This window comes from Triticum dicoccoides, chromosome 3B, assembly GCF_002162155.2.
Source record: "Triticum dicoccoides isolate Atlit2015 ecotype Zavitan chromosome 3B, WEW_v2.0, whole genome shotgun sequence".
In the NCBI taxonomy this organism is placed as follows: Eukaryota; Viridiplantae; Streptophyta; class Magnoliopsida; order Poales; family Poaceae; genus Triticum; species Triticum dicoccoides.
Window position 1 is genome coordinate 242,688,054 of NC_041385.1, and position 72,089 is coordinate 242,760,142.

General features: G+C 44.2%; 1 protein-coding gene across 1 annotated transcript; it reads right to left on the reverse strand.

Annotated features, from left to right (window-relative positions):
* Positions 1-23,424: 23,424 nt before the first annotated feature.
* On the reverse strand, positions 23,425-33,661 carry LOC119275721 (protein TPR1). Its single transcript, XM_037556620.1, has 25 exons — positions 33,390-33,661; positions 32,115-32,294; positions 31,875-31,988; positions 31,005-31,163; positions 30,751-30,925; positions 30,539-30,662; positions 28,841-28,935; positions 28,625-28,760; positions 28,370-28,479; positions 28,158-28,227; positions 27,970-28,043; positions 27,768-27,863; positions 27,593-27,685; positions 27,223-27,350; positions 26,894-27,140; positions 26,656-26,823; positions 26,470-26,565; positions 26,205-26,360; positions 26,015-26,125; positions 25,755-25,934; positions 25,410-25,538; positions 25,231-25,326; positions 24,977-25,159; positions 24,722-24,897; positions 23,425-23,924 (listed from the first exon to the last, which is right to left on the reverse strand). The coding sequence occupies exons 1-25, from the start codon at positions 33,467-33,469 to the stop codon at positions 23,708-23,710; spliced, it is 3,393 nt and encodes a 1,130-aa protein (XP_037412517.1). The 5' UTR covers positions 33,470-33,661; the 3' UTR covers positions 23,425-23,707.
* Between the last annotated feature and the right edge of the window lie 38,428 nt (positions 33,662-72,089).

A 72,089-nucleotide genomic window follows, 5' to 3' on the forward strand; every position in this document is an offset into this window, starting at 1 on the left:
TGTTGGTGTAGATCGCGGTGATGATGATGGCCCCCGGTATCGTTCCGGCACTACTAGAAGCAAGGGAAAGAGAGCCCCCCTTCTTCTTCTTCTTCCTTGACCTCCTCCCTAGATGGGAGAAGGGTTTCCCCTCTTGTCCATGGTCTCCATGGAGTGGGAGGGGCGAGAGCCCCTCCGAGATTGGATCTGTCTCTCTGCCTCTCTCTGTTTCTACGTTCCGGATTCTGCCCTTTCACCGTTTCTTTACATGCGGAGATCCGTAACTCCGATTGGATTGAAACCTTCACCACGTTTTTTTTCCAAAAATTAGCTTTCTTGCGGCAAAAGAAGAGCAACAGCCGCCTTACGGGGTTCCCACGAGGGTCAGAGGCGCGCCCCCTGCCTCGTGGCCCCCTCGGGCGCCGTCTCACATTGATTCTTCTTCCCAAATATCACAAATGTTCCAAAAATATTCTCCGTCCATTTTTATCCCGTTTGGACTCCGTTTGATATGGGGTTTCTGCGAAACATAAAACATGCAACAAACAGGAACTGGCACTGGGCACTGGATCAATATGTTAGTCCCAAAAATAATATAAAAAGTTGCCAAAAGTATATGAAAGTTGAATAATATTGGCATGGAACAATCAAAAATTATAGATACGATGGAGACGTATCAATGACGTCCGTCCAGGACCGGACGACCGACAACTCCCAGGGACCGGATGTCCGGGCTCCACCGGAAATCTGGCAGGTCCCCAACAGAATGAACTCAACAGAAGTCTGAAGCGACAGGACGATCGACGGCCGAACGATCGGTCGTCTCCGGAAATCCGGTGCCACTTCAATCGAGCCGAAATGATGGAAAGTCCGGTGACTTCCGGACATCCGGACGCCCGCGAGCCATCGGACAACCGGAGCCCACCGAACGTCTGGTACCTGTCTACGCATAGTTTCGGGCCCGAGGTGTTGGGGAACGCAGTATTTCAAAAAAATTACCTACGATCACGCAAGATCTATCTAGGAGATGCATAGCAACGAGCGGGGAGAGTGTGTCCATGTATCCTCGTAGACCGAAAGCGGAAGCGTTAAGTAAGGCGGTTGATGTAGTCGAACGTCTTCGCGATCCAACCGGTCAAGTACCGAACGCACCGCACCTCCGCGATCTGCACAAGTTCAGCTTGGTGATGCCCCTCGAACCCTATATCCAGCTGAGGCCAAGGGAGAGTTTTGTAAGCACGATGGCATAGTGACGGTGCTGATGAAGTTACCAACACAGGGCTTCACCTAAGCACTACGACAATATGACCGAGGTGGAAAACTGTGGAGGGGGGCACCGCACACGGCTAAGAAATCAACTTGTGTGTCTATGGGGTGCCCCCTGGCCACGTATATAAAGGAGGGGAGGGAAGAGGTGGCCGGCCCTAGGTATTGTGCCAGGTGTGGGGAATCCTACTAGGACTCCCTAGTCCAAGTAGGATTCCCCTCCTCTTTCCTATTCCTAGTAGGAGGAGGGAAGGAGGAGGAGGGGAGAAGGAAGGAGGGGGGAGCCGCCCCCTCCTAGTCCAATTCGGACCAGCCCATGGGGGGGCGCATGACCACCCCTTGAGGCCCTTCTCTCCTTTCCCGTATGGCCCATTAAGGTCCAATACTTCCCCCGTCGAATTCCGTAACTCTTCAGTACTCCGAAAAATACCCGAATCACTCGGAATCTTTCCGATGTCCGAATATAGCCTTCCAATATATCAATCTTTACGTCTTGACCATTTTGAGACTCCTCGTTATGTACATGATCTCATTCGGGATTCCGAACAACCTTTGGTACATCAAATCACATAACTCATAATACAAATCATCATCGAATGTTAAGCGTGCGGACCTACGGGTTCGAGAACTATGTAGACATGACCGAGACACGTCTTTGGTCAATAACCAATAGCGGAACCTGGATGCTCATATTGGCTCCTACATATTCTACGAAGATCTTTATCGGTCAAACCGCATAACAACATACGTTGTTCCCTTTGTCATCGGTATGTTACTTGCCCGAGATTCGATCGTCGGTATCATCATACTTAGTTCAATCTCATTACCGGCAAGTCTCTTTACTCGTTCCGTAATGCATCATCCCGCAACTAACTCATTAGTCACATTGCTTGAAAGGCTTATAGTGATGTGCATTACCGAGAGGGCCCACAGATACCTCTCCGATACACGGAGTGACAAATCCTAATCTCGATCTATGCCAACTCAACTCACCATCGGAGACACCTGTAGAGCATCTTTATAATCACCCGATTATGTTGTGACGTTTGATAGCACACAAGGTCTTCCTTCGGTATTCAGGAGTTGCATAATCTCATAGTCTGAGGAACATGTATAAGTCATGAAGAAAGCAATAGCACTAAAACTAAACGATCATTATGCTAAGCTAATGGATGGGTCTTGTCCATCATATCATTCTCTAATGATGGGCCCACGTTCATCAAATGACAACACATGTCTATGGCTAGGAAACTTAACCATCTTTGATTAACGATCTAGTCAAGTAGATGCATACTAGCGACACTCTGTTTGTCTATGTATTCACACATGTACTAAGTTTCCGGTTAATACAATTCTAGCATGAATAATAAACATTTATCATGATATAAGGAAATATAAATAACAACTTTATTATTGCCTCTAGGGCATATTTCCTTCAGTCTCCCACTTGCTCTAGAGTCAATAATGTAGTTCATATCGTCATGTGATTTCACACCAATAGTTCACATATTTATGTGATTAGTTCACATCTCCATGTGACTAATACCCAAAGGGTTTACTAGAGTCAATAATCTAGTTTACATCGCTATGTGATTAACACCCAAAGAGTGATCATGTTTTGCTTGTGAGAGAAGTTTAGTCAACGGGTCTACCACATTCAGAGCCATATGTATTTTTTTAAATTTTCTATGTCTACAATGCTCTGCATGGAGCTACTCTAGCTAATCACTCCCACTTTCAAATGTATCTTGATCGAGACTTAGAGTTATCTAGATCGGTGTCAAAGCTTGCATCGACGTAACTGTTTACGATGAACTCTTTGTCACCTCCATAACTGAGAAACATTTCCTTACTCCACTAAGGATAATTTTGACCATTGTTCAGTGATCCACTCCTAGGTCACTATTGTACCCTCTTGCCAAACTCATGTTGAGGTACAAAATAGGTCTGGTTCACAGCATAGCATACTTTATAGAACCTATGACTGAGGCATAGGGAATGACTTTTCATTCTCTTTCTATTTTCTGCCGTGGTCGAGTTTTGAGTCTTTACTCAATTTCACACCTTGCAAAACAGGCAATAACTCCTTCTTTGACTGTTCCATTTTGAACTTCTTCAAAAACTTGTCAAGGTATGTACTCATTGAAAAAAATTATCAAGCATCTTAATCTATCTCCATAGATCTTGATGCTCAATATGTAAGCAGCTTCACCGAGGTCTTTCTTTGAAAAACTCCTTTCAAACACTCCTTTATGCTTTCCAGAAAATTCTACATTATTTCCGATCAACAATATGCCATTCACATATACTTATCAGAAATGTTTTAGTGCTCCCACTCACTTTCTTGTAAATACAGGCTTCACCGCAAGTCTGTATAAAACTATATGCTTTGATCAACTCATCAAAGCGCATATTCCAACTCCGAGATGCTTGCACCAGTCCATAGATGGATCGTTGTAGCTTGCCCACTTTGTTAGCACCTTTAGGATTAACAAAACCTTCTTGTTGTATCATATACAACTCTTCTTTAAGAAATCCATTAAGGAAGGCAGTTTTGACATCCATTTTTCAGATTTCATAAAATGTGGCAATTGCTAACATGATTTGGACAGACTTTAAGCATCGATACGAGTGAAAAAATCTCATCGTAATCAACATATTGAACTTGTCAAAAAACCCTTTTCCACAAGTCAAGCTTTGTAGATAGTAACACTACTATCAGCGTCTGTCTTCCTCTTGAAGATCCATTTATTCTCAATGACTTGCCGACCATCGGGCAAGTCCACCAAAGTCCACACTTTGTTCTTATACATGGATTCTATCTTAGATTTCATGGCCTCAAGCCATCTGTTGGAATCTGGACTCATCATCACTTCCTCGTAGTTCGTAGGTTCATCATGGTCTAGTAACATGACTTCCAAAACAGGATTACCATACCACTCTGGTGCGGATCGTACTCCGGTTGACCTATGAGGTTCAGTAGTAACTTGATCTGAAGTTTCATGATCATCATCATTAACTTCCTCACTAATTAGTGTAGGCATCACTGGAACTGATTTCAGTGATGAGCTACTTTCCAATTCGAGAGAAGGTACAATTACCTCATCAAGTTCTACTTTCCTCCCACTCACTTCTTTCGAGAGAAACTCCTTCTCTAGAAAGGATCCACTCTTAGCAACAAATATCTTGCCTTCGGATCTGTGATAGAAGGTGTACCAACAGTTTCTTTTGGGTATCCTATGAAGACGCAATTCTCCGATTTGGGTTTGAGCTTATCAGGCTGAAACTTTTTCACATAAGCATCGCAACCCCAAACTTTAAGAAACAATAGCTTAGGTTTCTTGCCAAACCACAGTTCATATGGTGTCGCCTCAACGGATTTAGATGGTGCCCTATTTAATGTGAATGCATCTGTCTCTAATGGATAACCCCAAAACGATAGTGGTAAATCAGTAAGAGACATCATAGATCGCACCATATCTAATAAAGTACGGATACGACGTTCAGACAAACCATTACGCTGTGGTGTTCCAGGTGGCGTGAGTTGCGAAACTATTCCACATCGTTTCAAATAAAGACCAAACTCGTAACTCAAATATTCATCTCTGCGCGATCAGATTGTAGAAACTTTATTTTCTTGTTACGATGATTTTCTACTTCACTCCGAAATTCTTTGAACTTTTCAAATGTTTCAGACTTACGTTTCATCAAGTAGATATACCCATATCTACTCAAATCATCTGTGAAGGTCAGAAAATAATGATACCTGCTGCGAGCCTCAACACTCATTGGATCGCATACATCAGTATGTATTATTTCCAATAAGTAAGTTACTCGCTCCATTGTTCCGGAGAACGGAGTCTTAGTCATCTTGCCCATGAGGCATGGTTTGCAAGCATCAAGTGATTCATAATCAAGTGATTCCAAAAGCCCATCAGCATGGAGTTTCTTCATGCGCTTTACACCAATATGACCTAAACGGCAGTGCCACAAATATGTTGCACTATCATTATCAACTTTGCATATTTTGGCATCAATATTATGAATATGTGTATCACTACGATCGAGATTCAATAAACCATTCACCTTGGGTGTATGACCACAGAAGGTTTTATTCATGTAAACAGAATAACAATTATTCTTTGACTTAAATGAATAACCGTATTGTAATAAACATGATCCAACCATATTATGCTCAATGCAAACACCAAACAACATTTATTTTAGGTTCAACACTAATCCCGAAGGTAAAGGGAGTGTGCATGGTGATCTTATCAACCTTGGAATCACTTCCAACACGCATCGTCACCTTGCCCTCAAATAGTCTTTGTTCATTTTGTAATTCCTGTTTCGAGTTACTAATCATAGCAACTGAACCAGTATCAAATACCCAGGGGCTACTATGAACACTAGTAAAGTACACATCAATAACATGTATATCATATATACTTTTTCACTTTGCCATCCTTCTTATCCGCCAAGTATTTGGGGCAGTTCCGCTTCCAGTGACCATTTCCTTTGTAGTAGAAGCACTCAGTTTCAGGCTTGGGTCTAGCTTTGGCTTTTTCATGGGAGTGGCAACTTGCTTGCCATTCTTCTTGAAGTTCCCTTTCTTTCCCTTGCCATTTTACTTGAAAATAGTGGTCTTGTCAACCATCAACATTTGATGCTTTTCTTGATTTCTACCTTCGTCGATTTCAGCATCACGAAGAGCTCGGGAATCGTTTTCGTCATCCCTTGCATATTACAGTTCATCATGAAGTTCCAGTAACTTGGTGATAGTGACTAGAGAACTCTGTCAATCACTATTTTATCTGGAAGATTAACTACCACTTGATTCAAGCGATTGTAGTACTCAGACAATCTGAGCACATGCTCACTGGTTGAGCTATTGTCCTCCATCTTGTAGGCAAAGTACTTGTCAGAGGTCTCATACCTCTCGACCCGGGCATGAGTCTGAAATACCAATTTCAGCTCTTGGAACATCTTATATGCTCCGTGGGTTCAAAATGTTTTTGAAGTCCCGGTTTTAAGCCGTAAAGCATGGCGCACTAAACTACCAAGTAGTTATCATACCGAGCTTGCCAAACGTTCATAATGTCTGTTATCTGCTCCTGCAATAGGTCTGTCACCTAGCGGTGCATCAAGGACATAATTCTTCTGTGCAGCAATGACGATAATCCTCAGATCATGGACCTAGTCTGCATCATTGCTACTATCATCTTTCAACATAGTTTTTCTCTAGGAACATATCAAAAAACAAATGGGGAGCTACATCGCGAGCTATTGATCTACAACATAGTTATGCAAATACTATCAGGACTAAGTTCATGATAAATTAAAGTTCAATTAATCATATTACTTAAGAACTCCCACTTAGATAGACATCCCTCTAGTCATCTAAATGATCACGTGATCCATATCAACTACATATCCGACCATCACGTGAGATGGAGAAGTTTTCAATGATGAACATCACTATGTTGATCATATCTACTATATGATTCACGCTCGACCTTTCGGTCTTAGTGTTCCGAGGCCATATCTGCATATGCTAGGCTTGTCAAGTTTAACCTGAGTATTTTATGTGTGCAAAACTGGCTTGCACCCGTTGTATGTGAACGTAGAGCTTATCACACCCAATCATCACGTGGTGTCTCAGCATGAAGAACTGTCGTAATGGTGCATACTCAGGGAGAACACTTATACCTTGAAATTTTAGTAAGGGATCATATTATAATGCTACCGTCGTACTAAGCAAAATAAGATGCATAAAAGATAAACATCACATGCAATCAAAATAAGTGACATGATATGGCCATCATCATCTTGTGCCTTTGATCTCCATCTCCAAAGTACCATTATGATCTCCATCGTCACCGGCATGACACCATGAACTCCATCATCTTGATCTCTATCAACGTGTCGTCAGATGGTCATCTCGCCAACTATTGCTTTTTGCAACTATTGCTATCGCATAGCGATAAAGTAAAGTAATTATATGGTGCTTGCATCTTATGCAATAAAGAGCCAACCATAAGGCTCTTGCCAGTTGTCGGTAACTTTAACAAAACATGATCATTTTATATCACATCATGTCTTGACAATATCACATCACAACATGTCCTGCAAAACAAGTTAGACGTCCTCTACTTTGTTGTTGCAAGTTTTACATGGCTGCTACGGGCTTCTAGCAAGAACCGTTCTTACCTACGCATCAAAACCACAACGATTTTTTGTCAAGTGTGCTGTTTTAACCTTCAACAAGGATCGGGCGTAGTCAAACTCGATTCAACTAAAGCTGGAGAAACAGACACCACTAGCCACCTGTGTGCGAAGCATGGCGGTAGAACCAGTCTCATGAACGCGGTCATGTAATGTCGGTCTGGGCCGCTTCACCCAACAATACCGCCGAATCAAAGATGATACGTTGGTAAGCAGTGTGACTATTATCGCACACAACCCTTGGTGTCCTACTCATGCATATAACATCTACGCATAGACCTAGCTCGGATGCCACTGTTGGGGAACGCAGTATTTCAAAAAATTTACCTATGATCATGCAAGATCTATCTAGGAGATGCATAGCAATGAGCGCGGAGAGTGTGTCCACGTACCCTCGTAGACCGAAAGCGGAAGCGTTAAGTAACACGGTTGATGTAGTCGAACGTCTTCGCGATCCAACCAATCAAGTACTGAACGCACGGCACCTCCGCGATCTGCACACGTTCAGCTCGGTGATGTCCCTCGAACTCTAGATCTACCTAAGGCCGAGGGAGAGTTTCATCAGCACGACAGTGTAGCGACGGTGATGATGAAGTTACCGACGCAGGGCTTCGCCTAAGCACTACGACAATATGACCGAGGTGGAAAACTGTGGGGGGGCACCGCACACGGCTAAGAAATCAACTTGTGTGTCTATGAGGTGCCCACTGGCCACGTATATAAAGGAGGGGAGGGAAGAGGTGGCCGGCCCTAGGGGGCGCGCTAGTTGTGGGGAATCCTACTAGGACTCCCCAGTCCAAGTAGGATTCCCCTCCTCTTTCCTATTCCTGGTAGGAGAAGGAGGGAAGGAGGAGGAGGGGAGAAGGAAGGAGTGGGGCGCCGCCCCCTCCTAGTCCAATTTGGACCAGCCCATGGGGGCGCGTGGCCACCCCTTGAGGCCCTTCTCTCCTTTCCCGTATGGCCCATTAAGGCCCAATACTTCCCCCGGCGAATTCCCATAACTCTCTAGTACTCCGAAAAATACCCGAATCACTCGGAACCTTTTCGATGTCCGAATATAGCCTTCCAATATATCGATCTTTATGTCTCGACTATTTCGAGACTCCTCGTCATGTCCGTGATATCATCCGGGACTCCGAACAACCTTCGGTACATCAAATCACATAACTCATAATACAAATTTTCATCAAACGTTAAGCGTGCGGACCCTACGGGTTCGAGAACTATGTAGACATGACCGAGACATGTCTTCGGTCAATAACCAATAGCGGAACCTAGATGCTCATATTGGCTCCTACATATTCTACGAAGATCTTTATCGGTCAAACTGCATAACAACATACGTTGTCCCCTTTGTCATTGGTATGTTACTTTCCCGAGATTCGATGGTCGGTATCATCATACCTAGTTCAATCTCGTTACCGGCAAGTCTCTTTACTCGTTCTGTAATGCATCATCCCGCAACTAACTCATTAGTCACATTGCTTGCAAGGCTTATAGTGATGTGCATTACCGAGAGGGCCCAGAGATACCTCTCCGATACACGGAGTGACGAATCCTAATTTCGATCTATGCCAACTCAACAAACACCATCGGAGGCACCTGTAGAGCATCTTTATAATCACCCAGTTACGTTGTGATGTTTGATAGCACACAAGGTGTTCCTTCAGTATTCGGGAGTTGCATAATCTCATAGTCTGAGGAACATGTATAAGTCATGAAGAAAGCAATAGCAATAAAACTAAACAATCATTATGCTAAGCTGATGGATGGGTCTTGTCCATCATGTCATTCTCTAATGATGTGACCCCATTCATCAAATGGCAACACATGTCTATGGCTAGGAAACTTAACCATCTTTGATTAACGAGCTAGTCAATTAGAGGCATACTAGGGACACTCTGTTTGTCTCTGTATTCACACATGTACTAAGTTTCCGGTTAATACAATTCTAGCATGAATAATAAACGTTTATCATGATATAAGGAAATATAAATAACAACTTTATTATTGCCTCTAGGGCATATTTCCTTCACGAGGCCCATGTACCCCTTCACTTCGCCCCCATTTGCAGTAAGACTATAAATAGACCTCCTCCTCCTCCTCCTAGTTAGGGTTAGCGTTGTGATAGCTCATATGTGAGATAGAGCCTCGCTCATCCATCCGGATCTACTCCACCGAGAGAGACCGCCGCCTGTTCGGAGAAGATCCATCTTGGATTCAAGACCCCTAATGGGAAGACCTTCAAGACCTCCTCACGGAGAAGAATGTGCTACTTGTATCGTCCCTTGTTGATCGTGGATCGTGTATCTCTTTTGTGTTTCGAGGATCTAGCATATGTGTGACCGAATCTTGTTGGTTGAGTGATTTCTCCCGTGTTTCCCCTCATGTTTTTCCCTCGTGTTCCTCGTGTTCTTCGTAGGATCCCCTCCAATCATGAAAGATCGAGCCGCTAGGGTTCTGCCCTACATCAGGTAGGGTGTGCATGTGTGCCTTTATAGGGGTGAGTGTATGTGAGCAATTTTGATTGTGCTATGTTTAAAAAAATGACGCTGAGGGCGCCAAATAGGATTTGGGAAAACCACTTGGATGGAAAAATTCCTTAATATGAAAATGTCTCAATAGAGCATGGTTGACCCTTCTCCTAAAAAACATCAATGCTCTAATAAAATTTGTTTGATGAGCTAACATTCATCTAGTCGTTCCCCTAAAACCTTTGATGCCTTAGAAAATAGCTTTCCCCCACAACATCTTCCTCCACTAGCCTCAATTTATTATGAATAAACAAAGTCTCGGTAAAAATATAGCTTTCTCTCCTGCCCGAGCCACACCGCCGACCCAATGACAAGGGAAATGGATCACTCGACCCTGGCCGCACCTCGACGGTGCCGGAATCCCACCGATGTCGGGAAACTCAAACTCGATCACACCGAAGCACAATCTACAAGGGAAGCTCGTAGTTGCACAAACCACAACATCGGCGGTCGTCGCCGCTTGCAACATTGCGCAATGTGCCCACCGGCCATCAGTGAAGGCCGTTGGACAAGGCCGTGCTACTGGCAAAAAAAGAGGGCCGAGGGGGTGCCTCCGCCTCCCCATGTTGTTGAAAGGAGATGTTTCTCTACCTACTAGGTGTTTCTCGGCCAAATTTTTGACTAATCTGATGATGGTGAGTCTGATGTGTCGACACATTGTGGTGAGCTCGTTCTTGAACTCTATTATTATTTGTTGGAAGGCTAGGGCATTGAACCTACAAGAGCATCTCTAGTGAATCCCAGAAAAACAAGTCCCGCAAACCAGTTTAGGGTACCCAAAAACTGGTTTGCGGTACCATTCGGGTTTGGGCAGAACATATGCCCTAAACTCAAACTCGTACGCTATGAGTTCAGGGCATCTATTCCTCCTGAACAAACCAGTTTTCGGGGTTTTAGGCAAATTTATGATTTTGAACAACATAAATCTTAATACAATAGCAATATAAATTAAACTTATTAATGTCTTAGCATCACACAATACAATAATCATCTCAATTATAACAAATGTTCAAATCCGAATATAACAATTCACCAATAACCACAAGCAAATTAAACCAATCATAGCAATTCACCAATCACCGATAGGACAACGAAAATCTACTCAGACATCATAGGATGGCAACACATCATTGGATAATAATATGAAGCATAAAGCACCATGTTCAAGTAGAGGGTACAACGGGTTGCAGGAGAGTGGACCGCTGAATATAGATGGGGGAAGGTGATGGAGATGTTGGTGAAGATGATGGAGGTGTTGGTGTAGATCGCGGTGATGATGATGGCCCCCGGCGGCGTTACGGCGCCACCGGAAGCGAGGGGGAGAGAGCCCCCCTTCTTCTTATTCTTCCTTGACCTTCTCCGTAGATTGGAGAAGGGTTTCCCCTCTGGTCCATGGTCTCCATGGCGTGGGAGGGGCGAGAGCCCCTCCGAGATTGGATCTGTCTCTCTGTCTCTCTCTGTTTCTGCGTTCTCTGATTCTGCCCTTTCACCGTTTCTTAAATTCTCGGAGATCCGTAACTCTGATTGGGTTGTACATTGGACACGATTTTTATCCGGATATTGGATTTCCTGAGGTGAAAGAAGGGCACAAACCGCCTTACGGGGTGGCCACGAGGGCCCAGGGTGCGCCTGGCCCCCTAGGACGCGCCCCCCTGCCTCGTGGCCCCCTCGAGCATCGTCTCGCGTTGATTCTTCTTCCCAAAAATCATAAATATTCCAAAAAAATCTCTGTCAGTTTTTATCCCGTTTGGACTCCGTTTGATATGGATTTTCTGTGAAACAAAAAACATGCAACAAATAGGAACTGGCACTGGGTACTAGATCAATATGTTAGTCCCAAAAATAGTATAAAAAGTTGCCAAAAGTATATGAAAGTTGTATAATATTGGCATGGAACAATCAAAAATTATAGATACGACAGAAACGTATCAGAGCCAAACCTGCGGCGCAAGCAGCCGCGACGGCTACGAGCACGAATCCGCGGTCAATCACGCTCGAAGCAACCTCTTCCAGCCAGCCTCGCGCAGAGCTCGACGACGGATCCAGGGCAGTCGTGGCGGCCACAGACACGCGGGAAGGAATTGCCACCCCCGAGCTCCCAAAATGGTGGAAAAGATGCGGCTGATCGGGGGAGCTACTCGACCACCAGGTTACCGGGGGCAGCAGGAGTCGACGGTGAGGTGTGGCAGTGGCAGCAACAGAATGGAGGGCATGAGCTGAAACTTTTGCCCCGCCAATATTTTCTAACAATCGGGGAAACGAAAAATGGGGCGGCAAAAACTAGGCATATGCGGCACTTGGTCTGAAATATTCCCCCTCCCCCCCTAAAAAATCTAGTAGGGGCCGTTTTCTATGACCCGCGCAGGAGGTATTTTCACCCCGGTGCCTAAAAAGGTTGTTATTATAGTGGTGGGGGCATTTTGCGGGATTTGTTAGAGATTCTCTAACCGTCACCTCTGATTGATATTTCGTCAATCAATCCTTCCTAACTCACTTTTTTTCTAAAAAACATATTTTGTAATTCTTCACATAAGAACTCCAAAAATACCATGTCCCCACCTACACAACCAAATTAAAGATAAAAGTTTAAAATGTGCTTTTTTACGCAATCCTCTTCTTCTCCTCAGTGTTCAAGAAAGAAAAGAAAAAAATAGGGTAGGCAAGGTTTTCCCTCGAACTTAGGCCCAGGTAGTCCGGCAAAATCGCCTGGTTTGTCCGACCCGAGACCGAGAGGACCCAAACGCGACCAAAACGAGCGCTCAAATATCTTGTCAGGGCATCACCCTATGGCTAGGACCAAGGCCAACTCCAACGCATTGACGCATTTGGTTTGATTGTGTCTGTTTGAGCCAAAATAGACAGAAGCGACGGCCGAAGGTGACGATGCATCTGCAAATCTGGTCTGCTTGATGTTTGTTTGGATGCATATCCGACTCAAATTTGCACCCGATTTGCATCCACGTGGAGGCGGACACGCCGCACATCCTCTTGGTGTCCGCCTCGGGCCCGCATGTCGGCCTACCAACCACCACCCCGGTGGTAGTCAATGCCACCCACTCACCTCAGGCCCGCACATCAGCCACTGGAAGCATCTAGGCCACGTCTTTTGAAATGGCAAGCGTGCGGAGGGGCTGGTGTAGGATCTAAAGTATGTCTAGAGGGGGTGGTTAGACTACTTGACCAAATAAAAACCTATCCTTTTTCCAATTCTAATCGTAGGCAAGTTTTAGCAATTCTACCAAGTCAAGAACACCCTAAACATGCAAGTCTAAGAGTTAATCAACAGAAAATAAAGACTTTTCATATGAACGTAAAGGAGGGATCGGAGAAATCAAATGCAATGAAGACACGGTGATTTTTGTTGTGGTTCCGATAGGTGGTGCTATCGTACATCCACGTTGATGGAGACTTCAACCCACAGAGAGTAACGGTTGTGTGAGTCCACGGAGGGCTCCACCGATGAAGGGTCCAGGAAGAAGCAACCTTGTCTATTCCATCATGGCTTACGCCCACGAAGGACTAGCCTCACTCGGTTAGATCTTCATGAAGTAGGCGATCTCCTTGCCCTTACAAACTCCTTGGTTTAACTCCACAATCTCTTGGAGGCTCCCAAGTGATAGCTAACCAATCTAGGAGACGCCACTCTACAAAAGGTATTAGATGTGTAGTTGATGATGAACTCCTTGCTCTTATGCTTCAAATGATAGTCTCCCCAATACTTAATCACTCTCTGACAGATTTGGCTTGGGTAGGAGAAGGATTTGAATGAAAAGCAACTTGGGGAAGGCTATAAATCAAGGTTCAAATGATAGGATTGAAATCTCTTGATCTCAACACATGAGTAGGTGGTTCTGTCTCGGAAAATAAGTAGTGGAAGTGAAGTTTCGTTCTGGTGGCTCTCCTTGAGAGTAGGTGGGGTGAGGGGTATATACAGGCTTCACCCAAAATACAACCATTTGACCCAACTCGGTGACACCGGACCAAAATCTCGGTGAGATCGACCTGTGTAAAACATTCAAAAGTTGGAGGTCTTGGTGAGACCGAAGCAGAACATCTGGAGTGACGAAGTGCAATGGCTAGGGCAAAACCTCGTTTCGGTAGTTTCGATCGTCTCATCTCGGTAATTCCGAAATGAATCAACTTCATCACAGAAACTTGGTCACGCCATCTCGGTGGGATTGAGATCCATATTGGTAGAACCGAAATGTTAGGGTTTGGCTTAGGCAGTGTATCTGATCAACTTGGTGAGTCCGGGATAGAGAATGTCAGTGGGACCGAGATGATACTTTAGGGTTTGGACAAATCTAATTTGGAGAATGTGGTTGAGGGTTTTGGAGCAATATCACTAAGCACTTGAGCAACAAACTCATCACCAGTACCTCATCCCCTTTTAATAGTATTGGCTTTCCTATAGGACTCAATGCGATCTTGGATCACTTAAGCAAAAATGAAGAGTCTTGGAGCTTTGCCAATTTCATGTCCTTAGCATTTTAAGGGGTCAACAATCACTAGTCCTTGCCATGCCAATCATTGATCTTCTCTGAAATATATTATCAATGAGCATTAGATCAATGGCTTATATGTTGTTATTAATTACCAAAACCACCCGGGGATTAGTTGCACTTTTAGCCGGCCTCATCCACTTATTGCCAAGCCAGTCCACATCCAGAGCTTGCTCCCCCACCACCTAACAAGAACCCTAGATCACCATCGTCACCGCGTGCTTCTTCAGCCGCAATGGCAAGCATGACCACAAAGCTGGCTCATCGCACCGCCCAACCAACTTCACGTTGGTGCCTGGGGGACGGGGGTGACTGCCACGCCCACATGATTGGTTATACATCCCGGTGCATCGCACACTACCATTGGGAGCACCGCGCCCCGCTGCCGTGGCCAGGCGCGAACCTCCCGCATGGCTGGCACCTCGACCCCAACCACATTCCAATGCCAGTCGTGCTGCAGTCCAAGCGTGCGCGGAATGGAGATCTGCAACCATCGTGCCTTCCTGTCGCCGAAGCAATGACGTGACCCCACGTACGCATCGGATTCCCCGAACTGGGACGTCAGGTTCGTGACGGAGCTCGACGTGTGCCATCATGGAGTCGTCTAGATTGATGCCCGCCCTCCACTGCCGGCGTTCATGGTGCAGGAGGAAGACGAGAAAGGTGATCATGTTCCAGGCGGCCCTCGAGGAGGCGACGTTGCATGCCATGGAGGAATATGTGCGCACAGAGAATGCCATGTGGCCTAGCCTCAAGCAAGCACTCCAGGAGTCCGCGTTCGGCGTCCAGGCACCACCGCCACCACCACCACCACCAACGCCGCAGGTCGTCGCCCCCCCTCACGCCAGAGCTATATGTGGATGAGCGAGTTGCCGTTCTACCTCTCTACGCCACCTCTTTGGTCGGGCGCGGCGAAGGAGGAGGAGCGGCAGCACATCCAAGAGTGGGAGGGACCCGCGCTGGCGGTGGAGCGGGCAAGGCGGAGCGTTGGATGCAGTGGGAGCAGGAGAAGGAGGTCGAGCGGCACGAGCAGGAGGAGGAGATAGTGGTAGCGCAGCGCCAGGCAGCGCAACAGCAATAGTCGTCGAAGGTTGCGGCGTTGGCGGCCTACCAGTAGGCCTTCCATGGGCAGTGCCGCCGGAGTTCGTCGACCTGACCATGGAGAGTGTCGCCGCTACCTAGGGCTGCAGGCGGCTGCGAGTTTTCTGTGTGTTTAGTCTTTTATGTTTAATTAATGTCTAAGTGGACTTTGTCTGGCGTTTTAATATGCATGCTTTTATTTCAAATGTTTTAAGCCTATTTAGTTTTTTTTAAGTTGCCGCACGAACCAAATGCATCAGTCGCGTTGGGCGCACCGACGCCCCTAGAGTCAAAATCGGACACACTCGTCCGCTCAGCCGATCCAAACGAAGAAAATACGAAGAAAACCCTTTGGATGGGCGCCTTGGAGTTGGCCTAGGCCTCACTAGACAGTTCAACACCAATTCCCGAACAGTCCGGCTCATGCCTGATAGAGAGCCAGCCATATTTGTGCACCCGGACAGTCCATATAGATTACCCCAGATAGTCCGATTGGGTGATTTTAGCACTTAGGGCATGTTTGATTCCCACCCTAGGGTCCAAAGCGATGCCTGAACACAGTCTGAAAAGTAGCAGTTCTATGCCCGGCGAGGCATGGTGTGTTTGGTTACGTACCTAGCCTGAGAGAAGCTTACTATGAACACAACATTCATTTCAGACCTGGCCCACAAGAGAAACCAACTGATTAAAGACAGATTCCCTCCATGGCTGCTCCCAGGCGACCAATTCCAAGCGCCTGGCCCAGGCTAATCATACGGCCTAGGTCATGGGCCAGGCTAATCAAAGCTTTGAGGTGACCAGGCCAAGCTAGATTCTAGCTCTCTGGACTTGAACCAAACACACTCCAGTTAGTATCTACTAAGTAACTATGCCCGCTCAAAATGAAGAGCCCTCCTCCACCCGACTGCGTGGAGCACTCTCCTCGCTCAGTGAATTTACCACTTGTTTGTCTTTTATTTTTATTTGTCTCTTCTTTCATATTTTCACTCATGAACATTTAAGAAATATCTTGAAGATTTTTTGAATTAGAGAACAGTTTTTAAGTTGACGAGTATATTTAAAGTTCATGAACAATTTTAAATTCTATGAATATTTTCTAAGTTCTGAAGCTTTTTTCAAATTCACATTGTTTGATATTTTCACTCCTATTTTTTAAATTCATTAATATTAATAAAAAATATAGGAAGATCCTTAGTTTAACAAAATTTTGAAGTAAATAAATGATAGTCGGCTTTTTCTAGCTAGTACTGGAGTGAGCGAAAAAAACTAATCAAGCGAGCCGAGCAGGGAATGAGTTGAGGGAGTGAGGGCTTCATGTGATGGCATTATACCAACAACTTCATACTTCCAACATGGAATAATAGCTTTCAAGGGGCTCACACAACCAACACCGACTAACACTAACCAAACATCTTCACTCTCCTTTCATAACAAATATGTATGAAAAAACACTACTAGAACGTAATTAAAACTCAAGTCAATGCAAATAAAGTAGAACGCACTATTGGAGGATTGCCCAGCAGTGGTGGGTGCAAAAATCCTAGTAGTGGTAGGTCGGGCTCTCAGGGCCGCCCGCCAGTAACCTCCTGCCGCTGCTACTATGGCATCAGTGGCAGGCCGTCGCTCGCCACTGATGACAATGTTGTAGTGGCGGGCAGAAGTTACAGCTCGCCACAACTACAATCACTGCCCGCCACTGTTGTGCGTACTAGCAATGGCAGGCACCTTTGTTGCTCGCTACTCATAGTGATGTCGGCATATAGAGAAATTTCTGCCGCGGCAGCGTTATTTTGTTGTCGCGACAGCGTTATTTTGGCGTTCAAGTAGTATTTTGCACTCAATCATCCCACTGAATTCAAACAATCATATTACAATGGTGTTACAATAATTAAGATTATTGGTGAAGCAAACATACAATATAAGAAGTGTAGGGCAACAAATAAACATGTAAAATTATCAACTCATAAAATGAACAACAAATCAGGATGTTTTGAAGCACTGTATCACTCGCAATCGATTACCGCAATATGTCTTCGACTTGGTGAAGTCGTTCTTCATCTCACTCTAGCTAGAAGTGAAACTTCCCATCTTCATTTACAACCTCTTTGTTGATGATTCTGGCCAACACCTTTTGGAGGGGGCCATGCTCTATGAATAGTTCTCCTATGTCCATGTCCCTCTCCATCTCTTCAGACCACTTGATGATCTGGTTATGATTACGCAAATAGTTGCTTTTCTTCAAAAAGTCGTCCATGATACCACGGCACGGTATCCAGGTTTCCACATTTTGTTCTTGATAGCAACAAGCGCTATTGAAGAAGTTGAATTCTAAATGTTCGGTTATAGTCTCTCTGACGTTCTTAAACTTGGCAAGCACTAGTGAAGAACTTGAATTCTGAATGTTCGGTTATAGTCACTTGGCGAGAGCATCATTTAGAACCTTCTTCAATCTGGTCCATTGCTTTTGAGGGTGTCTCTTCGAATCGAAGAAGTAAGCCAAGCCCTGCGTCGGTAATAATGCGATTATGATCCAATGTCGGTCGCTGCGCAAAACAATGAAGAAATTAGCATTGATGAGATCGAACCACAAGGCTATTTATATGTTTCAAAATAAATTAGTGAACATTAATGACTTACTTGTCATAGTATGGCAGTAGAAAAGTGTCCGCATGTGGATGATTGACAATAAAGAACGGGAACAGGTAGTCCGAGATGACCTCCTGGCCTTCTATGGTTTCCAGGTTGTGGCAATGCATGTAAAAAGGGTCAGGTAAGGAAACTTTACCATGCGGGAGTAGGGGATCTATAGCTCGATGAAGTACCCAGGGCCTCATTAACTCTGGGGAGATTGCGCTGACAGAGAAGATATTTGCATGGATGACCCCATTAAAGGCCAGATCGATTCTGTCTATCGGAGACTCCTGGACAAAACTATAACCTTCTATCACCTTGGTCGTGTATTCATGTTGACCTTTTTTGACCGATCTACCACATGGGCATGTAGAATTTGAAGATCAATTGAGAGGGTCTCCAACATAGAGTCCAATAGAAGCGGCTCCCCGGGCTTATACATGTTCATTTTCTGCACTTCGGGGATGATAACAGGCATATGTGGTATGTCCATGGATGGTTCGCAACTGTCACGTGCATTCTTCTCCCCTGAATGCGGATTGTCTGGCACTACGTCTCTGGTGTCGGCATATCCTTGGGGAATCTCCTCTATATCATTTATTGGCCACTTAAGCAGGTGGCTATGGGCCACATGCCATAACATAGTGACGCCGTCTTCAAGGGGTGAGGCAACGACCAAGATTCAAAGCTCGTCACTACCTCCTGCACCCGCGCCCTTGTTATGCCAAGTGGCAGGACGGCCCCGTGCATCATTCTGCTACCATCAGTAAACGGGATGATTTGACCCTTGGAAACCCTTGTCTTCACCCGTCCACGTTGGCTTGCAGCTAGCATGGAATAAAAGTGGGATGCACGTGGCTGATGGGTGAAGATAGGTGTATGCTGCTGGATAGGAGTTGGCGCGTCGTGCGGAAACATTTCTGCTAACCTTTTTCTCGACTGTTGCATCTACTACTGCATCTAACTTGGTTTTGCTTATGTACTTCCTTCTATATTTTTTTAGTTCTTTGGTTTCAGCGTAGGCATCGTCCCACAACATCTTAACCCCTCCCAACGCACGCCCAGTCGGTTTCCTGTTAACCCCAAAAATTGCGTTCATTGCACGGGTAAGAGGGTCATCATACCTATAGTCGTGGGGAGATTCATGAGGACCCCATCCAAATTTCTGATTTATTTGTCTCTACAAAAAAATACATATATTAGTATGGTACGTAATAAATAAGTTGTGGGGACTAAATTATTTGTGTTGATCGACGTTACCAAGTTCTCCTCCGTCGAGCGAAGTTCCTGCGTCGGGAGGACCAACTCCTTACTGTCTGGGTCTTGCACTACACGGGCCCTGAGAAAATGGAAATCCCGAGCACGATCTCTAAGTTCCTAGAATGGAGGTTGTTTACACATGGCTATACACTCCGCGGCCTCCTTCTCCCACTTGGGTTCTGCAGCTTTGTAACCACCGGGGCGCAAACAGTGGCTACCTGGCAGATTTTTCCGCAATTTACTGAAATGGTCGCTTATGTCCTTGCTTGACTCACTACTAGAGGATTCACAAAAGTTCATCCAATCTTCGTGATCCATAGTTGGATTGAGCCGCTTAACAGCCTCGAAGTCCTTACCAACTAGATTGCAATGAGCACTGCTCCAGTCCCTTAACATCTTTGGCCATTTTGACGTAGCATAATTTTCGGCTAACTTCTTTACATCCGGTGGAAATTCATAACTATGGTTTAATGCTAGTAGTAGATTCTCCTTGTGTCTGACCAAATCCTTGCTACTTGTCGGGATGGTTTTTCGCAAGATGCAACCTAGCATTTTGCTATACCTTTTTGTTGCATCCTCTGGGGTGACTGGCTCACCACTGGGGCCAACTGCGATGATTGCAATGTTACCTTCGTGAACCTTGTTTGGATCCCTTGCCTTTTGGTTGCTCTTCTTTGTGGCGGCCATGTTGGATGAAGTCCCGTCAGTGTGGCTCGTGTCCCCTGCCCTGGTGGTCGGTTCTACCTGTTGGTCATTGCCCATCTCGACGTCAGGGATGGCCGAAGTATCCACGTCTGGGGTGCTCATCTCGACGTCAGGATTGGTGTACCGAGGTTCCTTCTGAGATGGTGTTCCGGCATCAAGATCCATTTGTCCAACTGCAATATAGTAACAAAAAGTTATGATTGAACATAGAAAGAAAATGGCGACTGGAAAATTCGGCATGACCTTTGCTAAAGGTAGGGCATATTGAGTACCAGAAATTTGACGAAACGGAAACGAAACAACGTTACATCAAAATATTGGCACTTATATTAAGTCCTACAAATCAAACACAACCATCTGATTCTACATCGAATGACACCACCCCATCCATGTGTTTGTGCAGGTACATCTAAGAACATCTAAGATCTAAATCCTTTGTGTGGCATTTCATCGAACATGTTACAATCATTTATAATAGGGGAATATGTGTGTGTGTGTGTGTGTGTGTGTGTGTGTGTGTGTGTGTGTGTGTGTGTGTGAAATGTAGTGAAATTATACCTTGACACAGATGTGAATCAGAAATTTGCAATGCCGACGATGGTGTTGACGAGACGGCCGGGTTCATTGCGACAGCCGCGAGGTTGTCAAGGTGCCGGCCCACCGGATTCCGCGGGGAAAAAACTACAGCTGCTGTGGCGACAGAGTACGAGCACCAGCGACGGCTGTAGACCGGACCGGGCGACAGTAGAGAGAGGCGTGACGGCTAACTGGAGCGCGCAAGAGTAGAGAGAGGTGCGCGGTGGCCGGCGGCGGTTGCGGTGGACGAGCGCGCGAGAGGGGGAGAAGAGGGGAACGGATTAGGTAAGTTTCGAAAGAATGCGCGGGTGGGGCATGTGTTTTCGGTTAAAACACGGCGGACAGTACAGGCACCCGCCAGTGCTAACATTAGCTACGGCGGGCGGCTAGGGCCACCCGCCAGTCAAAAGCCTACGTACCTAAAATCTGCTTTTACAAATATTCATTGCGTACAAATACGACAGCGCACTTTGATATTTTTAGACTTGAATTTTTTTTCCATGTGTAATATACACCCGTGCTACAATTTGACAACTATTGGAGTTGGTTTGCAATTTTCGCGACATTAACTGAATTTTCGGCAAGCAAAAAACGCAAAACAAACTTTGGTCATGCTAGCGATGTTGGAAACGTTTGATACTTTCCAGGCCGTCTTTATTGAACACCTATATGGTGTGATAAGAATTAGAGATCGTTTAGACCGAAACCTGATGCACATCGTGTGCAAACAGGACACTCTCCCGCCAAGTGTATAGGGTTTCGAAACGACCACCTGACATACATAACTCATTTTTTAAACATATTTTGCACTTGAAAAAAATTCCATGTGTAATATACGCCATCATAAGCTCCGTGCTACAATTTGACAACTTTTGGAGTTGTTTGCTATTTTCACGACATTAACTGAATTTTCGGCAAGTAAAAAATGCAAAACAAACTTTGATCATGCTAACGATGTTGGAAATGTTTGAAATTTCCATGCCATCTCCATTGAACACCTGTAGGGTGTGATCAAAGTTAGAGATCTTTACGCCCAAAATCTGATGCACATCGGGCGCAAACATGACACTCTCCCGCCAAGTGTATAGGGTTCCGAAACGACCACCTCACACACAAAACTCAGTTTTTAAACATATTTTTCCATGTGTAATATACCCCATCAAAAGCCCTGTGCTAAAATTTGACAACTTTTGGAGTTGGTTTGATATTTTCACGGCATGAACTCAATTTCGGGCAAGAAAAAAGGCAATAAACATCTGTAGCGGGCACTAGGCAGCACTCGCCGCTCTAAACCTTTTTTTATTTGCACTACTGACTGCATTGGAGCAGTGACGAGTACCTCTGTTGCCAGCCACTTCAAACATCCGGATACGGAAAATATAAAATTTAAGAGGGTCACCCCACTATGTCGTGGCGAGCATATTCCACGACCGCCACTGTAATACGATGTAGCAGTGGCGGGTGCGCGGCAATGCCCGCCAGTGCCAGGTTTCACCAGTATCGCAATTTTTGCGAGGCCATCTATGGCGGCCGCTGGAGATCACCCGCCACTGCTACGCTACCAGCACTGGCGGGTATGCTTTGTCACCCGCCGCTGCTAGATTTCAAAATTAGCTGTGACGGGTGCCCGGCCCTATCCGCCACTGAGGTCACCTATAAGCCCTTTTTCAGTAGTGACGTAACAACCGACTACAATATACAGCTTGGTTTTCAATCTACAATAATGTTGAGGTACTTGCCGAATGTAGAAAGGTACTTGTCACAGGTGCAAGCAGTGAGCGAAAGTACCTTTCTACATCCGGACTCAAATGCTTCAGGTGTGAACAGTAAAACCAAAAATAGAAAAAAAAAACTGAAAAGAAATTTGTGGCATACACGATGCTGGCCAAGACTGATGCATCGTCCTCATCCTTGCCACCTTTTGCGCGTCTAGGTGTTTTCTTTCCAGACCTTGCTTTGCCAGCCTGCGAGCTGATGCGTTGCCAGCCTGCGTGCTGAAGATTGGTAAACTGTGACTTGCGCTTATTTTGGTCTGTCTATAGGCCTGTTCGATGTCGTGAACTTGTTGTACTTTGTCGGTTACCGCCTGTTGGCTTTATTAATTTAAAGCCGGACGTCGTTGGCGTCTTCGTTCCAAAAACATTTGTGGCATACTTTAAGAAATGTTTGTCATACATGCAAAATTTTATCACGGAATCACATTGATAAAAGTCATGGCAAAAAGAAATTAGAGCTTCAAAATGCGTTTGAAAGTAACATCTTCAGAGCATCAATTTTGTTTTTTCTACCACATCTTGCACCAATGTGATTTTGTGATGAAATTTTGCATGCACAACAAACATTTCTTCAAGTATGCCAAAAAAAAATCAGAGTTTTTTTATTTTAATGTTTACGCCAGGAGCATTTGAGGCAGGGTGTAGAAACTCCACGTCCCAATCACAATAGCTTTTCTCCGAAGCAACCATTACGAAGGGTAAACCAAAGCGTACCGATGCTAGCAACGCTTCAGGCATCATGTAATCCCGTTGCTCTTGTCGGCTGTATCAGCCTCTGTAAGGGCCTACATGAACTTGTACTCCCTTTTGTGATGTTGGATTCTTAACGATTATGCAATAACAAATGTATATGTGCATCAATCCATGCCGAGGCCCGGGGCTTTATCCCTCTTTCCCGAAAAAATGGATGCAAAACCATGAACTGATTTACATCATTATGCATCAAGATACCTACAGGGTCCGGCTATTCCGTTTAAACTGCCCAAAACCTAAGGCGAACCTTCTTATGAACTTTATCCCTATCACAAGATCATCACTCATAGGAGCAAGGGTAATCATCTCACAATCTACAACATAAACACACAGCTAATCTTACATTCCCAAGAAACGCAACAATAACCTTGCTGACACCAACATGCGGATGACAAGATTTTACAATTAACTCAACATGCATCTATCTTTGGTTTTGATCTGTGGCTGGATTGCTTGTAGCTGATGATGCTGGCGCCCTTCCGTTGGCCACCCCATTTTCCACTGGAGCAGGCGTCCCCCACTTCCCGTCGGACTCCAACGGCTCCATCACTTTAACGGATCCATCTGAAAGCCCGACTGCAAATTGATTTGGTTCTTGTGGGTGTCCAGCAACAACAAAAGGGTAAACGGGTGGATTGCTGGAGCCAAGAGAGGTATGGTTGTTAGATCATATAAGAAGCATGTAAGAGCAGTAAAGTATTGCCATAATCTGAAACTTATAGTGGAATGGAAAATCAAAAATACAAATGTCATAGTTTCTTGTCTATGTCTATTGTACTTTACACTAGATATCCAATGATTAGGCTTGTATTTACGTAAATGGTTAATGGATGTCAACAGTCAACGCCCATCCCACGTGTTTCCCACAATAATGTCAAGACATTGGTGATTACCTATCTTGGATTGCATCGGTCATCAACTAAACACTGCCTTCGTGTATTACCTTGCTCTTGAAACCAGGAAGCTAGGTCTTACAAAGCTGAGTACTCATTAAGCCAGTCCACCAATACCAAAACTTGAACGAATAAAAATGCCAGTAAATACACCTCGACATTAGCCAATCAACATGTAGCTGATGATCTTACCCACCAATAATTTCTACACTGGCTTGTTCTTAACAAGCTCAAAGCACACATGTTCTTTTTTCTTTCTTAACTTAAAAGTTTGCGTGAAAAATATAATGGGTTAAATGTTTCTGAGACTGGAGTTTGGAATTTTGTTGTTATTAATACATTAAATATTCATTGATTTCCCCAAATATATGTATTTCCATAATATCCGATGCAATTCCATACTCAAAATTTGCTTGCTGATCAGTTATCGGATGGTTATAATCTTTCAGAGGGCAAATGAAAATCAAAATGTAGCAGCACTCAGAATTTGTGGCATGATGTTCAGGCGAATATTGTGCAACCAATGTACAAAAAGAGATTACCTGTTTATGGCTGCCGTAGACATGTAAGCAGATGATGCAATTCGGCATCGTAATCTCAAGTTATCCGCATCAAAGATGGCAACATTACCATCAGTAAAAGCAGCAAAAACTAGTTGGCTATTGCACGAGTACGATGCGTGTGATATGGCAGCTGACAAAGTGCCCTGAGGTATCCACTGAAACAAGATCGAGAAAGAGATTATTAACAGACACAGACAGTAACAAAATGTTTCCATCAAATATATGATATGCTACCTGGTAGATTCTCTCCATCTTGGACGCATCATAAATAGCTATCTGAGTCTCATGGACTACTAACAAGCGATTTTGGTCAGAATTAAACTGAACCCTTGTGTCTCCTGATGGAGTCTTCCCAGCTGGCATTTGTATAGCGACCGATTTCTTCTTTTCCCAAGAATCGGTGGCCCACACACATAACTGCAAAATGAGGACAGTAAATGACTGACCAATGAAAATGCAAAAATAGAAAGGGTGTCATCAGTAGTAACCTGTGCATCAGCGCCAGAAGAAACAAGTATATGCAGGCTGTTGGAAAAGGCCAATCCGGTTATCCTCTTTTGATGTCCTTTGAGTCTAATTTTGACCTGAAAAGGTAAAAAGCTCAATACAGCAGCAAAGCAGTGATTCAATAACTTGATAATCTGTGGCAGTTTTTAAGTTTTAGTACCTCATCTACCCTGACATTGTATATGTGGATGGTTGAATCTTCCATTCCAATTGCTATGATGTTATTATCTTGAGGGTGAAATGCTAAAAAGGTCGATGCTGGTGGAGGTGGCATGAATGTTGTCATCACCTGTAGGAAAGATGCTGTTAATGTTTCAGCACAATGCACCTTATTCTTGATTTAAAGAGGGGATACAGCACAGTACAAAGGCCTCATGGGCCACCCCAGAAATTGGACCTGATTGGCCCATCCACACACAACATACTATATACTTAAGACCTACAGATGCATCATTCAAAATTCCTGAAGTTTTGAAATACATCCAAATAAAATAACTAAAATTACCTTAAATGTCATCATATTAAACAATGAGACCTTTCCACCACATGCAGACATCACATAAGAATCATTCTTGGAGAGTGCAATGCATGGGACTGACTCCTCAGGAGGTGTTTCTCCGATATCATTTGCCATGACAAGGCCACTGTTTGGTTGCCAATGCTGTGGCACAACACTAGCCGTGGCCTGTTCAGATGAAAGGAAAACTTTATACAACAATCTGAATTAACCTAAACACAAGGAATCAATAGAAAAAATATATATACCTTCCCACTTGGATTCTGCTCATTTCGGTTCCATTTCCACAGCCTTTGAATGGCGTTAGACCCTAGTGCTAACAAACCGACACCAGAATTTGTGTACAGAAGTCTGACAACCTGCATATGTTGGTAAGCTTCTCAGAAATTTCGTGATGAAAAAGTACAAACACACAATCAAGAATAAGATGGACCGAACCTTGCTGGTTTGTTCTGGAGTTTCTGGCAATGTAGCTACACGGAATTGCTGGGGATTTAGAACTTCCATCAGCTCCCAAGGTTTGGCTTTATCAGGTTTTTCTTCTGAGATTCTTGGCTTTATATCTATGCTTCTAGATGCTGGATCAGCGCCATTCTATCATAATCATGATTAAGTAAGATTGCATTGTTGTTGATAATGTAAGCATAGAGGCATTAAAACATATGAAACTTATCAAAGTCTACTTTCTTCTGGATCAGCATACCAGTATAGGAGATGGCTTTGCAGGAGAGTTCCTGTCTAAGTTATCCATTCGGCCAATGTTAGGAGAGATGCCCGCAACAACAGGAGCACCTGAGACCTATTAATTCGACACTCAAGGTTAGAAACTTCCTGAAAACTACGCCCGCAATCTGTCATGACAATAGCAGGCAGGAATACATGTGCTTACCTTCATCGCAGAAGCTTCATATGGCGACCTAAACGCCTCAAAAGGCCGGTTCCCAAAAGCCCGTAAAGATCTGAGCCCATCAGAATTTGCAAGTATCTTAAAGCCATTGTCTACTGTAGTAACAGCAAGAAGATTCCCTTCTTTATTGAACCTTAACCGGGGAAGGCCCTGTTAGAATGTACAGAGGTTAGATTACTAAAGAAAAGGTTGGCAAATATAATAGGGAACAGAGACTAACTGGCAAGCCTCCGTCGGCATCAATAAAGGTAAGCATGTTGGTGTTATCAACATCCCAAAATTTAATTTGGTTATCTTCCCCGGCAGCTAAAATGTGATTCTGAGCTGTATCAAACTGCACGACACCCTGCACTACACCAGATGCCTTTTTGCGGAATCCAGAATATGTTCTCTTGATAGATCCTTCGCTTTCGTTCCACTCGACCAAATGTGAGTCTCCCTCTTTGCTTGTTCCGCATGAGAACAACCTTCAAATAATCGACAAGTAAAATATTACATCTAGAATAACTCAAAACACTTCTAGTGAGCAAAATAACACATCATGTTTACCTAGTTCCATCGGCACTATAAAGCATTGTAGTACACCATTTTCCTGGAGCATCATAGTCCACCCTAGATCCCACATTGTCATAAAGCCATGCCTTAATTTTCCCATCAATGGAAGTTGAGAAAATAAACTGTAGGGAACACAATAAAATTGTGTATCAGTACATCAGAAAAATGCTTAAGTGCTTGAAAAAGCCATGCACCCATAAACCTCGCTCAGTTCACAAAGTACAGGCATCACCCATAATGGCTCATACTGCCTCAATTCAAATTAAAGTTGAGTACACTTTTACGGCATATATAAGGAGCAACCACAGATATCATCATTGCATTCGAAGTGTTGATGCCTAAATATTCTATTCAGACAACATACCTGAATAGTCTCTTTGTGGTGAGGGCAAATAGAATACACAGGTGCCTCGTGTCCTTCAAACGAATATATTTTCTGTCCATGCATATCCCAGACCTACAAAATGGAAAGGAAGTTACAGAAGACCAGGCCTAGGGAAAATGAAATAGATGATAACCATTTACGACAAGTCAAATACCCTTATCAGCTTGTCATCTCCGCAAGTGACAACACATAGTTGCTTATTTGGCCGGGAGAATGCTATGTCATTAACTCCTCCAGAATGAGCCTCAATCTGACATGATGAATAAATGATTTAGTAACAAAAAGTCATTTAATAAAATATGAAATGTAACATCTATAAAATTGAAGTTCAATGCGGAATTAGAAGGTCTACAAACCTCTAAAACTTGGCGTGCTTCATTTGGTTGTTGGTATGCGTACAGATGGATCAAATGTTTTGCAAATGCAACTCCTAGAAACCAAAAAAGAGGAAGCTTAAGCAACAATGGAGCACAATATGGGGAACTTAAGCAACAATGGAGTGCAATGCAGAGTTACTGACTGAAGATTGAATATTAGCACTAACCAATCAAGTCTCCATCAGGGCTCCATGTAACTCGATTAATGGGCATGGAAGAGTCTTTAGCCAAGACACTCTTTTCTCATAAGAGGTAAAATAGTCAGGCACATATATAATATCAAAACATGTGACACTTGCAAACAAGTACAAGAGTACAAGTAAAAGCAAACAGGAGTAAATTACATTCAGAACTTCAACTTGTTTGAGATCTCAGTTACCTGAAATTGTGCTGAACATGCTTGCATGTCCCAAATTTTGAAGGGCTTTGAGACCAGCCTCTCACGCAGACCAATCTCCCAAAGTGTAAATTCACCATTACCAGATCCAACTATTGAGCAGTAAATAAGACAAGAAAATCAATAAGGTGTTGTTCGAAGATTTGCCCAAACCACATGAGACACCTTTTGTACTTGCCAAGTTGGAACTACATCATTTTTTTTAAGATAAGAGTAAATGAGGAATCTTAATTGTACCTAGTAGTAGTGTATGACGAGAAGGATGAAAGTCCATGCTAGTTACATTAGATCCCTGTGATAATGTGCACGCCACTGTCCTAGGAAGGTCATCCAATGACCATGAAGGTTGAGGAGTAGGTGCAGGATAGGTGGCCTGCAAATAAGTACGGATAATTTTCTTTAGCTCATGCAAAATGCACCGTGGTCGTAAATCTTGACTCAGTGCAACATTACCTCATCAATACCATGTCCAGCGGGCCTCAATCGCTTCATTAGTTGCTCAGATTCTGCACTTTGATAGTCTGATATAGCTGGGCGTTTCATCATGCCTGGGGAAATTATGTACTGTTAAGTATAGAACTGAGGTCATAGGACAACCAAACACATAATACATTTCCCATCACAACAAACAAAATGGCAATAATAAAACTACATGTTCATTTTTGTTGCCATGAAGAACTAAAGCTCTACATCCTGAAAGAACTAAGCCAGGACTGTTAAGTTAATCTCATAAAGTAACTGTATAACATTGATCCATTATACTCCTTAATATACAAGTCAGTATGAAGTACTCCCTCCGTCCCATAATATAAGAACGTTTTTGACACTACACTAGTGTAAAAAACGTTCTTATATTATGGGACGGAGGGAGTATTACATATACATAAAAGGGCCTTGGAGAAGAGAGAAAAGTACTATACATATATCGCCCTACAAAACAGAAACTGCATGACGGAGGTAATAACAACAGTGGCATGTATGTGATCATCTCAGTACAGAATCACACACATGAAGAGCATAATGCTCCAAAGATGAACTGGCATAAAGTATATGGCACACCAAACTCTGCATTGAAAATAACTTATTGCTCTAGTTTATCGTGTAATTATTTCATTGTAGATTCGTTACTTCTCACAACATTGTTACTTTCGACACACAGAGGCGAGAATAGGTAGAAGGATCTGCCATTTTTCAAGAAGGTAAGTGGGGACTTAAACCCAAGAACCCAACAACAACAACCTTGTGCTTAACCACTAGGTAACACGGATGTCCCTTCTTAATTGCATATAAACGTCTGATTTACGAATCCATGCATTCTAATCAGTTGAGACCAAGGTAACAGTGCATGTTTCTAAGATACAAATTAACAACCCATTCCCTCTCCAAAAATAACTTCCTGATTGCAAAAACGAGAATAAAATCCTATACACCACAAGACATGCAGACTAATGGATCTGTGTTTGCGCTCTGGCAACAACAACAATGGTAATGAAGACTGGCAAACTTGAAAGAATATTTAGCATGAATATAACAGCAGAAATATTTATTGACTTGTCTTAACAAGGAAACTTTATTCGAGACCTTCCCCATAAAACCATTGCAAGGGTACTCTGTGGAGAATGCTTAGCATTGGATACAATTGCAGAAAGACTAATTAGGGCTACAACGGTCAAGGTAACTGCAACTCCAACGACATAGAAGTGCCCAACCACCAATTGCACAGGCTGATTGCAAGGATCATCTCATAACTCATATTTCTTGTTCAGCAGATCTTAAGTTTTCATTAAAAATCAACACCAGATATTTTTTTATAAAAAAATTGTCATTTAAAAAAAAATAACCAGAAAGCCAAGTATGTCAACTATGTTTACAGATTATGCTTGAATATGCCATCCCTAGTGAGAGAAAAAGGTATGCATAACCAGATGGACAGGTTTAGGTCAGAGGAAGATTACAAGGGGAGTGTTTTTTTATTTTGAACTGCAAGGGGAGTGTATTAGTACCAACATCTTCTGTACGTAAAAAGGTAAAACTCCAGACATAAGACGTGTTAGTTATTATCAACTAGCGAAGTATCAAGTTTGGTTCAAAGATGTGTAAAACAAGCCACTCGATGCATGTCAACAGAAAGGCACAAGTTTACCACAATACCTTGATTTGGTGGAACAGACATTGATGATGCTGCCACGGCAGCAGACTGAATGGATGAAGAAACAGCAGCACTTGTCATCCAACCAGCTAAAGATGGACCGGCAGGAGGAGGAGGCTGGAATGGCTGCGTTAATGAACATACTGGATGTTAGTAAACTATAAGGATCATAAAACGCACATAAGCAGGAAATGATATTATAGAGAGAACATACAGCATGGCCTGTGAGTGGCTGGTATGCTGCACCAGCCTTCGGAACAGCTGCCAATGGTACAGATACAGGAGATGTACGTGCTCCATTGGGAGGAGAGCAAGTGTGATCCGTGAATAACGTCTTGATATCTGGATTTGGCCGAGGGTTTTTACAAAGTTGATGCTGCCAGTTTAAGCTGCACATGTTCTCAAGGAATTATGAAACATGAAAACAGACTCAGATAGCATAACACCATTAGATTATTTAGTCCAAACCTTTGGTTAATTAAAGTCCGCAAACGGGATGCTTTAAGGGTTGGAAAGACAAGTTTTTCCCGGAAAAGGGGATTTGCTTCGATTAGTTTTTTTAGCTCAATCAGCATAATACTGCGAGCAGATTTTGTATCCCCATACTTAGATAGCTGTTCATTTTCCCTGCAGGAAAATAGCAAACTGTAAATGGTTTGAGCTAATTTACAGAGAATAGTAAAACCAAAATACTGATAATATATACATAGACAAATTAGATTGATGAAAAAGGCACACACATACCACATAAATTGTTAAAAGCAACAGTTCAGGAATGCCACCACACTCAAGAACAAGAATTTACAAATCATAACTAAGTACTACATGTAGACCCTGGTTAATAATGTTTTCCAAGTAGCCATCTTATAATAACCCCTTGTATTGTTTCAAGTAGCGATGTGCGCCCATGTCATTAAGTAGATAATAACTGGATTATCAAAGTGTTAACAGGTCGATGCAGTTGCCCTGCCTGTAAGCTCAGTCAGCTAAAAGTTTCATTTTAATCCATGATATGACAAAAAAAAATGAACGATGTGATTGCAGACAAAATGAAACCGCGCCAAGCGTAGAAGTTCAATACTATATAAGCTAAAATATCAAGAAAGATATTTGAATTTGTGTTTCAACAGTCCGAAGCAATTGAAGATCCAAGCACTTTTCTAAACAACCAACTATATCATTTTCCACTGTATTACCGGTAACAGCTCACAGAAAGGAACAGATTAGTGAGGTACCATATAACACAAACATCAATTACAAGAAGCTTCCAGGATGGCTTACACATAAAGAAAAAGAAAAAACAGACAATAAAGATAACATGGGGTAGGAAAAAAGAACCTGAAATTCTCAAGAGTGAGAAGCTGTGTTATCTCTTTATATAACTCCTCATTGAATGTCGAGAAGACTTTAAGATCCTTGACAAGAATATCTACCGCCTTCGCTCTATCATGCCTGCTAGAAATTTATTACAGCAAATTAGTAAACTTTAGTTTCAACCAATGCCAAAAAGAGGGGACAGGAAACCCCTGATCCTTTTCAGAGTGGGGTACAAATCCACAAGAAATGCAAGAATATTACCTATCAAGCGCTTCCAAATACTTCTGCTTCCTGATCTCAAAGAAGATCTTCATCGAATACCTATTGTCGTCCACCTTGGTGAAACCTGAGAGATACCTTTCCACCTCATCCCACTCCCCAGCATGGACCTTCTCCTCAAAGTACTTGACGTTGAAGTAAAAGCCTGACTCTTGTTCAAGCCTGCAGCATCATGCATCATCAAAATCACATAAAAAGATTGCAATACTCCATTGCACTAAACATAATAACAGATGGACCAGAGCTCGAAGGGGCAAAAAATGGTAGTATAAGCACTCAGGAAGACCCTAACAGTGCAATTCTTGAGCTCACAACATTGTTTTTCCCGATACCAGCAACTCTAGCGCTCACTACTGCCAACCCGAGCTGTCCACGGTAGGCGTCACGCATGACCGTACTGACGACAGTACAGAATACAAGTGAAAACAAAACAGAGTTCCAGACCAATCCATTTGTTTAGATGGATGGTTGCATACCCAGTTGCGCGCTCAATGTCCAAATTTGGCAGGGATTTCGCAACAATACTGCAATCCAGGTAAATGCCATCTACGCTTCTCCATTTACTGATGTTTTACTCGGAAAAGGCGCCGCACAGGAGACAACAATGCCACGCAATCACTGGACTAACTACTTTTTTTATCTGGACTAACCACACTTGATCTAGAAGATCTCACTTTCTACCAATTGAAGTGGCCGGCAGAGAAGAAAAGGAAATAGTCTAAGTTACGAGAGAAAAAAACTAGTACTAGTTCATTAGTATTATTTTCGCACGCTGAAGGAAAAAGAAACAAGAGGAAAAAGACACGACTCACGCGATCGCGAAATTTCGAATCTACCCCTGAACTGCCCAACTAAAAGGGAAAATTGCGGTAGAGACTAAGCGAATCCATTTTGACTAAACAAAATTAAAGAATAATTATGACGGAGAAAAAAAAAGATAAGAACGACCGAACACGAAACTTGGCAGGGATTTACCGCGCGTACGGAACAGATCAAACGGAGCAAAAGTAATAAAAGGAAATAAACATTCCTCCCCATGAACTCAAAACCCAAAACAAAGTAGTACTACTAGACGCGAGAAAAAACACCCGGAGATTTATTTCGGGGAAATCGCGAAAAGGAAGGGAAAAAAATCACAGCGCACCGAAACAAATCCCTAGGGGGTGGCTTCTGGAGCCCAGCCAGCCACCAACCGAGAGAGAAAAAAATAGCCCACGGGCCGGCAGGGGAGGAGAGAGACGGCGGCAGGGTACCGACTTGTGCACGGTCTCCTTGAACTTCTCCTCGTCGAGGAACTGGAGGATGAGGAAGACGAGCTCGCGGCTGAGGGACGACATGGCGCCCGCGCCGCCACCCAGGAGCTCGATCTGCCCCGCCGCCGGCGCGCGTCGCTCGCTCGCGCGGGCTCGGAGGGAGCGGGCGAATTCTAGGGTTCCGCCGTCGTCGTCGCCGCCCCTCTCGTGAGGAGAGAGAGATGGAGAGATGGATGGGGGGAGGGAGAGAGAGAGAGACGGAGAGATGTGGAGGGAGGGAGGGAGGACGGATGCAGAGGGAGAGAGAGAAACTTTAGTCTCGCTTTCTTCGATGCGTTGCAGACCTCTCGCCCTTTTCTCTCTCCCCACGCCACCCCCACTGGCTTATCTGCGATACGCCGCTCCGCGTATCGATAGGTGCACGCGCGTATGAATAGGCCGGTGGTCTTATATGAAAGGCTGGGAGAAGCGGAATCGAAGGGAGCGGGATTAAATCGGGTGGATATTCGTGAGCTGGCGTCCGGTCGTGAGGGCGACGTGGGCGCGAGACGAGTCGGGTACCCGTGGATCGCGACGCAAGAGCGTGCCGCCACACGACACGACACGATACGATACGATACGTTAACCGCGCTACGAGTGGACGTTTCTCTCGGTCTCTCGGATCGGTTTTGCGTAGCGTGGACAGGGTAGTTAATGGCGTACCACCGACTGAGTGAATGGGGTGACGTGTATTGATCGTGCACTATCCAACCAGCAGGTACTGAAAAATCGGAGCTCATCTCGATTGTGAAATTGATCGGCCAGATGTGTCTCCAACCAATCCCTTTGATTTGGTTTTCTCAGTTTGACCGAGTGAATGCAAAAAATGTTGAAAACTGTTTCATCCTCTATTTCTCTCGCTATACCATGCTTCACTCAGTCTTTTTTTTCAAAAATAATCCAGATCTATTATCAAATTTCAGGTGAAGTATAAAACGTCTTGAACATAATAAAAATTAACATTAAGATTCCAACACCCCCAAGCAACCACTACTACCGCCAGAACGAGCCGTCGACGTGCCGCTGTCGCCTCTCCCCTATCGGAGACAGCTTGACCTTGTCGATGATAGCTGGGAAGTATTCATGCACGTGCTCCTAAGGACTAAGCACCCTAGTGTTGGAAATATGCCCTAGAGGCAATAATAAATTGATTATTATTATATTTCCTTGTTCATGATAATCGTTTATTATCCATGCTAGAATTGTATTGATAGGAAACTCAGATACATGTGTGGATACATAGACAACACCATGTCCCTAGTAAGCCTCTAGTTGACTAGCTCGTTAATCAATAGATGGTTACGGTTTCCTGACCATGGACATTGGATGTCGTTGATAACGGGATCACATCATTAGGAGAATGATGTGATGGACAAGACCCAATCCTAAGCCTAGCACAAGATCATGTAGTTCGTATGCTAAAGCTTTTCTAATGTCAAGTATCATTTCCTTAGACCATGAGATTGTGCAACTCCCGGATACCGTAAGAGTGCTTTGGGTGTGCCAAACGTCACAACGTAACTGGGTGGCTATAAAGGTACACTACGGGTATCTCTGATAGTGTCTGTTGGGTTGGCACGAATCAAGATTGGGATTTTGTCACTCCGTGTAAACGGAGAGGTATCTCTGGGCCCACTCGGTAGGACATCATCATAATGTGCACAATGTGACCAAGGGGTTGATCACGGGATGATGTATTACGGAACGAGTAAAGAGACTTGCCGGTAACGAGATTGAACAAGGTATCGGTATACCGACGATCGAATCTCGGGCAAGTACCATACCGCTAGACAAAGGGAATTGTATACGGGATTGATTGAGTCCTTGACATCGTGGTTCATCCGATGAGATCATCATGGAACATGTGGGAGCCAACATGGGTATCCAGATCCCGCTGTTGGTTATTGACCGGAGAACATCTCGGTCATGACTACATGTCTCCCGAACCCGTAGGGTCTACACACTTAAGGTTCGATGACGCTAGGGTTATAAAGGAAGTTTGTATGTGGTTACCGAATGTTGTTCGGAGTCCCGGATGAGATCCCGAACGTCACGAGGAGTTCCGGAATGGTCCGGAGGTAAAGATTTATATATAGGAAGTCCTGTTTCGGCCATCGGGACAAGTTTCGGGGTCATCGGTATTGTACCGGGACCACCGGAAGGGTCTCGGGGGCCCACCGGGTGGGGCCACCTGCCCCGGGGGGCCACATGGGCTGTAGGGGGTGCGCCTTGGCCTACATGGGCCAAGGGCACCAGCCCCTAGAGGCCCATGCGCCAAGATATAGGAAAAAAGGGAGAGTCCTAAAAGGGGAAGGCACCTCCGAGGTGCCTTGGGGAGGATGGACTCCTCCCCCCCTCTTAGCCGCACCCCTTCCTTGGAGGAAGGGGCAAGGCTGCGCCTCCCCCCTCTCCCCTGCCCCTATATATAGTGGAGGGGAGGGAGGGCATCCATATCTGAGCCCTTGGCGCCTCCCTCCCTCCCGTGACACCTCCTCCTCTCCCGTAGGTGCTTGGTGAAGCCCTGCAGGATTGCCACGCTCCTCCATCACCACCACGTCGTTGTGCTGCTGCTGGATGGAGTCTTCCTCAACCTCTCCCTCTCTCCTTGCTGGATCAAGGCGTGGGAGACATCGTCGAGCTGTACGTGTGTTGAACGCGGAGGTGCCGTCCGTTCGGCACTAGGATCATCGGTGATCTGAATCACGACGAGTACGACTCCATCAACCCCGTTCACTTGAACGCTTCCGCTTAGCGATCTACAAGGGTATGTAGATGCACTCCCCTTTCTACTCGTTGCTGGTCTCTCCATAGATAGATCTTGGTGTTACGTAGGAAAATTTTTGAATTTCTGCTACGTTCCCCAACAGTGGCATCATGAGCTAGGTCTATTGCGTAGATTCTTTGCACGAGTAGAACACAAAGTAGTTGTGGGCGTCGATATTGTTCAATATGCTTGCTGTTACTAGTCTTATCTTGATTCGGCGGCATCGTGGGATGAAGCGGCCCGGACCAACCTTACACGTACGCTTACGTGAGACCGGTTCCACCGACAAACATGCACTAGTTGCATAAGGTGGCTGGCGGGTGTCTGTCTCTCCCACTTTAGTCGGATCGGATTCGATGAAAAGGGTCCTTATGAAGGGTAAATAGCAATTGGCATATCACGTTGTGGTTCATGCGTAGGTAAGAAACGTTCTTGCTAGAAACCCATAGCAGCCACGTAAAACATGCAAGCAACAATTAGAGGACGTCTAACTTGTTTTTGCAGGGTATGCTATGTGATGTGATATGGCCAAAAAGGATGTGATGAATGATATATGTGATGTATGAGATTGATCATGTTCTTGTAATAGGAATCACGACTTGCATGTCGATGAGTATGACAACCGGCAGGAGCCATAGGAGTTGTCTTTATTTATTTGTGACCTGCGTGTCAACTTAAACGTCATGTAATTACTTTACTTTATTGCTAACCGTTAGCCATAGTAGTAGAAGTAATAGTTGGCGAGGCAACTTCATGAAGACACGATGATGGAGATCATGATGATGGAGATCATGGTGTCATGCCGGTGACGATGATGATCATGGAGCCCCGAAGATGGAGATCAAAAGGAGCAAAGTGATGATGGCCATATCATGTCACTATTTGATTGCATGTGATGTTTATCATGTTTATATATCTTATTTGCTTAGAACGACGGTAGTAAATAAGATGATCCCTTACAACAATTTCAAGAAGTGTTCTCCCCTAACTGTGCACCGTTGCGACAGTTCGCTGTTTCAAAACATCACGTGATGATCGGATGTTTTATTCAGACGTTCAAATACAACGGGTGTTGACGAGCATAGCATGTACAGACATGGCCTCGGAACACACGCGAAACACTTAGGGTTAACTTGACGAGCCTAGCATGTACATACATGGCCTCGGAACACGGAGACCGAAAGGTCGAACATGAGTCGTATAGAAGATACGATCAACATGAAGATGTTCACCGATGATGACTAGTCCGTATCACGTGATGATCGGACACGGCCTAGTTTGACTCGGATCATGTAATCACTTAGATGACTAGAGGGATGTCTATCTGAGTGGGAGTTCATAAGATGAACTTAATTATCCTGAACATAGTCAAAAGGTTTTTGCAAATTATGTCGTAGCTCACGCTATAGTTCTACTGTTTAGATATGTTCCTAGAGAAAGTTTAGTTGAAAGTTGATAGTAGCAATTATGCGGACTAGGTCCGTAAACTGAGGATTGTCCTCATTGCTTCATAGAAGGCTTATGTCCTTAATGCACCGCTCAGTGTGCTGAACCTGGAACGTTGTCTGTGGTTGTTGCGAACATCTGACATACACGTTTTGATAACTACGTGATAGTTCAGTTAAACGGTTTAGAATTGAGGCACCAAAGATGTTTTTTGAAACATCACGAAACATATGAGATGTTTTGAGGGCTGAAATTGGGATTTCAGGCTTGTGCCCACGTCAAGAGGTATGAGACCTCCGACGATTTTCTTAGCCTGCAAACTAAGGAGAGAAGCTCAATTGTTGAGCTTGTGCTCAGATTGTCTGAGTGCAACAATCACTTGAATCAAGTGGGAGTTGATCTTCCAGATAAGACAGTGATGGTTCTCCAAAGTCATTGCCACCAAGCTGTTAGAGCTTCGTGATGAACTATAACATATCAGGGATAGATATGATGATCCTTGAGGTATTCGCGATGTTTGACACCGCGAAAGTAGAAATCAAGAAGGAGCATCAATTGTTGATGGTTGGTGAAACCACTAGTTTCAAGAAGGGCAAGGGCAAGAAGGGATACTTCATGAAACGGCAAATCAGCTGCTGCTCTAGTGAAGAAACCCAAGGTAAAACCCAAACCCGAGACTAAGTGCTTCTGTAATAAGGGGAACAACCACTAGAGCAGAATTACCCTAGATACTTGGGAGATAAGAAGGCTGGCAAGGTCGATAGAAGTATATTGGATATACATTGTGTTAATGTGTACTTTGCTAGTACTCCTAGTAGCACCAGGGTATTAGATACCGGTTCGGTTGCTAAGTGTTAGCAACTCGAAATAAAAGCTACGGAATAAACGGAGACTGGCTAAAGGTGAACTGACGATATATGTTGGAAGTGTTTCCAATGTTGATATGATCAAGCATCGCACGCTCCCTCTACCAAAGAGATTGGTGTTAAACCTAAATAATTGTTATTTGGTGTTTGCGTTAAGCGTAGACATGATTGGATTACGTCTATCGCAATACGGTTATTCATTTAAGGAGAATAATGGTTACTCTGTTTATTTGAATAATACCTTCAATGGTCTTACACCTAAAATGAATGGTTTATTAAATCTCGATCGTAGTGATACACATGTTCATGCCAAAAGATAGTAATGATAGTACCACCTACTTGTGGCACTGCCACGTAAGTCATATCGGTATAAAACGCATGAAGAAGCTCCATATTGATGGATCTTTGGGCTCACTCGTTTTGAAAAGTTTGAGACATGCGAACCATGTCTATTGGTGTATATGCATGAAGAAACTCCATGCAAATGGACCGTTTTGACTCACTTGATTTTGAATCACTTGGGACATGCAAATCATACCACACAGGCAAGATGACTGAAAAGCCTCGTTTTCAGTAAGATGGAACAAGATAGCAACTTGTTGGAAGTAATACATTTTGATGTGTACAGTCCAATGAGTGCTGAGGCATGTAGTGGATATTGTTATGTTCTTACTTCACAGATAATTTGAGTGGATGTTGAGTACATTTACTTGATGAATCATGAGTCTGAATTATTGAAAGGTTCAAGTAATTTCAGGGTGAAGTTGAAAGATCGTCGTGACAAGAGGATAAAAGATCTATGATATGATCATAGAGATGAATATCTGAATTACGAGTTTGGCACAAAATTGAGACATTGTGGAAATTGTTTCACAACTGATACAGCCTGGAACACCATAGTGTGATGGTGTGTCCGAACATCATAACTGCACCCTATTGGATATGATGCATACCATGATGTCTCTTATCAAAGTACCACTATAGTTTATGGGTTAGGCATTAGAGACAACCACATTCACTTTAAATAGGGCACCACGTAATTCCGTTGAGATGACACCGTATGAATTATGGTTTAGAGAAACCTAAGCTGTCATTTCTTAAAAGTTTGGGGCTGCGACGCTTATGTGAAAAAGTTTCAGGCTGATAAGCTCGAACCCAAAGCGGATAAATGCATCTTCATAGGACACCCAAAACAGTTGGGTATACCTCCTGTCTCAGATCCGAAAGCAATAAGGGATTGTTTCTAGAATCGGGTCCTTTCTCGAGGAAAAGTTTCTCTCGAAAGAATTGAGTGGGAGGATGGTGGAGACTTGATGAGGTTATTGAACCGTCACTTCAACAAGTGTGTAGCAGGGCACAGGAAGTTGTTCCTGTGGCACCTACACCAATTGAAGTGGAAGCTTATGATAGTGATCATGAAGTTTCGGATCAAGTCACTACCAAACCTCGTGGGATGACAAGGATACGACTACTTCAGAGTAGTGCAGTAATCCTGTCTTGAAGGTCATGTTGCTAGACAACAATGAACCTACGAGCTATGGAGAAGCGACGGTGGGCCCAAATTCCGACAAATGTTTAGAAACCATAAAATCTGAGATAGGATCCATGTATGAAAACAAAGTGTAGACTTTGGAAGAACTACTTGATGGTCGTAAGGCTGTTAGGTACATATGGATTTTGAAAGGAAGACAGACAATGATGGTAAGTGTCACCATTGAGAAAGCTCGACTTGTCGTTAAGATGTTTTTCGACAAGTTCAAGGAGTTGACTACGATGAGACTTTCTCACTCGTAGCGATGCTAAGAGTATGTTGGAATTATATTAGCAATTACTGCATTATTTATGAAATCTTGCAGATAGGATGTCAAAACATTGTTTCCTCGACGATTCTTGAGGAAAGGTTGTATGTGATACAACCGGAAGGTTTTGTCTATCCTGAAATATGCTAATAAGTATGCAAAGCTCCAGCAATCCTTCTGAGGACTGGAGTGAGCATCTCGGAGTTGGAATGTATGCTTTGATGATGATCAAAGATTTTGGGTGTATACAAAGTTTATGAGAAACTTGTATTTCCAAAGAAGTGAGTGGGAGCACTATAGAATTTCTGATGAGTATATGTTGTTGACATATTAATGATCAGAAATGACGTAGAATTTCTGGAAAGCATATAGGGTTATTTGGAAAGTGTTTTCAATGGAAAACCTGGATTAAGCTACTTGAACATTGAGCATCAAGATCTATAAGGATAGATCAAAATGCTTAATAGTACTTTCAAATGAGCACATGCCTTGACGTGATCTTGAAGGTGTTCAAGATGGATCAGTCAAAGAAGGAGTTCTTGCCTGAGATGTAAGGTATGAAGTTAAGACTTAAAGCTCGACCATGGCAGAATAGAGAGAAAGGAACGAAGGTCCGGAGGTAAAGATTTATATATAGGAAGTCCTGTTTCGGCCATCGGGACAAGTTTCGGGGTCATCGGTATTGTACCGGGACCACCGGAAGGGTCTCGGGGGCCCACCGGGTGGGGCCACCTGCCCCGGGGGGGCACATGGGCTGTAGGGGGTGCGCCTTGGCCTACATGGGCCAAGGGAACCAGCCCCTAGAGGCCCATGCGCCAAGATATAGGAAAAAGGGGAGAGTCCTAAAAGGGGAAGGCACCTCCGAGGTGCCTTGGGGAGGATGGACTCCTCCCCCCTCTTAGCCGCACCCCTTCCTTGGAGGAAGGGGCAAGGCTGCGCCTCCCCCCTCTCCCCTGCCCCTATATATAGTGGAGGGGAGGGAGGGCATCCATACCTGAGCCCTTGGCGCCTCGCTCCCTCCCGTGACACCTCCTCCTCTCCCGTAGGTGCTTGGCGAAGCCCTGCAGGATTGCCACGCTCCTCCATCACCACCACGCCGTTGTGCTGCTGCTGGATGGAGTCTTCCTCAACCTCTCCCTCTCTCCTTGCTGGATCAAGGCGTGGGAGACATCGTCGAGCTGTACGTGTGTTGAACGCGGAGGTGCCGTCCGTTCGGCACTAGGATCATCGGTGATCTGAATCACGACGAGTACGACTCCATCAACCCCGTTCACTTGAATGCTTCCGCTTAGCGATCTACAAGGGTATGTAGATGCACTCTCCTTTCCCTCGTTGCTAGTCTCTCCATAGATAGATCTTGGTGACACGTAGGAAAATTTTGAATTTCTGCTACGTTCCCCAACACCTAGAGCCGCAGTCGTCGCTTTTGAACCTGCGTATAGATCTGAAGTACCTGACGCCAAATCTCGCCGCAGGACAAGAAGCCCAACCTCACCTCCCCAAAAAGACAACGGGAATCTACGTCTGAGCTCCATCCGTTACGTCCAGACAAACGTACTCGAGAAGGATCGGAACCCTGAAGACAAACTCGAAAAAATAGCGTCGCCATCCACATGAGCACCCCACCCGCGAGGACTAAAAATCCCTAACCTAAAGTACTAACCGGAGCGGAGGCATCGGGATTCCCCTCCCCGCCACCGGCCGCCGGAGCGGCAAGCAGATCAGAGGCGAATCCACGAAATCGCTGGCGAAGTTTGGAAAGAAGAGTTTTCCCTGTCGCCTTGGTTTAAGGAAGGAAAACAATAACCCATATGCTTCACTCAAATCTAAGGGCATCTCCAAGGCGGACCCTCATACCGCCCGCAAATTGTCCGGACCGCATGGTCCAGACGCGGTTTACCATCCAACGTGGCATGTATCGGTCCGTCGAGCGGTCCAGATGTACTTTTCCCGACAAACCCGAGACAAATGTGGGGGGCTTTGCGGGAGTCCGGACAGCAGCCATGTAGGCCTTTGACACCCCCGACCCACCCAAAACCATTCCCGGACCCACGACTCCATCCTCCCCATTTTCTCTCTTGACTTCGCCGCCGCTCCATGATGCAGCTTGAACCACGTCGGTATTTCCTCAAAGAGGAAGGGATGATGCAGCACAGCTACGGTAGGTATTTCCCTCAGTGATGAGGCCAAGGTTATCGAACCAGTAGGAGAACCAAGCAACATTATGTAAACGGTACCTACACACAAAGAACAAATACTTGCAACCCGACGTGTTAAAGGGGTTGTCAATCCCTTTCGGGTGACGATGCCAGAAATTGTCAAGTTGACGGGATAAAAATTGTAGTAGATTGATAGATGCAAATAAAAGTAAATAAAATTCAGCGGGGTATTTTTGGGTTTTTGATAATATAGATCTGAAAATAAAAGAAAAGGCAAATAGCAATATAGATCAGAACATATATGATGAGAAAATAGACCCAGAGGCCATAGATTTCACTAGTGGCTTCTCTCGAGAAAAATAGCATACGATGGGTAAACAAATTATTGTTGGGAAATTTATAGAACTTCAAATAATTATGATGATATCCAGGCAATGATCATTATATAGGCATCGCATCCAAGATTTGTAGACTGACTCATGCCTGCATCTACTACTATTACTCCACACATCAACCGCTATCCAGCATGCATCTAGTGTATTAAGTTCATGGAAAAACAGAGTAATGCAATAAGAACAATGACATGATGTAGACAGATCTATTCATGTAGGAATAGACCCCATCATGTCATCCTTAATGGCAACGATACATACGTGTCATTTCCCATTCTGTCACTGGGATTGAGCATCGTAAGATAGAACCCATCACAAAGCACCTCTTCCCATGGCAAGAAAAATCGATCTAGTCGGCCTAACTAAACCAAGGATTCGAAGAAGAAATACGAGGCTATAAGTAATCATGCATATAAGAGATCAGAAGACTCAAATAACTTTCATGGATAAAAACATAAATCTGATCATAAACTCAAAGTTCATCGGATCCCAACAAACACACCGCAAAAAGAGTTACATCAAATAGATCTCCAAGATACCATTGTATTGAGAATCAAGAGAGAGAGGAAACCATCTAGCCACTAACTATGGACCCGAAGGTCTACAATGAACTACTCACGCATCATCGGAGAGGCACCAATGAGGATGATGAACCCCTCCGTAATGGTGTCTAGATTTGATCTGTGGTTTCTGAAACTTGCGGCGGTTGGATTGTGTTTCATCTCCTCCCCTAGGGTTTTTAGATTTTCGGGGTATTTATACAGCAAAGAGGCGGGGCGGGAGGCGGCCGAGGTGGGCACAACCCAGCAGGGCGCGCCTAGGCCCCCAGGCGCGCCCAGGTGGGTTCTGCTCCCCTCGGAGCCCCCCTTTGGTACTTCCTTGGCCCATCGTGTGTCTTCTGGTCCAAAAAAATCTCCAAAAAGTTTCGCTGTGTTTGGACTCCGTTTGGTATTGATTTCCTGCGATGTAACATTGAAACATGCAGAATACAACAACTGGCACTGGGCACTATGTCAATAGGTTAGTCCCAAAAAATGATATAAAGTTGCTATAAAATGATTGTAAAACATCCAAGATTGATAATATAACAACATGGAACAATAAAAAATTATAGATACATTGAAGACGTATCAGCATCCCCAATCTTAATTCATGCTCGTCCTTGAGTAGGTAAATGGTAAAAACAGAATTTTTGATGTGGAATGTTGTCTAACATGTTCATTAGATATTATTTTCCTTTGTGGTATGGACATTTGGACTTTTTTATGATTCAAAGCAATAATCTAGTTTTGACATGAAGATTTCAATACTCAAGCATATCGCAACTATGTCCTTTCAAAATATCAACGCTAAAGCCGTTATCCCTAGCCCATTATGCTCAGTCATTGATCCATTCATGAAAAACGCACTCGCATATTAACTACACCCAATGCTCAAGTACGATCATAGTGCCCCTTAGTTGGTGTTTTATAAGAGAAGATGGAGACTCAAATAAAAAATAAAATTGCATAAAGTAAATAGAAAGGCCCTCCGTAGAGGGAAGTAGGGATTTGTAAAGGTGCTAGAGCTCAAAGCGAAAAAAGATAGAGATAAAACATTTTGGGCGGCATGCTTTCCCTGTCAACGAAAACGACCGAGTAATTCCCAACACTTTCCATGCTAGATATATCATAGGTGGTTCCCAAACAGAAAATAAAGTTTATTCCTTTTTCCACCATACTTTCACATTCCACGGCTAACCGAATCCATGGGTGCCGTCCATACCAACATTTTTCAAGGAATTTATTATTTGACAACATAACATAAATTCATTTTCATTTCGAGACCGGGCATCCCTAATACCTTTGTCGTACTCTTGTGCAATGACAAGTGAATAAACACTCATCTTGAGAATAACACATCTAGCATGGAAAATATTGGCCACCCCCTGCCGCTTCATGAGCGTTACGAGCACACAAAAAGGAAATTTATTTTGAAAATTAAAGATGGCACATAAAAATTTTCTTAGAATGATAGGGAAATACCGCATATATGTAGATATAGTGGACTCGTGTGGCAAAATTGGGTTTAAGGATTTTGCATGCACAAGTAGTATTTCTACTTAGTACAAGTGAAGGCTAGCAAAAGATTGAGAAGCATCCAACTAAGAAACAAAAAATCACATAAGCGAGCATTAAGCATAACTAACACCGAATAATGCACCACAAGTAGGATGTGATTTCAATGCATAATTATTGACTTTCGTGCTTGCATAGGGAATCACAAACCTTAACATCAATATTCTTACTAAAGCATAATTACTCATTAACATGACTCACATATCACTATCACCATATCGCAAAACTATTACAAAGAATCAAGTTTATTTTTTCCAATGGTCTTCATGAATTTTTTTATTATATTCCTCTTGAATATCTATCACTTTGGGACTAATTTCATATGTTGCTTTTGATAGCTCAAACAAATCTAAGTGAAGAACATGAGCATAAAAAATTTCTTCTCTCAAAATAATATAAGTGAAGCATGAGAGAATTTCTTCAAAATTACTAACTCTCAAATAAATCCAAGTGAAGCATGAGAGCATTTCTTCAAAAATATTAAAGCACACCGTGCTCAAAAGATATAAGTGAAGTACTAGAGCAATTCCATAGCTCAAAAAGATTTAAGTGAAGCACATAGAGCAATCGTAGCAAATCATAGCATAATTTTGGCTCTCTCAAATAGGTGTGTTCAGCAAGGATACTTAACACAAAATAGAAAGCAAAACAAGCAAAGACTCATATAATACAAGACGCTCCAAGCAAAACTCATGATATGTGATGAATAAAAATATAGTTCCAAATAAAATACCGATGGTCGTTAGAAGAAAGAGGGGATGCCACTCGGGGGCATCCAGAAGCTTAGTTGATAATACCTTGGGATGACATGGGGCATCCCCAAGATTGGGCTCTTCTTACTCCTTATTCCTTCATCCATCGTGATCTCATCCAAAACTTGAAAACTTCAATCACACAAAACTCAACAAAACCTTCGTGAGATCCGTTAGTATAACAAAGCAAATCACTACATTAAGTACTGTTACAAACCCATTCATATTTTATTTTTGCATTATATATAGTGTATTCCAACTTCACTATAGCTTATACCCTCCAATACAAACCATAGATTCATCAAAATAAGCACACAATGCAAAGAAAACAAAATCTATAAAAAACAGAATAGTTTGTAGTAATCTACTTCTGTAACTCCAAAAATTCTGAAAAATTAGGACTATGTGGGCAATTTGTATATCTCTTGTATAAAAAATTCAGAGCAAAAGCATGTTTCTGTGATTTATGAAAATATTTTATTGAGCGCAAAAGTTTCTGTTTTCCAACAATATCAAATCAACTATCACCCAACATGATCCCAAAGGCTTTGCTTGGCACAAACACTAATTAAAACATAAAAACACATCTAATCAGAGGCATATTTGTATATTTATTGCAAAACAGCAAGGAAACCAAAAAGCAAAAAAGATAAAGGTTGGGTTGCCTCCCAACAAGCGCTATCGTTTTACGCCCCTACCTAGGCATAATGCAAAGATCTAAGTGTTGTCATCTTTATTTCTAGATCCATAAGATGCCCTCAAGATTGATTCATATGGAGGCTTAATTATTGTTCTAGGGAATTGTTCCATACCCTTCCTTAGTGGGAATTCAAATTTAATATTGCCTTCTTTCATATCAATCACGGCACCAATAGTACGTAAAAACAGTCTACCAAGTATAATTGGACAAGATGGATTGCAATCAATATCAAGAACGATAAAATCTATGGGAACATAATTCCTATTTGCAAGAATAAGAACATCATTAATTCTTCCCATAGGTTTTTAATAGTAGAATCCGCCAACTGCAAATCAAGAGAACATTCTTCAATATCGATGAGACCTAGCACATCACATAAAAGATTCGACATTGTAGAAACACTAGCACCCCAAGTCACGTAAAGCAAAACACTCATAATTTTTAATCTTGACTTTGCTAGTAGGTTCTCATTCATCATGTAATTTTCTCGGAATTGAAATCTCTAATTCCAACTTTTCTTCAAAAGCTTTCATCATGGCATCAACAATATGTTTAGTAAAAGCTTTATTTTACTCATAAGAATGGGGTGAATTAATCATGGATTGCAACAAAGAAATACAATCAATCAAAGAACAACTATCATAATTAAACTCTTTGTAATCCAAAAGAGTGGGCAAATCGCTAGTGAAAGTTTTGACCTCTCCAAACCCACTTTTATCAATTTTCTCAACAAGATTTTCACCCTCCGAATCATTGGGATGCCTTGTAGCTAAAGTTGACTCTTCTCCAGACCCTTTATCATCAATTTTAATCTTACTAAACAAGGAATCAATAGAGGAAACATCAATCAATTTAAGATCTTCATCACTTTTATGAAAGCAATCACTAGAAAACATTTTTTTCTAAATATTCTCTTTTAGCTCTAAGCATCATGGTTATTTTCTTACTTTCATCCATAGAAACATGTAAGGCTTTAATTGATTCCTCAACCTTAGGCACAAAAAATTTCATCTTGAGATTTTCTACACCATGAGAAATCCTATCAATACTTCTAGACATGTCATCAATCTTATTCAGCTTTTCCTCTATCGTAGCATTGAAAGCCTTTTGAATATTGATAAATTCTTTAATATTATTCTCAAGATCAGAGATGTTCCTATTACTATTGTAACAAGGCTTACCATAGGAATTACCATAACTATTAGAGGAATTACTAGGAAAAGGCCTAGGATTAAAATTACCTCTATAAGCATTGTTATTGAAATTTTTCGCGAGATAAAGTTCACATCTACGGCATCACTATTTTGTTCAATCAAAGTAGACAAGGGCACATCATTAAAATCAATAGGAGCACTTTTATTAGCAACCAATTTCATAAGAGCATCAACTTTTTCACTCAAAGTACTAATTTCTTCAGCTGAATTAAATTTTTTTACTAGTAGGTGCCCTTTCGGTATGCCATTGGGAATAATTTGCCATAATATTGTCTAGCAATTTAGTAGCTTCACCCAAAGTAATTTCCATAAAAGTACCCCCCCCCCCGCGGCGGAACCTAAAAGATTTCTAGAGACAAAATTCAATCCCACATAAAAAATTTGTATGACCATCCAAAGATTTAAACCATGAGTAGGACAATTTCTTAGCATGAATTACATTCTTTCCCAAGATTGCGCAACATGTTCATGCTCAAGTTGCTTAAAGTCCATGATTTGGGTCCTAAGAGAAATAATTTTACGGGCCAAAAATAATTAGTAATAAAAGCATCTTTGAACTTATCCCAAGAACCGATACTATTGCGAGGCAAAGAAGAAAACCAAAATTTTGCACGATCTCACAAAGAAAATGAGAATAATTTCTACTTCACAATATCATTGTCCACATTTTTTTGCATATCGCATAATTCTATGAATGTGTTAAGATGGGACGCGACATCCTCATTACGAGTACCGGAAAATTGATCTTTCATAACGAGATTCAACAAAGAGGCATTAATATCACAAGACTCCGCCCTAGTGGCGGGAGGAGCAATCAGAGTGCTAATAAAATCATTGTTGTTAGTATTGGAGAAATCACACAACTTGGTGTTCTCTTGAGTCATCGTGACTACGCCAACAAGATTGCATTCAAAAACATATTTGACGAGAAAACAGCGAACAAAAAAGGGTGAATAAAGACAGCAAATTGTTGTGAAGTGGAGGAGATGAAAACGAGAGGCAAACAGCAAATAATGTAAATTGCAAGGAGATACGATTTGTGATTAGGAACCTGATACATGTTGATGATGTCTCCCCGGCAACGGCGGTAGAAATTCCTTTTGATGCGGCTTGAATTACGTCGGTATTTCCCCAAAGAGGAAGGGATGATGCAGCACAACAACAGTAGGTATTTTCCCTCGGTGATAAGATCAAGGTTATGGAACCAGTAGGAGAACCAATCAACACTATGTAAATGGTACCTACACACGAAGAACAAATACTTGCAACCCGACGTGTTAAAGGGGTTGTCAATCCCTTTCGAGTAACAGTGCCAGAAATTGTCAAGTTGACAGGTTAAAAATTGTAGTAGATTGATAGATGCAAATAAAAGCAAATAAAATTCAGCAAGGTATTTTGGGGGTTTCGATAATATAGATCTGAAAATAAAAATGGCAAATAAAAGAAAAGTCAAATAGCAATATAGATCTGAAAATATATGATGAGAAAATAGACCAAGGGGTCGTAGATTTCACTAGTGGCTTCTCTCGAGAAAAATAGCATATGTTGGATAAACAAATTACTGTTGGGCAATTGATAGAACTTCAAATAATTGTGACGATATCCAGGCAATGATCATTATATATGCATCACGTCCAAGATTAGTAGACCGACTCCTGCCTGCATCTACTACTATTACTCCACACATCGACCGGTATCCAGCATGCATCTAGTTAAGTTCATGGAAAAAGGGAGTAATGCAATAAGAACGATGACATGATGTAGACAAGATCTATTCATGTAGGAATAGACTGAAGGAAATATGCCCTAGAGGCAATAATAAAGTTATTATTTATTTCCTTATATCATGATAATGTTTATTATTCATGCTAGAATTATATTAACCGGAAACATAATACATGTGTGAATACATAGACAAACATAGTGTCACTAGTATGCCTCTACTTGACTAGCTCGTTGATCATAGATGGTTGTGTTTCCTAACCATAGACATAAGTTGTCATTTGATTAACAGGATCACATCATTAGGAGAATGATGTGATTGACTTGACCCATTCCATTAGCTTAGCACTTGATCGTTTAGTATGTTGCTATTGCTTTCTTCATAACTTATACATGTTCCTACAACTATGAGATTATGCAACTCCCGTTTACCGGAGGAACACTTTGTGTGCTACCAAACGTCACAACGTAATTGGGTGATTATAAAGGAGCTCTACAGGTGTCTCCGAAGGTACATGTTGAGTTGGCGTATTTCGAGATTAGGATTTGTCACTCCGATCGTCAGAGAGGTATCTCTGGGACCTCTCGGTAGTGTCCATCACTATAACCCTTGCAAGCAATGTAGCTAATGAGTTAGTTGCTGGATGATGCATTACATAACAAGTAAATAGACTTGCCGGTAACGAGATTGAACTAGGTATTGAGATACCGAGGATCGAATCTTGGGCAAGTAACATATCGATGACAAAGGGAACAACGTATGTTGTTATGCGGTTTGATAGATAAAGATCTTCGTAGAATATGTAGGAGCCAATATGAGCATCCAGGTTCCGCTATTGGTTATTGACCGAAGACGTGTCTCGGTCATGTCTACATAGTTCTCGAACCCGTAGGGTCCGCACGCTTAAAGTTAGATGACGGTTATATTATGAGTTTATATGTTTTGATGTACCAAAGGTAGTTTGGACTCCCGGATATGATCACGGAGATGACGGGGAGTCTCGAAATGGTCGAGACGTAAATATTGATATATTGGACGACTATGTTCAGACACCGGAATGGTTCCGGGAGGTTTCGGACATTTATTGGAGTACCGGGGGTTACCGCCCCCCCCGGAAGCTATTGGGCCTTATGGGCCTTACTGGAAATGAGAGAGGGAGGCCAGGAGGTGGCGTGCGGCCCCCTTGCCCCAATCCGAATTGGGAAAGGGAAGGGGGTGGCGGCCCCCTTCTCCTTCCTTCTCTCCACCTCCTCCTTCCCCCTTCTCCTACTTGGAATAGGAAAGGGGGGGGGCAAACCTACTTGGAGTAGGATTCCCCCCCCTTGGGCGCGCCTCTCCCCTTGGCTGGCCCTCTCCTCCTCCCCCCTTTATATACGGAGGAGGGGAGCACCCCATAGACACAAAATTGATCCCATTGGATCTCTTAGCCGTGTGTGGTGCCCCCCTCCACTATAATCCACCTCGATAATATCATAGTGGTGCTTAGGCGAAGCCCTGCGTCGGTAGAACATCATCATCGTCACCACGCTGTCGTGCTGACGGAACTCTCCCTCAAAGCTCGGCTGGATCGGAGTTCGAGGGATGTCATCAAGCTAAACGTGTGCTGAACTCGGAGGTGCCGTACGTTTGGTACTTGATCGGTCGGATCGTGAAGACGTACGACTACATCAACCGCGTTGTGCTAACGCTTCCGCTTTTTGTCTACGAGGGTACATGGACAACACTCTCCCCTCTCGTTGCTATGCATCACCATGATCTTGCGTGTGCGTAGGAAATTTTTTAAATTACTACGTTCCCCAACATAGACCCCATCTTGTTATCCTTAATAGCAACGATACATACATGTCATTTCCCCTTCTATCACTGGGATTGAGCACCATAAGATCAAACCCATCGCAAAGCACCTCTTCCCATGGAAAGAAAAATCGATCTAGTCGGCCTAACTAAACCAAAGATTCAAAGAAGAAATACGAGGCATGCATATAAGATATCAAATGACTCAAATAACTTTCATGGATAGAAACATAGATCTGATCATAAACTCAAAGTTCATCGGATCCCAACAAACACACCGCAAAAAGAGTTACATCAAATAGATCTCCAAGAGACTATTGTATTGAGAAATCAAGAGAGAGAGAGGGAGAGAGAGAGGCCATCTAGCTACTAACTACGGACCCGAAGGTCTATAATGAACTACTCATGCATCATCGGAGAGGCACCAATGAGGATGACGAACCCCTCCATGATGGTGTCTAGATTGGATCTTTAGTTTATGGAACTTGCGGCGGCTGGAATTGTGTTTCATCGCCTCCCCTAGGGTTTTTGAATTTTCAGGGTATTTATAGAGCAAAGAGGCGGTGCGGGAGGCGGCCGAGGTGGGCACAACCCATCAGGGCGTGCCTGGGCCCCCAAGCGCGCCCAGGTGGGTTGTACTCCCCTTGAAGCTCCCCTTTGGTATTTCCTTGGCCCATCGTGTGTCTCCTGGTCCAAAAAAACTCTCCAAAAAGTTTCATTGCGTTTCGGCTCCGTTTGGTATTGATTTTCTGCGAAGTAAAAAACAAGCAAAAAACAGCAACTGGCACTGGGCACTATGTCAATAGGTTAGTCCCAAAAAATGATATGAAGTTGCTATAAAATGATTGTAGAACATCCAAGATTTATAATATAACAGCATGGAACAATCAAAAATTATAGATACGCTGAAGACGTATCACTCCACCACCCTGGCTGCCACGCCACACCCCTGCTAGAACTATACGTCTGTGTCACCTCCAGCATTTCAGTCGAGCTCCAGCCCGCTTCTCCTCTGTCGCCGTTCAACCCCTCTCCTACAACCGCCCCGCCAGGTACCATCTGCTACTGCTATACACACAATGCCCGACAATTTTTGGATGAATTACCAGAGCTAAAAAAGTGTCTCTTCTTCTTTCAAGCAATGGATTCCAATATGGAGTACATATACAAGCACTATGTCGAGTCGTCTGGTGGGTCTTCCAACGAGGAGGCCTACACGGATGAGATGGCGATGATGCATGCGATACTTGAAGATGCGGAGCGTGAGGAGCATGTTCTCAACTTAAAGGGATCGATCAAGGGTCATTGTCGGTGTCAAAACCGGTGGATCTCGGGTAGGGGGTCCCGAACTGTGCGTCTAGGCGGATGGTAACAGGAGACGAGGGACACGATGTTTTTACCCAGGTTCGGGCCCTCTCGATGGAGGTAAAACCCTACGTCCTGCTTGATTAATATTGATGATATGGGTAGTACAAGAGTGGATCTACCACGAGATCAAGGAGGCTAAACCCTAGAAGCTAGCCTATGGTATGATTGTTGTAATGTATGTTGTCCTACGGACTAAAGCCCTCCGGTTTATATAGACACCGGAGAGGGCTAGGGTTACACAGAGTCGGTTACAATGGTAGGAGATCTACATATCTGTATTGCCAAGCTTGCCTTCCACGCCAAGTAAAGTCCCATCCGGACACGAGCCAGAGTCTTCAATCTTGTATCTTTGTAGTCTTGGAGTCCGGCGGATAATGATAGTCCGGCTGTCCGGACACCCCCTAGTCCAGGACTCCCTCAGTAGCCCATGAACCAGGCTTCAATGACGATAAGTCCGGCACGCATAATGTTCGGCATTGCAAGGCGGGTTCCTCCCTTGAATAATCCAGAGAAGATCATGAACACCAGGATAGTGTCCGGCTCTGCAAAAATAATTTCCATATTCCACCGTAGAGAGAATAAAATGTACACTTAGCTTAATCTGCTGACGTATTATGCGGCGTGACATCACACCGCCACCAAGCCTTTGTTTGAATCATTTTTTTACTATACCACCTCAGCACGTTTAGCGAAGCGGTTTCCTTGGCACGTCTTGTCGAAGCAGAGATCATGTTCCCCTTATTCCAGGATTCTCATCAATACGTGCGTGGGTAACCCAACCGTTCCCGTCGCCACGTCTCCTCTATCGAAGGTGAATCCCAAACGGTCACGGAGACAGCTCTTGGTATTTTTTCCTCTTTATAAGGGGACCAAGGCTTGTCCTTGTTCTTCAATCTCGCATCGAATCTCTTCCTCGCTCCCAGTTCCAACACCCAGAGCCTCAGATTCGAGCGCTTCGAATCCTCAACCATGTCCGGCTCCGACCTCCAGGGCCGGTGGATGCCCTCCTCCGTCACAGAGGAGGACATATTGAAGTTGCGTGAGGCCAAGTACCTGGCCTACGAAGTCTCGCACAGGTTGCCTGCCCAAGGGCAGGCCGTGCCCACCCCCGAGCCCGGTGAGTTCGTTGTCTTCGTATCCCACCTCCGCCGGGGTTTAGGCTTCCCGACGGATCCCTTCGTGAGAGGGCTCATGTTCTACTATGGGCTGGATTTTCACGACTTGACCCCGGAGTCCATCCTCCACATCTCCGCATTCATTATCGTCTACGAAGCCTTCCTCCGCGTCACTCCCCACTTCGGCCTATGGCTGAAGACCTTCAAGGTGGAGCCGAAGATGATGGGGGGGCGTCAAGCGGAGTGCGGCGGGGCGGCCATAAGTAAAAAGGCCGATGCCCCGTGGCCCGAGGGTTCCTTCCAAGAGGAACTCGGACTGTGGCAGCAGGAGTGGTTCTATATCACCGTTCTGAAGGGCAGCAGGCAAAAGCCGCCGCCTTTATTCCGCCCGGGACCTCCACGCCAACTGATGTCGTGGGTCAACCAAGGGCTCAATTGGGGGCCGTCCGAAGACGTGCCCTCACTGCTGGGCAGGATTCGAGACCTCCAAGCGAGGGAGATCGACCTGATCGTGGTGATGCAGGTCATGCTAATCAGGCATCTTCTGCCCTGCAAACGCTGTCCTCTCCGTCTATGGGAGTTCAACCCAGAGAGGCCTCGGATTCTCCAACACTTTATGGGTGCGACACCCGTGGAGATGTACAAGTTGTTCTTCGGACCGCAGGCGGCGTGTCCGGATTTAGCCGAGGACGCAGGCCTAAGCCGCGATCGCCCGGATACTCAGGTAAATAGCTCCGAGTCCGGTCATTCTGTTTATACGCCTTCCTAGAGTTCACCTCTTGACCCCTTGTTCTTTACAGGAATGGGTGGCGCGATCAAGGCTGATAAGGTGTCCGGCCCCCCTCCCAGAGACCGCACTGGAGCCCGTGCTGGTCAGAATGTTGGAGGTCGCGCCCACAGAAGGGGGCGGCGGGGAAAATAGAGGAGCTATTATTTCGCCCAAAGGGGCGACTGAAGAGGGGGGAACCAAGAACCCCTCCCTTCAGGGGGAGAAGAGGACTGCCTCCGAAGATCCGGAGGCCAAAGCCCCTAAGCGTGGGAAGAGATCGTCACCGGGGGGTCCGGCGCCCGGAAAGAGTCCGGACGCGCAATCATCACCAAAGGATCGGCCCTCCAGCGAGCCGTGAGTATGAAAGAGGGAGTTAATTAGTAAGGAAATACCTTCATTCGTGCTTCGGTGGGTGACCAAAATATTTATATTGCAGTTCGGATCTACAGCCTTCTCAAATGAGTTCTTCTTCGGGGGACCTTCTTCCGGAGATGATGGAGAGCGATACGCCCCCGTCTGCAGCGCCGCCAGATGAGGCAGGCGAGCCCGAAGTGTCGTCACGGAGGGTATCCCTGAGTCCGGAGGGGCCAGAGAGTTCGGCACCTGCTAGTATCCGGGCGGGAGAACTGAAGAATCTGCTTGAGAGGGCGTCCATCTCAGAAGATCACCGTGCGTTGATGCGTATGGTGATTGGAAGGATTTCGTCCGCCGAGAGCGGATTGCGCAATGCCGCCATGAGTTTGCTGGCGGGATTTGAGGTATGCGAGAATGACGCACCCCTTTGTCTTTTAACAGTTTTACACATAAAAATGCGCCCTGTATAGATAGTAGCCCCCGGGACTCGGTAGGTTGTCGGAAACGACAGCGTGCCGAGGATCAAAATCGTCAGTAATGAATGCCGCCGTTCTTATACAGGTGGCGGATAGTCCGAGGGCTAGCCGGACTAGTGGGTTTGCCGAGTTAAATCGGCAACTTGACTTGGCAGATGCGGACATCGCACTTGTCAACAGGCGACTTGACGAGTCGCAAGGTAAAAGAGTTCTCCGCAGCCGCTTTTATGAAGGGGGTCGAAGCCCTCCTCTGACAATTTATATGCTGTTTGTACAGACGGTGTTGCTGCTGTGGAGAGCCTTCGGGCCGAACTTGCTCTAGCTAAGGAGCAAGCCCGAAGGAGTAACGCGGCTGCCTCAAGGGCGGCCGAGGAGTTGAAAGCCGAAAAGGCTGCGCACTGCCTAAGCAGGGCAGAGGTGGCCGAATTGGCCACAAAAGTAAAGGATGCTGCCGACCGCAATGAGGCTCTTGAAAAGGAGCGCTTATCGGAGCGGGAAGACCTGAAGAAGGCCACCGCCGAAGCCAAGGATGCCCGCTCTGCAATGCGGGCTATGAAGGAGGAACTGCGCCAGGCTGGGGATATCGTGGCTGGCAAGCCTTTTCTGCTGCGCCGCCGGTTTATGGATGGAAAGTATGCTCAATTTGAGCGGCTGTGGAGTCCGGAGGATCCGTATATGGACTTAGCTGCAAGTGCGGCTGATGCCGTTAAGCATTTCCGGAGCCAGGAGGATCACAAGACGGAAGAGCTATATTGGTCTCAATTCCACAGTCTGGATCGCTCACTTCTGTTGACAGACCGGTTGGCCGAGTGGGCCGAGCTAAATAGATTGTCCGGACTTGCCATGACTGACATCGTGGCCCATGTCTGGCCAGAGGGGTCCAAGGCGACGAGCTACTTCGGCTTACTGCAGCAATTCCTTGGAGCGGTGCCGCATATAAAGGAGATGAAGCGGTCGGCCTGCATCGAGGGCGCGCGGATGGCTCTTGCCCGTGTGAAGGCGCATTGTCCGGAGATGGACGCCACCGCTGTTGCCGCCCAGGGTTCGGATGAAAGCCGGCTCCCTGCCGAGCACTTTTTCGGGGAAGTTATGCATGGCGCTCGTGTAATAGAGTCGCAGTGCTCGAAAAATGTCACGTTCAAATGAACACATTAGCTTGTAAATCGATGATTATGTTATAACTGCTTTTTATACTTGTGGGTCCAAGTAGTAAAACTTCTCCTGTGCGGCCGTTTACGTATACTTTTGTATAACTTGAAAGATGGCAGTCTTCGGCTTCAGCCCCCACGCACAAGGTGCGGGGGTGTTCGCAAAAATAGCGCGTTTTTCACACTTAATCCGACGTCTCGGTCCTGTTATAAGGAGGTGGTAGCGTAGCGAACGAGGCAATCCGGACTATAATGCTTTATCACTTTCACTTAGCCAGTGGAGCTCGAGGGTGGGGCTACGATATAGCCCCTGGTGGCATCGCCCTTCTTCGAAGTCGGAGCGCGTGTGTGCCTGACCGGGAAACGGTCCTTCATCAAAGCGGGGAATTCTAAACATTCCGATAGTCGATCGAGTGGTTGACCAGTCTCTCGCTATATCATGACAGTCAGTTTTCGGCTCTCTCTACTGAGGTGCTCGCCCAGCCGAACTGGGGCACAATCGCAGTAGTTCTCCTGGTGCCGCGTTAGCCGATGATACGGAACGTAAGGCAGCAAAACACAGGAGCCGGGCAAACCCAACATTTGACCAAAGACATGATTCGGAGCTGATGCATATAATGCCTAACTCGAGACGCCGAACACTCCCTAAGGTGTTCGGTCTTTATAATAATGGGCAGAACGATGCCCTAAGCCCCTAGTGTCCGGGTACGGGCATGGTCTTCTGACGCGGCCGATGCCAAAGCGTCAGGCTCCGCTTTGGCTATAGGAAGAAACCAAGGGAGAATAACAACAAGAGACAGTAAAAAAGGTTTACGCAGGGTCTTAATCTGAAAAGAATCCTCACAACGGGTCCCTACTGCACGTCTGCGCCTGTGTCTCCGTTGCGCCGTTATCCTGGACGGGTATGCACGTTGTTCATCTGTAGAAAGAGAGGAACGTTTAGTTTTAGAAACAATTCGTGCGAAAAATATGTGTAAAATAAGAAATATGAATAATTAAAGCAGGGCTTGTATGAACCCGCGGTTGTTTGTGCGCTCAGCCCCCTGTGAAGGGGTATGCGGCTAGGGAGCCCCTAGCCTGCTGAAGCCGGATTCGTCTATCCGAGTCTGGGGTCTTTAAGTGACCCTCGCACTAAAATGACGCCACGCGGACCGGGCATCTTGAGTGTAAGAGACGCGTAATGCGGTATGGCGTTAAAGCGGACAAAAGCCTTTCGTCCCAAGAGTGCTTGATATTCACTTTCAAACGGGACGATATGAAAAATTAATTGTTCTCGTCGAAAATTGTTCGGTGATCCGAACACGACTTCTAGTAATATGGAGCCTGTGCACTTGGCGTAAGGGCCTGGCGTCACTCCTTTGAAGGAAGTGCGGCTGTGTCAGATTTTGGCAGGGTTTATCCCCATCCTTCGGACTGTTTTTGAATACAACAGGTTTAAGTCGCTGCCTCCGTCCATTAGGACGTTAGTGAATTGTAATCCGTCTATTATGGGATTCAATATCAGGGGAGTCCGTCCCGCGTTTCGAATGCTTCTGGAATAGTCCAGGTGGTCGAAAGTGATTGGTTTTGATATCCAATCTCTACGGTCTGCTGGGTTGGACCGCGCGAAGCTCTTTTTAGAAAGTGCCGCACTATTTTTCCGTATTATCACATGAAGTGAGTTTACTGCTTTGACCCCTTGTGGGAAAGTCTTTTGTTTTCCGGTGCTCTGCTGGTGGGGTTTATCGTCTTCGCTTGACGCGTCGAGCCCCTTGTGTTCGGCGTTTAGTCGGCCGGACTGTTTAAAAACCCAACAATCTCGATGGGTGTGATTTGCAGGCCTTCCGGGGGTACTGTGGATTTGACATATCCGACCCAAAATCTTGTTTAAGTTGGACAAATCGTCGCTGTCATCCTTTAGAGGCTGTGTTTTGTTGTTGGGCCGCGAGCTTTTGAATCCGGTGTTGACTGCCGTGCTCTTTAGGCTTTTATCTTTACTCCGGCGCTGTTCTTTTCTGCGCCGTGATTTTTCGTTTCCATCTCTTATCTCGGATGTACTTGGGTCGCTGGTGCTGCATCTTGCTAGCCAGCTATCCTCTCCCGCACAGAAGCGGGTCATGAGGCTTGTTAGTGCGGATATTGTCCTCGGTTTCTCTTGACCGAGGTGCCTGGCGAGCCATTCGTCTCGGACATTGTGCTTGAAAGCTGCTAAGGCTTCGGCGTCCGGACAGTCGACTATTTGGTTCTTTTTGGTAAGAAACCTGTTCCAGAATTTCCGCGCCGACTCTCCGGGCTGTTGAGTTATATGACTTAGATCATCTGCATCCGGAGGACGGACGTAAGTCCCTTGAAAATTTGCTCTAAACGCGTCCTCGAGCTCTTCCCAACTTCCAACAGTGTTTTCTGGGAGGCTTTTAAGCCAATGACGGGCTGGCCCTTTGAGCTTGAGGGGTAGGTATTTTATGGCATGGAGGTCGTCTCCTCTGGCCATGTGTATATGTAGTATATAGTCTTCTATCCAGACTCCAGGGTCTGTTGTTCCATCGTAGGCCTCTATGTTTATGGGTTTAAATCTTGCTGGGAATTCATGGCCCAGCACCTCATCTGTGAAACATAGTGGGTGTGCGGCGCCCCTGTATTTGTGTGTGCCGCTATCATCGGACACTTGGCGTGTTGCCTTGCTTCTTGGGGCCTTCTCCTTTGGCCCGTAGATGGACCTGGCTGGGCCATCTATCCTTCCAAGTTCGTTGGTTGATTTATGTGTGGCGCCGCTGTCAGAATTTGGCCTGTCATCTGGCCGTCTATCCAACCAGGCAGCCCCTTTATTTTTGGACGGTGGAGGCTCTATGGCTTCCTCGTCGAATTCCGGTAGTAGCTTGCGCTTCGGGTAGCTCTTTGATTGGTGGCCATTGCCGTACTTATCTGTGGTTTTGAGCACTTTGCTCCATCTCATTCTGAGTGTGTCTTTCGCTGTTTTGAGCCTCCGTTTTTCCTTCTTCAGGCTTCTTGCAGTATTGACGAGTCTTTTCTGAAGGTTCTTGCTATCTGGCCGTGTGTCTGGCATGAGGTCGTCCGGACTGTTGTTTTCACCGGGTCTGGACTGGTTATCCGACTCATCATGTTCGGACAGTTGCTTATTTGCATGTTCGTCGTCCATTTGTGAGCCCTGCCGTATTGTGGGCTCCTTGGGAGCGTTGTTGTCGTCGAGGCGGGACTTAGGGCGGCATCTGCGCCGCCGTTTTGGTCGGTTGTCGGCGGGGTCTTCTTCTGCCGCGGCCCGTTGGTCCTCGTTATCGCTCTCCTTTGGGGTGTTCACCATATATATGTCATGTGACAAGGTAGTCCTCCCGTGCCTTATAGGCTCTGTTTCTTGTTCGTCTCCAGCATCGTCGTCTATTCCGTCGATGTCTTCGGAGTCGTAGTCTAGCATGTCGGTTAGATCATCGACAATGGCTACAAAGTGGGTGGTGGGTGGGCTCTGAATTTCTCCATCGTCCATACCCCAACCATCCTGGCCATAGTCCGGCCAGGACTCTCCTGATAACGAGAGATGCTTTAGTGAATTCAGGATGTCGCCAAAAGGCGAGTATTGAAAGATGTCCGCGGCGGTGAATTCCATAACCGGCGCCCAATCCGGATCGATTGGTGGGGGCGTGGGAGGTTCGGAGTCCGGCGAGGAGTCCGGCGCCTCGGAATCACGAGTCTCGCAGGGGACAAGATCAGTGTTCGGCTCCATCGCCATGGATGTCGAAGCCCCCAGGGCGGCGTCTATCCACCGGCCCTCGATCTGGGCCGGACTAATGGCTGAAGCGGATCCGCGTGCGGCCACCAAGGCACTATTCGGCGGCAGAGCTAGATCATGCCCATCGTCACAGTGCGGCGCGTTTGGCTGTGGCTCGAGTCTGTCGAAGATCAGGCTTCCGCGGACATCGGCCGTGAAGTTTAAGCTTCCGAATCTGACCTGACGGCCAGGGGCGTGGCTTTCGATCTGCTCCAGATGGCCAAGTGAATTGGCCCGCAGTGCGAAGCCGCCGAATACGAAGATCTGTCCGGGGAGAAAAGTCTCACCCTGGACAGCGTTGTTGGTTGAAGATGCCATCAAGCCTATCGGTGACGACACAGAGGAACTCTCAATGAAAGCACCAATGTCGGTGTCAAAACCGGCGGATCTCGGGTAGGGGGTCCCGAACTGTGCGTCTAGGCGGATGGTAACATGAGACGAGGGACACGATGTTTTTATCCAGGTTCGGGCCCTCTCGATGGAGGTAAAACCCTACATCCTGCTTGATTAATATTGATGATATGGGTAGTACAAGAGTGGATCTACCACGAGATCAAGGAGGCTAAACCCTAGAAGCTAGCCTATGGTATGATTGTTGTAATGTATGTTGTCCTACGGACTAAAGCCCTCCAGTTTATATAGACACCGGAGAGGGCTAGGGTTACACAGAGTCGGTTACAATGGTAGGAGATCTACATATCCGTATTGCCAAGCTTGCCTTCCACACCAAGGAAAGTCCCATCCGGACACGAGCCGGAGTCTTCAATCTTGTATCTTTGTAGTCTTGGAGTCCGGCGGATAATGATAGTCCGGCTGTCCGGACACCCCCTAGTCCAGGACTCCCTCAGTCATCGAGTGCTCAATCGTAATAGGGTGCACGGCCATTTGACACCGATGGCCGACTACTTTGCCCCCAATGCACTCTTCGCTGATCATTTTCTGTGGCATTTTCGGATGCGCATGACTGTTTTTGATCGTTTGTACCATGGTGTTCGGTCGTATTATGACTATTTCATCTTGAAAAAGGACATCGTGGGAACAATTGGGTTCTCTGGTTACCAAAAGTGCACGACCGCACTCCAGATGCTTGCACATGGCATGGCCACTGATTCATGGGACGAGTACCTACGGATGTCTAAGGGCATGATACGTCTCCAACGTATCTAGAATTTTTTATTGTTCCATGTTGTTATATAATTACTCTTGGATGTTTTACAATCATTTTGTAGCAACTTCATATCATTTTTTGGGACTAACCACTGGTACAACGACGTGTTATACAAACGGTTTTTAACCCCTTTCCGCGACGGCGTTTGGGACTGTCGCCAAGTGAGCGTGCGGGATTGATAACCCACAAGTATAGGGGATAATTGTAGCCTCTTTCGATAAGTAAGAGTGTCGAACCCAACGAGGAGCTAAAGGTAGAACAAATATTCTCTCAAGTCCTATCTGCCACTGATACAACTCTACGCACGCTTAGTGTTCACTGTACCTAGAACGAGTATGAAACTAGAAGTACTTTGTAGGTGTTGTTGGATAGGTTTGCAAGATAATAAAGAGCACATAAATAAAAAGCTAGGGGCTGTTTAGATAAAGAAGCAATAAAGTAAATATAGCAAGTGTGGAGAAGTGGTGGTAGGAGTTGTGAAATTGTCCCTAAGCAACTGACTACTTTACTAGACCGGTAATCACTATTGCAATTCTATTTGAGGGAGAGGCATAAGCTAACATACTTTCTCTTCTTGGATCATATGCACTTATGATTGGAACTCTAGCAAGCATCCACAACTACTAAAGATCATTAAGGTAAAACCCAACCATAGCATTAAAGCATCAAGTCCCCTTTATCCCATACGCAAACAACCTACTTACTCGGGTATGTGCTTCTGTCACTCACGCCACCCACCATAAGAAAATCATGAACATATTGCAAACCATACAACAGGGATCCCTCACACTTGCGCGACACAGAGAGCACCATAGGACAGCACCAATAATAAAACATGCAACTCAAACCAATCATAGCAATTCATCAATCATCGATAGGACAACAAAAATCTACTCAGACATCATAGGATGGAAACACATTATTGGATAATAATATGAAGCATAAATTACCATGTTTAAGTAGAGGGTACAGCGGGTTGCGGGAGAGTGGACTGCTGAATATAGATGGGGGAAGATGATGGAGATGTTGGTGAAGATGATGGAGGTGTCGGTGAAGATCGCGGTGATGATGATGGCCCCCGGCAGCGCTCCGGCGCCATTGGAAGCAAGGGGGAGAGAGCCACCCTTCTTCTTATTCTTCCTTGACCTTCTCCCTAGATGGGAGAAGGGTTTCCCCTCTAGTCCTTGGATCCCATGGCGTGGAAGGGGCAAGAGCCCCTCCGAGATTGGATCTATCTCTCTGTTTCTCTCTGTTTCTGCGTTCTCCGATTCTGCCCCTTCATTGTTTCTTTTATATCCGGAGATCCGTAACTCCAATAGGGGTGAATCGTTTGCCCATATTTTTCTCATAAAATTAGCTTTCTTGCGGAAAAGTAGAGTGTCAACCGCCTTACGGGGTGCCCAGGAGAGTCCAGGGCGCGCCTGCCTCCCTGGGGCGCGCCCCCTGTCTCGTGGCCCCCTCGGGCACCGTCTCATGTTGATTCTTCCTCCCAAAAATCACAAATATTCCAAAATAATTCTCCGTCCGTTTTTATCCCGTTTGGACTCCGTTTGATATGGGTTTTCTGCAAAACATAAAACATCCAACAAACAGGAACTGGCACTGGGCACTGGATCAATATGTTAGTCCCAAAAAATAGTATAAACAGTTGCCAAAAGTATATGAAAGTTGAATAATATTGGCATGGAACAATCAAAAATTATAGATACGACGGAGACGTGTCAGCATCCCCAAGCTTAATTCCTGCTCGTCCTCGAGTAGGCAAATGATAAAAAAGAATAGTTTTTGATGTGGAATGCTACCTAGTATAATCTTGATTATATGTCTAATCATGGCATGAAGATTAAGACACGAGTGATTCAAAGCAATAGTCTATCTTTTGACATAAAAACGATAATACTTCGAGCGTACTAATAAAGCAATCATGTCTTTTCAAAACAACATGGCCAAAGCAAGCTTATCCCTACAAAATCATATAGTTTGGCCATGCTTCATTTTCGTCACACAAAATGCTCCCATCATACACAACCCCAATGACAAGCCGAGCAATTGGTTCATACTTTTTACGCGCTTCAGCTTTTTCAACCCTCACGCAATACATGAGCGCAAGCCATGAATATAGCACTATAGGTGGAATAGAATATGATGGTGGAGGTTTATGTAGAGAATACAAAAAGGGAGAAAGTCTCACATCGACGCGGCTAATCAATGGGCTATGGATATGCCCATCAATTGATGTCAATGCAAGGAGTAGGGATTTCCATGCAACGGATGCACTAGAGCTATAAGTGTATGAAAGCTCAAACTGAAACTAAGTGGGTGTGCATCCAACTTGCTTGCTCATGAAGACCTATGGCATTTGAGGAAGCCCATCGTTGGAATATACAAGCCAAGTTCTATAATGAAAATTCCCACTAGTATATGAAAGTGATAACATAGGAGACTCTCTATATGAAGAACATGGTGCTACTCTGAAGCACAAGTGTGGTAAAAGGATAGTAACATTGCCCCTTTTTTTTGGTGGGCTTCTTGGCCCCTTTTTTTATTTAGGCTTCTTTGGCCTTTCATTTTTTTCATGGGGCAATGCTCTATAATGATGATCATCACACTTTATTTATTTACAACTCAATATTGCGACTCGATGCTAGAACAAAGATATGACTCTATATGAATGCCTCCGGCGGTGTACCGGGATGTGCAATGATCTAGCGTAGCAATGACATCAAAAAACGGACAAGCCATGAAAACATCATGCTAGATATCTTACGATCATGCAAAGCAATATGACAATGAATGCTCAAGTCATGTATATGATGATGATGGAAGTTGCATGGCAATATATCTCAGAATGGCTATATAAATGCCATGATAGGTAGGTATGGTGGCTGTTTTGAGGAAGATATAAGGAGGTTTATGTGTGATAGAGCGTATTGTATCACTGGGTTTGGATGCACCGGCGAAGTTTGCACCAACTCTCGAGGTGAGAAAGGGCAATGCATGGTACCGAAGAGGCTAGCAATGATGGAAAGGTAAAAGTGCGTATAATCCATGGACTCACATTAGTCATAAAGAACTCATATACTTATTGCAAAAGTTTATTAGCCCTCGAAGCAAATTAATACTACGCATGCCCCTAGGGGGATAGATTGGTAGGAAAAGACCATCGCTCGTCCCCGACCGCCACTCATAAGGAATACAATCAAAGAAACACCCCATGCTTCAAATTTGTCACACAACGGTTACCATACGTGCATGTTACGGGATTTGCAAACCTCAACACAAGTGTATCTACAATCCACAACCACCCACTAGCATGACTCTAATATCACCATATTTATATCGCAAAACTATTGCAAGGAATCAAACATATCATATTCAGCGATCTACAAGTTTATGTAGGATTGTATGACTAACCATGTGAATGACCAATTCCTGTCATCTCTCTAAATAGATATAAGTGAAGCAAGAGAGTTTAATTCTTTCTACAAAAGATATGCCCATGATCTAACAAATATAAGTGAAGCAAAGAGCATTCTACAAATGGCGGTTTTCTATATGAAGAGAAACAGGCAATCCAAACTTCAAAAGATATAAGTGAAGCACATGAAGCATTCTATAAAGCCATACTCAAAAGATTTAAGTGAAGTGCAATGAGCATTCTATAAATCAACCAAGGACTATCTCATACTAGCATGGTACATAAAAGAAAAGTGAAAACTAAATGCAAAAGACGCTCCAAGACTTGCACATATCGCATGAACGAAACGAATCCGAAAACATACCGATACTTGTTGAAGAAAGAGGGGATGCCTTCCAGGGCATCCCCAAGCTTAGACACTTGAGTCTCCTTGAATATTTACTTGGGGTGCCTTGGGCATCCCCAAGCTTGAGCTCTTGCCTCTCTTCCTTTTCCTCATATCGAGACCTTCTCGATCAAACACTACATCCACACAAAACTTCAACAGAAAACTCAGTAAGATCCGTTAGTAGAATAAAGAAAATCACTACTCTAGGTATTGTTGCAAACCAATTCATATTTTGTTTTTTGCATTGTGTCTACTGTAATATAGCTTTTCCATGGCTTAATCCACTGATATAAATTGATAGATTCATCAAAACAAGCAAACTATGCATCAAAATCAGAACAGTCTGTAGCAATCTGAACATTCACCATACTTCTGGTACCCGAAAAAGTCTACCAAAATTAGGAAAAAAATAAAAAATTTGTATAGAAAGACAGTGCAAAACGAATCAGAACCGTTTGACGTTCCAGCTAAAAATGTAAAATCGCGCACTACAACCAAAGTTTCTGTCCTACACTGTACAAACCAACAAGTACTGTAAACATCCTAAAGGCAAACCTTGGCACATTATTTTTATAATACAATGGAATTGTACAAGGGGTTAATTATTTTTGATGAAAAGTTTCTGTAATTAAGATTCACAAAGTTTCCGTGAGCATGAACAAAGTTCAAGGCTAGCTCCCACTTCAACAATGCTTATCTTTCTCACTTTCACTTTCCTTTTTGAAAACTTTGGGTTCCCCTCTTTATTTTTGTGTTTTTAAACTATATAAAAGCACTCAACATAAATAAATGACTCTCTAAAACTTCCGTGTTGTCTCCCTGGCAGCGCTTTCTTTAAAGCCATTAAGCTAGGCATATAGTGCTCAAGTATCGGATCCACCCGGATCCCAAGGTATATCAAAGCCAATTTTAATTAACAATGATTTGTAATTTAGTAGTAAGAACCAAGTAACATATATCAAGTAATGACGAAGTCTAACTCTCTTCCTATGCATCGGCATGTAATAAAAGAACAATTCATGCACACATAGTAAAGACCAATGCATAGTATAAGCAGTTTCTTGCAATTTTATCATATTGGAAACATAGAGAGGTGGAGATATAGTTCCTATCTCATAATAATTGCAAGTAGGAGCAGCAAGCACATGCATATTATATTCATCAAAATCATCATGTGCAATGGTAAAAGGCAACCCATCAATATAATCCTTAATAAGCACAAACTTCTCCGATATAGTGTAGTAGGGAGAATTTAAAAAGATAATAGGACTATCATGCATGGGTGCAATAGCAACAATTTCATGTTTAACATATGGAACTATAGCAAGTTCATCTCCATAAGCATAATTCATATTAGCATCTTGGCCACAAGCATAGCGAGCATCATCAAAAAGGGATATTTCAAGAGAGTCAACGGGATCATAATAATCATCATAGCAATCATCCTTCGGTAAGCACGAAGGGAAATTAAACAATGTATGAGTTGAAGGGTTACTCTCATAATAAGGTGGGAACGGGTAGCTAATCCGCTCTTCCTCCTTTTGTTCTTCGCTCTCCTCCTCATCTTTTTCATCCAATGAGCTCACAATTTCATCAATTTCTTCTTCCATAGACTCCTGCAAAATATTAGTCTCTTCTTGGAAAGCGGAGAAGTCCTTAATATATGGTTTAACATAAGGATTAGAATCATAATTATCATAACAATATTCAAGTATGGCAAAAATTTCAGATTTGTAGAGAGTAGCATCATACTTTTCAATCAAAGAAGCAATTTCATAAGCACCCTCAAAAGCAACAAATTCTTCAATTTGTTGAACATCATAGTAATTGTAAACACCCTTAGCATATGAAGATACGATTCCATTATCACTAAACAAGCATTGGTAGGGAAGGTGTTTCTTAGGGTTTTCAGAACAACAAGTAGCATCATATATTTCACATAAAGTCCAAGCATAGCATTGCAAACGATGAATTTGATCCAGTAAAAGTTTCCCTTTTTCAGGTATACGGTGTCGCACAAAACAAGCATGCTCATCTAAAGATTTACCCTCAACTAAGCTAGTGCGGGTTTCAGCACGAGCACGAAGGGATCAAAGATGATCCAAGTAAAAAGCTTCAGGAGTGTGATAGATTTTGAGTGGTTCTTCAACCATTGGTGTAGTAGGTACAACTAATTTTTTTGTTATTTTATGTTTCCTACCCATAACTAAAGATAGAAAAAAAACTAAGAGCAGCAAATAAATACTTAGTGATAAAGCAAAGAAGCACACACGAGAATATTCACCCCACGCTATGACTCCCCGGCAACGGCGCCAGAAAAAGGTCTTGATAACCCACAAGTATAGGGGATAATTGTAGCCTTTTTCGATAAGTAAGAGTGTCGAACCCAACGAGGAGCTAAAGGTAGAACAAATATTCTCTCAAGTCCTATCTGCCACTGATACGACTCTACGCACGCTTAGTGTTCGCTTTACCTAGAACAAGTATGAAACTAGAAGTACTTTGTAGGTGTTGTTGGATAGGTTTGCAAGATAATAAAGAGCACGTAAATAAAAGCTAGGGGCTGTTTAGATAAAGAAGCAATAAAGTAAATATAGCAAGTGTGGAGAAGTGGTGGTAGGAGTTGTGAAATTGTCCCTAAGCAACTGACTACTTTACTAGACCGGTAATCACTATTGCAATTCTATTTGAGGGAGAGGCATAAGCTAATATACTTTCTCTTTTTGGATCATATGCACTTATGATTGGAACTCTAGCAAGCATCCGCAACTACTAAAGATCATTAAGGTAAAACCCAACCATAGCATTAAAGCATCAAGTCCCCTTTATCCCATACGCAAACAACCTACTTACTCGGGTATGTGCTTCTGTCACTCACGCCACCCACCATAAGAAAATCATGAACATATTTGCAAACCCTAAGACGGGGATCCCTCACGCTTGCGTGACACGGAGAGAACCATAGGACAGCACCAATAATAAAACATGCAACTCAAACCAATCGCAGCAATTCATCAATCACCGACAGGACAACAAAAATCTACTCAGACATCATAGGATGGCAACACATCATTGGATAATAATATGAAGCATAAAGCACCATGTTTAAGTAGAGGGTACAGCGGGTTGCGGGAGAGTGGACCACTGAATATAGATGGGGGAAGGTGATGGAGATGTTGGTGAAGATGATGGAGGTGTTGGTGAAAATTGCGGTGATGATGATGGCCCCCGGCAGCGCTCCAACCCCATCGGAAGCAAGGGGGAGAGAGCCCCCCTTCTTCTTCTTCTTCTTCCTTGACCTTCTCCCTAGATGGGAGAAGGGTTTCCCCTCTGGTCCTTGGCTCCCATGGCGTGGGAGGGGCGAAAGCCCCCCCGAGATTGGATCTATCTCTCTGTTTCTCTCTGTTTCTACATTCTCCGATCCTGTCCCTTCATCGTTTCTTTTATATCCGGAGATCCGTAACTCCGATAGGGGTGAATCTTTCACCCAAATTTTTCTCATAAAATTATCTTTCTTGCGGCAAAAGAAGAGCGTCAACCGCCTTACGGGGTGCCTAGGGCGCGCCTGCCTCCCTGGGGCGTGCCCCCTGTCTCGTGGCCCCCTCGGGCACCGTCTCGCATTGATTCTTCCTCCCAAAAATCACAAATATTCCAAAATAATTCTCCGTCCGTTTTTATCGCATTTGGACTCCGTTTGATATGGGTTTTCTGCGAAACATAAAACATGCAACAAACAGGAACTGGCACTGGGCACTGGATCACTATGTTAGTCCCAAAAAATAATATAAAAAGTTGCCAAAAGTATATGAAAGTTGAATAATATTGGCATGGAACAATCAAAAATTATAGATACGACGGAGACGTATCAGCGATAGGGGGGGTCCTTCCTACACGACCCAGAAACCGTCGGGGATAGGCCCTCCTGGCACACTGGGTGGGCAAAATGAGTTCGTGTGCGATCTGGCGGGGCATCGAAACTCAACTGTTTCCGTTCGTATGTACATCCCACACGGTGAATCCCAGAAAAACATTTCCGCTCGTATGTATATCACAGATAGTTTTTTCTATGGAAACGTTTGTGCAAGGTGTCCTAACGCAAACAGTTCTATGCCGGAAGCCGTGTGTGATTGTTAGTTGATCGAACACGCCTACTTTCTAGAAATTGTGCGTGTTGTTTGAGTTCACCGCCCACGGTGCTGTCTGAGTAACTGTCTGCAATAGAAAACCCCGATAAGCAGGGTAATTAGCCTATTATTGATAATTCGTATACTAATCAAATTGATATTTCTTATGAAAACACACTAGATATTTCATATCCGTATAACAGCAACTAGGATTTCATAATTGAATTACATCAGATAGCTTCGACACTTAGTTCCGCCATTACACAACAGCACCAAGTTTCACATGCAACATCAAAAACCTTTGGAAAATACCATCATACACGGTAAATAGACAGATGAATTTCATCTGAGAAACTGCAGAAGCGGAAGGCAAATGTTGAGCCTTCAGTGATGTTGAATGTCCTTGCAACTTTAGGCCAATGGCTATGGATAATTGCCTGCCCAACCTTCGTCCTCTTCAGCAAGACTTCAACATTGTACCGTGGGTGTTGAATGAATACCTTCCTCACCTCTTGACCATGCAGGTGGTTTGAGAGGTAATCATCGGTGAACTACTTTGAGAAGTACTGAAAACAAAGATATGCAAACAAGGTAAAAGAGTTAGTACCATCCCATGGTTGACTGATGGCGCAAGGGGTAAAAATAAGGTAAAAGAGTTAGTACCATCCTATAGTTGACTGATGTCTTCTTCATTGTGCAAACAAAGATCTTGCTATTATTCTTCGCAAGTTTCTTCATCCTAACAATCTTGCTGAGTTTATTAACTTGACTGATATTCATGGACATCTCATTTCCCCATATGCAAAATGGGTCGAACAAGTGGGTCTAAACCTCTGATAGCAGGACCTACATGTGCAAGACCAAATTGTAAGAAACCTAAATATTAGAATGATTCCTGCAACTACACAGTAATGTGCTATTAGCCAAATGACCATGCTTGAACAAACCTCGATGGTAAACCGCGGTGTCTCCCATTGTTTCCCTGCAACACACATAAGGAAGATCTTGATTAGGTTAACTGAGAGTTACCATACTATCAGTAGAATTTGTATTGAGTACATCCAAATTCGATTTATTTCACATGCGTAACAATACAAAATTGCACCCACAACAAATGAAAATCAAAGTGCAGAACTAAATCAAACAGTTAAATGGACAACTGACCAAATGAACCAAAATAGGCAAATAAGCATGACATTGCAGAATAGAAACATGTACTAGAAGATAAGACAGTGAACAAAACAAAGAATGCTTGAGAACACTACTAAAAAATGTAGCAATTGTTGGACCAAACTGTTAACTGAACATTACATTTCAGAGGACCAAACTGTTAACTGAACATCAAATTGCATATTAACATTACAGAGGACAAATCACTAGAAGCATTGGCGGTGGCCTCGAGAAAACAGCACGAACTGTATTTTAAAGTAGACAACTGCGTGGCGGTGTGGACGGTGGCCTCGAAGACGAGGTGATCCTCCAAGATCTGGCGGTCGGCACACATGGCAGCCATAGCGACCTCGTGCACGCGTGCATCCGTGATTTGCTTCTCCGCTGCCAGATGCTATTGAGGTCCACGTTATACTGCGTGCAAAGGAGGGGGACAATGATTTCGACGGAAGGTGTTGCGCCGTCGGTCGGGGCATGTGGGACGGGAAAGGAGGAGGATGGTGTGGGTGGGGTGTGGATTACCTGACCATATCGACGAGGCCGCGCAACAAGAAGAAGGGGCGGCGGCGAGGAGGCCACGCAGCAAGAAGAAGGGTAACCAGCGAGGAGGCGGCGCTACAAGAAGAAGGGTCGCCGGCGAGGAGGCGGTGCTGCAAGAAGAAGGGTAGCCGGCGAGGAGGTGGCGCTGCAAGAAAAAGGGTCGTCGGCGAGGAGGCTGAGCTGCCAGTAAGCAACAATGAAGGTTTGAACTTGGAAAACAAGGAAGAACAACGGAAATGTGGCTTTTGGTGGGAGGGAGGGGGCGGGGAGATAGATATTTCCGCGGTGGCAAAAAAATTTCGCTCGATGCCGCGAGAAACTGGCGCGCAAGTGTGGTTCAAGCGGTGGCAGTGGACTGTAGACGATGAAGCTTCCTGCGTAAGCCAGACAAGACGGTGCGCCAAGATATTTTATATCGCATCCCACACGATTCTTTCTAGTAAACTGTTTGTGGTATACCTGATTTTTGTCATTGTGTTTTGAAAGATAGAATGGTGTTACAGAGGGAAAGGATGATGTTTGAATTGCTAGAACATTTATGTACAGTGAACATGCAACTACATGAGTGTTGTGTTCAAATTTGGAATTATTCCGGGTTCGTCTGGTATTTTTATGGATTAATTGAGTTTCTCGGCATTTAATGTGCATAATTCAAATTTGAACTACAAGCACATGCTCAAGTGCCCCAAAGTTTGTTGAAAAATCACATGTGTGTCTTTGGGTGAATTTATAGGTCCCATGCAAGAAGTGGGAATGAAATTCAAACATCTGGGCTTCATGGCTCGGTCGGGAACATTGGGAAACTTGGTTTTTAAATTCCTGGAAATTCAAAACTCGCCTGAAAATCATGAAACTTGTGGTGTCATTTCATGGCACCAACATGTTGTGGTAAAAAATTGCCCGCATTTGGACAAGTTTTTGGTATAAGCTTCTTGCAAGCCGGAGCTTCTCTCGAGAAGCCTCGTGGTTCCCGAGGGGGGATGTGTCACCTTTGTGTTCGAAACGATATACGCTGCCTCCCCCTTATTTTTTTACACAGGCAACATAGAACTATATGAGTGTCGTGTTAAAGTTTTGAATTATCCCGGGTTCGTTTGGACTTTCTTATACATTAACGGAATTTCTGGTCATTTAATATGCA

What these genes read in the sequence shown, in the direction of transcription:
- LOC119275721 (XM_037556620.1), bottom strand. Translation starts at nt 33,469, where the DNA reads ATGTCGTCCCTCAGCCGCGAGCTCGTCTTCCTCATCCTCCAGTTCCTC. An exon ending in CTGGACATGGTATTGATGAG is followed by an intron (nt 28,761 to 28,840) that starts GTAATGTTGCAC and finishes ACTTATTTGCAG; the next exon opens with GCCACCTATCCTGCACCTAC. An exon ending in TCGTCATACACTACTACTAG is followed by an intron (nt 28,480 to 28,624) that starts GTACAATTAAGA and finishes ACTGCTCAATAG; the next exon opens with TTGGATCTGGTAATGGTGAA.